This window comes from Thalassophryne amazonica, chromosome 10 (genome assembly GCF_902500255.1).
Source record: "Thalassophryne amazonica chromosome 10, fThaAma1.1, whole genome shotgun sequence".
NCBI classification, from domain to species: domain Eukaryota; kingdom Metazoa; phylum Chordata; class Actinopteri; order Batrachoidiformes; family Batrachoididae; genus Thalassophryne; species Thalassophryne amazonica.
Window position 1 is genome coordinate 5,743,964 of NC_047112.1, and position 72,089 is coordinate 5,816,052.

Below are 72,089 nucleotides of genomic sequence, written 5' to 3' on the forward strand. Positions count from 1 at the left end.
AAATCTCGTGTTTATGGAGCGTGCGCAGGACCTTTTTGTTTTCTTGGCTCCACTCATCTTTTTCCACAGTTTTTGAAGGATAATTAAATGATTTTGTTGTGAAGATTTATAGAAAGAAAGAATGTTCTTTAAGTCTGTGCGTTAAATGGACACTGTGCTTGAAATGTCTTTTTATTAATATATGTTTGAATTGTGTTACAAATAAAGGATATCATAGGAAACTAAGGGAGCGGTTCGACTCGGACGTACATCAGCCTCTCCGGTATACTGGACGATTACATGTTTGCGTCTCAGTGGTATAACATGGACAGAAATGTGAGGAAACAAAAAACAGCCTTTTGCTTCGTCCTTGTTGTTGTCTTTGTTGTTCAAACTGCAAGATCCAGTTTTGCAGATTCAATCCGACAAATGAAGGCAGCTTCATGTCGTCCTTCCTTCTGATAAGAACAAGCTCTCTGAATGAAATAGAAGAATAATAATTAAAAAAAACAAACTCCGCCTCAGTCCATCGTCATAAACGTTAAACTACGCCAGGATACAGGATCCCGTCTAGATGCCTTATTTTTATTTTTTTTGTACAATCGAGAGTTCGGCGATGCTCAGGAGGAAAAGGGCAGCGTGGGAAAACTCTTCCCATCACTTGGCGTCCAATTGTGTGCTGGGTAATGGAGGAGGCTCCGGGTCAGGTGAGGGCGTGCGAGCGGCCGCCTGTGCCGGTCCCGGAGACGGCGTCCAGCTGGCATCAGTTGACCGTGGGCACCTGGTTCAGGCTGTACTCTTTGGCTTTCAGCCTCAGGTTGGCAATGCTGTTGGCCATGTTCATCCCCTGGGACGTGTTGGTGTTGGAGCAGGTGGGCGGGTACGTTGCCATGGCACTGAGAGACAAGAGGAGAGAAGAAGAGAGGTTACCTGTGGCTGGAAAAAAAGACGTCAGTGCACGCGTGGAATCGGTTCAGCTAAAGACAAGAAAACAAACTCACCACCGACATATGTGCACTTTTATACTCGTACTTTAATATTAATGTTTCAGTCGTTTTACTTTAAGCACAACAAGAACATCTGACTGTGAAACAAATGCTTTAAATTCTTTTTAATCACCCTCTCACCTGTCTTTACCTATTTCATTATTTTCTTTATTATGTCTTTTCGTTAGCTTGTTGACCTGATTCAGAAATAAATGAATAAGTAAAACGGTGTAAAAATGTGACTTTTTGGTCGGTTGTGTAAAAAGCACCAGAGCCAGTGTTTTATTTGAATCCTGCAGGATGGAGCAGAGGAATGCACTTTGTAGTTTAGAGTTTCAAATTAACCTGTTTTCTGGAGTAAAAATCAAATCTTTTTTTTTTTTTTTCTGGATTATCAGCTCATTGTTTAATTTTTGTGCATTATTGATATTTATTCTTTTATTTCCGGAGTTTACTTTGTTTAGTCATTTGTAAATAGTTACTATAATTATTATGAATAACAAAGACATGATTTTTTTTTTTTTTTTGGTGTATATGTCACAGCTGAGTATTAGTCACAAGACCTTCCGAACTAGTAAAAAAAACCCTGACTTTTACTCTGGAAAACATGATAACCCTGTGTGCTCTACTTCCCTTGATATAAATGTACACATGTCTGAAATGGCATTTTTGTCTCTATATGACATCATCATATGTAACATCTCTGTGACCTCATTATGAAGTCATTCATACCAATCAGTCACAAATATTTAGCTGATCAATACATGCTTTAGATCATCCATCTGGGCTTCTTAGTTGTTGAGATCAACGAAAAAGGTCTTCTTGACCTTTGAAATCAAATCAGCTCTATGTCTCAGTCCAAATAAGAGTCACACCAACTTTGATCCATCTACACTTCTTGGTTGCTGAGATAAAACACACACAGACAGACACACACACACACTTACTTTATAGTGAGTGGCAGGAAATGGTGAGAGAACTGAAATTTGGTAATTGGGTAAAAATGTTTATTAGATGTAGTCTGACAAAAAGGTGTGGAGCAAAGACACTTTGCAGTAGTTTTGAAATGGGCCTTTAATTCCTAAAGAACAACTGTGTTTTGGAATTGTGTGAAAAATAAATAAAACAACCAAACAATTATACAGCTCTTCATGGCCACTTCTAACATTGTTGCCTTGTGATGTCATATAGACATGGCTGATCTTCTCTTTTGTTGGTCAGAGGGAATACTGTATATAATTCAAATATTCTTAATATCATTATTAATAATAATATAATTGATGTGATATTTAGACACTTTTAGTTGAGCAGAGGTTTTGCTCTCTCAGTACCCTTCCATGAAAAATAAAAAGATTTATAAACAAAGGACTTAATTGAAAATCTCTCTGCAGTGTCGTCTCTGCAGATGACACAAATCTGTTTTGTTCAGGAGATAATTTGCAACAATTATTATCTGATTTAGGAACAGAAATGATAAAGTTGAACAGTTGGTTTGATATTAACAAACTGTCATTAAATTGGTCTAAAACTAAAATGATGTTATTTAGAAATCATAAAAAAGACGCACTAATACAGTTAAATATACAAGAGGTAAACAAAGAATGTGAGAACAAGAGAACAAGTTGTTAGGTGTGATTACTGATAAAGAATCAACTGGAAAGCTCACATTCAACATATCCAAAAGGAAATATCAAAAAGTATTGCAGTTTTAAATAAGGCTAAGGACATTATTAATGGTAAATCACTACACACTCTGTATTGTGCATTGATTTCACCTTACTTGACTTATTGTGCAGAAGTCTGGGGGAATAACTATAAAACTACAGTGCAACCATTATTCATCCTTCAAAAAAGAACATTAAGAACAATCCACAATACAGGGTATCGCGATCACACCAACCCATTGTTCATTAAATGGAAAACATTAAAACTCTATGATATGATAATGTTCAAGACTGTTCAGTTGATGTACAAAGTGAAAAATAAGCAACTGCCGTTTAGAATTCAAGATTTTTTTTTGTGCCAAGAGAAGGAATATATAATTTAAGGGGATTTTATCATTTCAAAATTGCGGGTGCCTGGGACGACCAGGAAATGCTTCTGTGTCTCCATTGTGGCCCAAAAAATGGAATAATGTACCTGAGGAACTCAAACGATGTCCAAACATTAACCGGTTCAAATATTTATCTAAAGATATGGTGTTGTCTGGATATGTATCTGATGAAACAGGTTGAGTTTGTGTGTTGTATGAAGAATCTGCTACACTTGAATCCTTACTACTGAAAATGTACGGTGGTAACGCACACGTAATAGGAGCTGTTTGGGAAATATGAAACTTCACATTTTGTTTGGAAATGATCGTTCATGATCAGGCACATAGCCTGGTTTAATTTGACTGTACGGAGGGGTGTAGGCGATGATAAGCGTTTCTTCAGCCTACGCCTTTTGGGCACTATGTACATACATTGCTTCTTTTTCTTTCTTTTAACTACTTTGAGTTTTGTTTGTTTGTGTACGAGTGATTTGTGTTAAGAATATATGTGCCTAATAAATTCAAATTCAATTCAAAAATAAAAATGAAAAAAGACTCATTGGTAAATAAAATCAGCAGGTGAAAATGTTAAACATTCAACATTCATTAAAAAATACAGTACATTAAAAGAATACATTAAAAAAAATCAAATTGGAAAAATTCTATCTATCTATCTATATATATATATAAATTTCAACATAAAAAAATCTTTAAGCCCAATGAAAATGAATAATTTCTTTATTTTAAATATAAAATATTCTAAATTAAAAAGCATAAAAATGAATAAACTCGTAATCACAGGAATAATTTTTTAAATGGAATTAAACTACAATGATTTGACTTTGAAAGAAAAAAATATGATTGATACATTTTAAAATGTATTAAAAGTTAGAAAATATTATTCTAAATTAAATGCCTTTTAAAAAAGCTGATTTTTGTACAGTGAGATTTATTCATGTTTTTAAGGAGTCATCTGAAATGGTAAAAGCATTAAAACATATTTTTAAAACCATCAATCTGCTTTTTTAAAATGCAGAAACAGTTTTTCTTTTCTTTTCTTTGACCCCTCATTGGATCACAGCACCATGTTAACATGTCCCACAATGCATCACTTCACTCAGTTGGACATTTTACATGGTGGAGGACTTCTGTCACAGAAGTAAATGAATTCAGGTAACTGAAGTAACTAGCAAGACTAAATTAATGAATTAGTACAGTGAGAGTAACAGTAAGGGAGTGACTCAGAGTAAGTCAGGAACATGAAGAGACAGCAAAAGAGCAACTAACTGGTTTACCCGAGAATAAGCCACACAAGTTCAGCAATGAGAATCAAAGTTCAGGAGTCACCCTTCAATCATGAATCATTTGATTGTGATTTGAGGATCAAAGCCAGCCAGACAGACAGACAGACTGCATTAAAATCATAACCCAGTTGACAAAGATCAAACATCAGTGATGGATTTTTTTTTTTTAAATGAATGATTCGGATCAAAGACTTGGACCACAACTCAGCGATAAAGATCAGCATCAAAATCAGCAATCACAGATGAATCATCTGAATCAAAATTCAGTGATCTAGATAAAAACACGAGTGATTAGGATCAAAGATCAGCAATCACAGATGAGTGGCCTGGATCAAAGATTAGCACGAAAGACCGGTGATGACAATCAGCATCAAAGTCAGCAATCACAGATGAATCATCTGAATCAAAGTTCAGTGATCTGGATAAAATCATGAGTGATTAGGATAAAAGATCAGCGATCACAGATGAGTGACCTGGATCAAAGATTAGGACCAAAGATTGATGATAAAGATCAGCATCAATAACAGCAATCACAGATGAATCATCGGGATCAAAGTTCAGCGATTGGGATAAAAACATAAGTGCTGAGGATCAAAGATCAGCAATCACAGGTGAGTGAGATAGATCAAAGAAAAGGGCCAAAGATCAGTGATAAAGATCAGCGTCAAAATCAGGAATCACAGATGAATAATCTGGATCAAAGACTTCAATCAAGCTTCAGTGATGTGGAGTAAAAATCAGGAGCAAAGATCAGCAATGATCTGGATCAAAGATAAGGGCAACAATCAATGATCAAGATCAGTATCAAAAGACTGGGATCAAAGTTCAGTGAACCAGATTTTTTTTTAAAATTAGTGATCAAGATCAAAGGCCTGCAATCACAGATAACTGCCCTGGATGAAAGATAAGGACCAAAGATCAGTGATAAGATCTGTATCAAAATCACCAAACACAAATGAGTGATCGATGTTAAAGACTGGGATCAAAGATCAGTCTCCGTTAGGAAAAAGGATAAATAGTAAATATTAACTAATGACTAATATAGAATAAGAAAGAAGAGGTTAAAGACCTTGGTGAAGGTGCTCTCTTGATGCATTTATACTTGTATGACTTTAATTTGATGTCATAAAAACATCTTTGGAGTCTGAGTACTTTTTTTACAGGCCGACTTCAAAGAGAAGATCAGCGACAGAAGAATCCAGACATCATTCAGGTCTGTGGTTTATCACAGACGGTACTGATCCAGTTTGACTACAAGTGGATCAGAGGTATGGAGTCTGACCAGTGTTGCCACAGTGATGATGTGCAGGTGAAAGAGGACGGGAGGAAATTAAAGAAACACACTGGACTGGATCTCGTGGTCTTAACTTTTATTTATTTTGCTAAACTTCATTTTCCTCCACAACTTCTCAGAGAAAATTTGTTTTAAAATGAGATCAGTGACATTTTTAGTGTCATTGTGTTGACAAATGAACAATGAGCTTGTTTCACAGAAACTGTGTTCACTAAGCTAGCATGGAGAGGCACCACGTGGGGCTCGGCTAAGCTACCTAGCTCAGTCGTTACAAAGGGAACAATTAGTTTGTGTTTGTACTATTCAGTATTTTTTTTTTTTTAACTGAATGCAAAAATAAGAATGACATTTTCTTTGTACAAAATCTGATTAAATCGTATTTGTGTGACTCGGGAAGCTAATATGATAGCCAATGCGGTATGTCCGTTGTTTATGTCCATTGCCTCACAGGTTAGCAGTAGGGGGCGCTATCGTAATTGAGTTTTAATGGCAATTTTCATGTCGGGGTTTAACCAGAGTTTCACTTAAAATTTTTATGGATTACTTGAACAAATAGAGCTTTGACTGCAGAAAACTGGACAAATACACGCATCATAAAAAATTCCATTAAAATGAACTGAAATTTGAAGTTTTATGGCCAAATGTATTTGTAGCATTTTACTGTTATTTATTTTAACTTGAATATTGATGATGTCAATGTAAATAAATGTTTTTGATTGGCTGGCTACATTATCTGATGGCTAACACAGCTGTTAGCAAAGACGCAGTGTGCAAACACCATGCTATGGAGATGGCACCCTACCTGTAGGGGGCGGCGTTGCCCCAGGACAGGTAGTCATTGGGGCGGGGCGCTGGGCGTGGTACGATTGGCTGCTCCACCGCCGTCACGTCCCCCGAGTAGGACTTCAGCAGTGAGGCGTTTTTGCTGGCCAGCATCGCACGCTCATTCCGGCGAAATTTAGCTCTTCTGTTCTGAAACCAAACCTGGAAAAAAGAAAGAAAGAAAGGAAAAAAAACAAACAAACAGAATGAAGAATTTATCATAACAATAAAAAAGCACAATCACATTTTAACTTCTATCATAACAAACCCTGGAAAAGGGTTCAACTCTTAGCCTGAATGTATAAAATAATTGTAAATTTTACTGAGGACTTAATTCTAGTCTGAAGTTTTTTGGCAAATTTACAACATGAAACCAAAAACAGAATTCCTCTAATTTATACTCTAAGAGTTTTGTAAATGCCGCTTCACTTATCACAGATCAGCCTGTGACCTCCAACACTCACTGGGTCGGTTTGTGGCCGAGTGTGAAGCGGCTGGGATGAGGATCAGCACCTCTAAATCTGAGGCCATGGTTCTCAGCAGGAAACCCATGGATTGCCTACTCTGGGTAGAGAATGAGGTCTTGCCCAAAGTGAAGGAGTTCAAGTACAACCCCAATTCCATTGAAGTTGGGACGTTGTGTAAAATGTAAATAAAAACAGAATACAATGATTTTCAAATCCTCTTCAACCTGTTTTCAAATGAATACACCACAAAGACAAGATATTTAATGTTCAAACTGATAAACTTTATTGTTTTTGTGCTAATATTTGCTCATTTTGAAATGGATGCCTGCAACACATTTCAATTCATCCCCAAAAGGCTCAGCTGTTCACAAGCAAAGATGGGGTGACGATCACCACTTTGTGAACAGCTGCATGAAAAACTAGTCCAACAGTTTAAGAACAATGTTTTTCAACGTTCAATTGCAAGGAATTTAGGGATTCCATCATCTACAGTCCATAATATAATTAGAAGATTCAGAGAATCTGGAGAACGTTCTACAAGTAAGCCACAAGGCCAAAAACCAACATTGAATGCTCGTAACCTTTGATCCCTCAGGCGGCACTGCATTAAAAACCGACATCATTGTGTAAAGGATCTTACCACATGGGCTCAGGAACACTTCAGAAAACCATTGTCAGTTAACACAGTTTGTCACTACATCTACAAGTGCAAGTTAAAACTCTACCATGCAAAGTGAAAGTCATACATCAACAACATCCAGAAACACCGCCGCCTTCTCTAGGCCCGAGCTCATTTGAAATGGACAGACGCAAAGTGGAAAAGTGTGCTGTGGTCTGATGAGTCCACATTTCAAATTGTTTTTGGAAATCATGGACGTCATGTCCTCTGGACAAAAGAGGAAAAAGAACATCCAGATTGTTACCAGCGCAAAGTTCAAAAGCCAGCATCTGTGATGGTATGGGGGTGTGTTAGTGCCCATGACATGGACAACTTACACATCTGTGATGGTACCATCAGTGCTGAAAGGTGCATCCATTGTCTTGCTTATTTCAGCAAGACAATGTCAAGCCACATTCTGCACGTGTTACAACAGCGTGGCTTCGTAGTAAAAGAGTGCGGGTACTAGACTGGCCTGCCTGCAGTCCAGACCTGTCACCCGTTGAAAATGTGTGGCGCATTATGAAGCACAAAATACGACAACGGAGACCCCGGACTGTTGAACAACTGAAGTCGTACATCAAGCAAGAATGGGAAAGAATTCCACCTACAAAGCTTCAACAATTAGTGTCCTCAGTTCCCAAATGCTTATTGGGTGTTGTTAGAAGAGTTTCAGTCAGGTTTCAGAATTTATCATAGTACAGAAACAGCATTAGTGAAGGTTACAAATGATCTTCTTATGGCCTCAGACAGTGGACTCATCTCTGTGCTTGTTCTGTTAAACCTCAGTGCTGCTTTTGATACTGTTGACCATAAAATTTTATTACAGAGATTAGAGCATGCCATAGGTATTAAAGGCACTGGGCTGCGGTGGTTTGAATCATATTTATCTAATAGATTACAATTTGTTCATGTAAATGGGGAATCTTCTTCACAGACTAAGGTTAATTATGGAGTTCCACAAGGTTCTGTGCTAGGACCAATTTTATTCACTTTATACATGCTTCCCTTAGGCAGTGTTATTAGAAATCATTGCTTAAATTTTCATTGTTACGCAGATGATACCCAGCTTTATCTATCCATGAAGCCAAAGGACACACACCAATTAGCTAAACTGCAGGATTGTCTTTCAGACATAAAGACATGGATGACCTCTAATTTCCTGCTTTTAAATTCAGATAAAACTGAAGTTATTGTACTTGGCCCCACAAATCTTAGAAACATGGTGTCTAACCAGATCCTTACTCTGGATGGCATTACCCTGACCTCTAGTAATACTGTGAGAAATCTTGGAGTCATTTTTGATCAGGATATATCATTCAATGCGCATATTAAACAAATATGTAGGACTGCTTTTTTGCATTTACGCAATATCTCTAAAATTAGAAAGGTCTTGTCTGAGTGATGCTGAAAAACTAATTCATGCATTTATTTCCTCTAGGCTGGACTACTGTAATTCATTATTATCAGGTTGTCCTAAAAGTTCCCTGAAAAGCCTTCAGTTAATTCAAAATGCTGCAGCTAGAGTGCTGACAGGGACTAGAAGGAGAGAGCATATCTCACCCATATTGGCCTCTCTTCATTGGCTTCCTGTTAATTCTAGAATAGAATTTAAAATTCTTCTTCTTACTTATAAGGTTTTGAATAATCAGGTCCCATCTTATCTTAGGGACCTCATAGTACCATATCACCCCAATAGAGCACTTCGCTCTCAGACTGCAGGGCTTACTTGTAGTTCCTACGGTTTTTAAGAGTAGAATGGGAGGCAGAGCCTTCAGCTTTCAGGCTCCTCTCCTGTGGAACCAGCTCCCAATTCCGATCAGGGAGACAGACACCCTCTCTACTTTTAAGATTAGGCTTAAAACTTTCCTTTTTGCTAAAGCTTATAGTTAGGGCTGGATCAGATGACCCTGAACCATCCCTTAGTTATGCTGCTATAGACTTAGACTGCTGGGGGGTTCCCATGATGTACTGAGTGTTTCTTTCTCTTTTTGCTCTGTATGCACCACTCTGCATTTAATCATTAGTGATTGATCTCTGCTCCCCTCCACAGCATGTCTTTTTCCTGGTTCTCTCCCTCAGCCCCAACCAGTCCCAGCAGAAGACTGCCCCTCCCTGAGCCTGGTTCTGCTGGAGGTTTCTTCCTGTTAAAAGGGAGTTTTTCCTTCCCACTGTCGCCAAGTGCTTGCTCATAGGGGGTCGTTTTGACCGTTGGGGTTTTTCCGTAATTATTGTATGGCCTTGCCTTACAATATAAAGCGCCTTGGGACAACTGTTTGTTGTGATTTGGCACTAAATAAATAAAATTGATTTGATTTAGAAGGAAAGGTGATGTAACACAGTGGGAAACATACCACTGTCCCAGCTTTTTTGAACGTGTTGCAGGCATCCATTTCAAAATGAGCAAATATTTGCACAAAAACAATAGTTTATCAGTTTGAACATTAAATATCTTGTCTTTGTGGTGTATTCAATTGAATATAGGTTGAAGAGGATTTGAAAATCATTGGATTCTGTTTGTATTTACATTTTACACAATGTCCCAACTTCATTGGGAATTGGGGTTGTACCTCGGGGTCTTGTTCACATGTGAGGGGACAATGGAGTGTGAGACTGGCCGGAGAATCGGTGCAGCATTCATTCTACAGTACTGTTGTGATGAAAATGGAGCTGAGCCAAAAGACAAAGCTCTCCATGTACTAGTCAGTCTTCGTTCCGACTCTCACCTGTGGTCATGAGAGTTGGGTCATGACTGCAAGAACTAGATTGTGGGTACAACTGGCATAAATGGGCTTCCTTAGGAGGGTGGCTGGTGTTTCCCTTAGAGATAGGGTGAGAAGTTCGGTCATCCGTGGGGAGCTCGGAGTAGAGTTGATGCTCCTTCATGTTGAAAGAAACCAGCTGAGGTGGTTCGGGCATCTGGTAAGGATGCCTCCTGGGTGCCTCCCTGGGGAGGTGTTCCAGGCACATCCATCTGGGAGGAAACCCCGGGGAAGACCCAGGACTCGGTGGAGAGATTATATCTCCACACTGGCCTGGGAACGCCTTAGGATCCGCCAGTAAGAGGTGATTTGGGAAAGGGAAGTTTGGGGTCCCCTGCTGGAGCTGTTGCCCCCGTGACCTGATCCTGGATAAGCGGCTGAAAATGAGGGAGCGATGAGTGAGACTTAAATGTGTCATCACACGTCTCATGTCACTGATTGAAACGTCATAATGGTTGTTTTGATGAGGAGTGACAACTCCACGTGTGCGTGGGAAGGCGGCCTGGGGACACCAACCCTCGGGAGACGCATATCTTAAAAAACATTTATTGTTTCGATAAGAACATAGAGGCCTTGAGTCGAAGAGTCACATGATGAAATCATCTGAGTGGCGACAAACAAACAAGTGTTCCATGGTGGCCCCTTTAAAAACAAAAAACCTCTGCTACATGAAAGCATTAGTGAAATATCCTGCGCTGACTGTCATACAAATTTAGCATCGATGTAAAGCTGAGGATCCCCTGGTTCGTAAAATCTGAGCAGAACCCCACATTCTCTGAAATGTGGCTTTCTGGGAAACCTAGATGTCAGTTTTGGAAATCTGTCAGACTTAAAACCAGAGTTAGAGATTTGACTTGGTCCACACACCAGATCTACGGTCATCACGCAAACCAAGAGATGGAAGATGAGTCCCCACAATGTAATTAGGACAAATGGACTTCAGAACCCTGCCACCCGCCGCCGACACCAGCTAAATGACGACGGAGGTTCCTCGCTGTGAAATCAAATCCATTATTGGAAGGCGTGAGCTCACACGGGGGCTGGTGGAGGCTCCGTGTCCGGTTACGCACAGCCTCAGGAATGAGCCCAAAGTCTTTTTTTTAATCAAAGGATTTCTGCAACGCACTCTGGTTCACATTAATCACAGATGTGCTGCCTTTCTTCCTCCAACATCACTGCTTTTTTTTCCCTCAGCTGAAGACGGTAAAAATGTTCCCACTGTGGAATTTAGTGCAAAAGCCACAATAAATACTTTATAAATCCTCCTATTTCTAAAGTCAACAATCTGTTTTTAAATTCATACATACACAAGGACAACTCAGTTATTTATATTCATCACTCGTCAGGTAATTTATTCACTGACTGATTAATTAATGTGAAATGTCAGTAAGTGCTTCAAATAAACACACATTTTCCTTCTTCTAATTGGGTTTTGTTCAATCAACAATACAAACCAAAAGATATTTAATCTATAGCGATTAAAAATAAAGAAAAGCAGCTAAATGTCACATGAAAGAAGATGGAACCAGGAACTGTTGTTTTTCTGAGCCAGAAGACCAGGCTCTCCATTTACCAGCTGATTTACGTGCCGATCCTCACCATGAACTTTGGGTAATGACTGAAAGAATAATGCAATGGATACACATGGCAGAAACCATGTCAGGTACCTGGGTTTACACTCCTGGACAGGGTGAGAAGCTTGACTATCTGGGAGGGACTCTGAGTAGAGCCGCTGCTTCTTCAAATCAAAAGGAGCCAGTTGCGGTTACTGGGGCACCTGGTGAGGATGCCCCCTGGTGATCTCCCTGCAGAGATCTTCCAGGCACATCCAACTGGGAGAAAATTTTAGGGAAGACCCAGGACACACTGCAGGGATTATCCCGTATTTCCCAGCTGGCTTGGGAACACCCCAGGATCCCCCTGGAAGAGTTAGAGCTCTTGGCTAAGGACAGGGAAGTGTTGAATGAGCTACTTGGTCAACTACCACCATGACCCCGACCCAGATAAATGGCAGAACATGAATGAATGAATCATAGTCATTTCCTTACGAAAAGTAACTGCACTTTAATGGGCAACTTATAGGTGAAACCCCCACCCCACCTGCCTACATGACTTAAAATTTATGCAAAACAAAACTAACAAAAAAAAGTTATTTGATGACATCACATGAGGACGTCTGAGCTGCTGCAGTGCACTGACTGTCCTATAGGGGGCAGAAGCAAAGAGGGACAAAGAGATAACTAATGCTACAGTAGTTCTGACGTCTAAATGACGTCCAGTAAATCTCTCAGGAAAAGATGATGATGATGATTGTGAATGTTTCCATCAAGCTTCTTGATTTTTGTCTGCCATCTTGGGGGGGGTGGAATTTTCAGAGTTCGATCTCACCGTCTGTTTATTGCTTAAAACCTGCCATAGAACACTATATATGAACAAGAAGCGGTAACTGTGCTTAGCGCTCACTGTGTGTGCCACCGAATGGCTTTAACACATCTGTGAATTCACTGTCCACAGATCTTGTTCGAGTTTCTGACTTGCAGTTCCTAATTGAATGGCTGTTCCACTGCACTTTTCAAAGTTGGAGCTAATTCCCCCCCAAGTTTCAGGTACTGTGGAATGCAGCATAACTCAGTACTGCCTCCTGCAGGACAGTGTTCTGTGGCAGCTCAGACTCCCTTGTGTGACAAAATGATTTTTTTCTTGACTAAAGTTAAAAAAGCCTATTTCTAATCTGAATTACTGCCATTGTTGCTTCAAAAATCCATTTAACCTGATTAAACGCCTCTGTTATTTTTAAAAAACCAACACTACAACTGTGATTATAGAAGTGTGTTTCGCTACCGTTGAGCCGACATGTGTTACACACTTGTAGTTTATCAGTGATCTGTAAACCGCGGAGGAAATCAGGCCTCATTTCGTCCACTTTTCCGATCACTCTCACTTCCTTTACGTGGCGTTTGATGATCATATCAGAGATTGTGTTAATATTCCTGAAATGTGTCGATGATGCAAAAGCCAGATCTCATCAGCCGTCTTCAGTCCCACTGAAAGCACATGCTGTGTAATCCCAAACGCAAACACGCCAAAGGCTCCTCTGATAACAATCAGTTCCTCATTAATATTATGACCTCAACCTATTAGCATAAGAGCTCACAGATGATTACACACACACACCAGGCGTCCCGATGGAACAATGGAAGGGTTTCACTCATATTCTCTTCTCATACATAAAGCTTCAACATCTTTGTGTGCACAGATGGGGACTGCAGTTAAAATATTTTACAGAGAAAGGCCCGCTGGATGCAGGAACCACCACGGACCCAAGGGACCACGTGTGGGTTCATCAATACGGTCGCTGCAGATACTGATGTTGGTTTGTGTCTCTGCTATCAGTCACATTCCACAGATCTGTGTGACTGATCTGTGCGCACTCCAACATGACAGCTGACCCCAGCCTTGATTTTAAGGGGCAGAGGTCAGAGCACTTCCAGGGTCCAGTTCCAGTGCTGTCAGTCATGTAAAGCCACTGCTGATACTCCTGTACATCCTGGATGTACAGTCGGGATTGGTCAACCATCGGAGGGCTGACTGTACTTCATGCACGCACAACACACGACGAAGTAAACATACATCTGTCTGTAACAGTGTTGACTCTGCAGACCTCGAGATATCTATCTAAGAAACATTCCCACAGAGTCTGAAGGAAGCCCATCCATGTATACCAACTATGCGTCATCTATATGTGGGGGTCAACTTGGCATTTTCAGGTTGCTCGGGTTCTCAGCACTGAAGTACCCGCCGCATCCTGCATCGTGGTCAGAAATGCATGACACGTGGTTGTAGTGTCTGAGCGGACATTAACCCAGACTGCAAGTAGAACACCTCATCTGGATCTCCCTAAGTAACCATTCATTTGACATGGAGTCATTCTAAGGTTATCCAAGGATGCTGTGGAAAAGCCATGGCTCCAAAAACATCCATTATCTCACTGGTTTAGACTTCCAAGTATCATAACCATAAAATGAAACTGGAGGCACCAGAACCCTGAAGGTTTGGGCATTTCCTCCCATTCGAAGACCTCAGAACTGCTAAACACCTCTTTCAAGTGACCTCAATGTCATGTTTGACACTTTTAATGCAAACAAACATGCTTCTGATGGTGGAATCCAGGAAGTCAATGAAAGTCTGGACCTTAGATGTGCTCACGGTTCTGAACTCCGCAACTCTACTCAATGTCCAGTCTATATAGGTATTGAACAGAGTATAGGAGCAAGCACACATCCCTGATGAACACCATAATTCACTGGGAAGAAGACTCTGTTCCCACTCCACACAGCACTTATGGAGATCCCACAAATACTCTGGACCCCAGAGAGCAGCTCAGTCAAATTAAACAGTTTGCAAAAATAAACACAGGCTGGACAGAATCACGACCGTTACTCATGCTTGTAGTCCATGAGTTTTTGCAGGGCCAGGATATGGACAACGGTTGTCTTCTTGACATGAAACTGATCACTGATGAACAAGCAGCTGGCACTGAATCCTGCTGACAATGACCTGTGCTACTACCCTACCTTGCCTGACGGAGAGTCCTACAAGTTATTTCTTCCGGTCTGGTGAGATAGAACATTTTCACCAGCCTGAAGGAGTTGAACCCAGATACCACAGATTCCTGCAGCTTTACCAGCCTTCAGTAGTTTTGCACCTTTGCAGTTTCAATGAAATTTTGTGGCTGTCAGCTGAATGATGAGTCTGCCACAACGGCCCTGGCACCAAAGTTGTCCAACATGCCTGGCAGGAGGATGAAGCTTATACGATGGCTCAAAGTAGCCAAACCAACCGGACACCACAGTAGAGTCAACCGTCAGGACCATGATGTCACTTGCCATAACTGTGTTTGGACGTGGTGTAGGTTTGGAAGAACGTCACACTTTGATTCCTCTGAGGGTTACAACACCACAAAAGGTTTGACCCCTACTTATTGATTCTTCTAAAAAATGGCTCTTTGTCTACTATTAGTACCATCACAGCCCCTTTTCCTGGCTCCCTATACAACCTCGAAATGCTACCAAGCTGGTCATCACAACTCCTCTGCATGACATCCAGAATGTTCTCAAACATGAAACTCCTCTTTTTGTGAACTGTGGCGACTCCAATGTAATTCTGGCAGTTTTCAGGGTTTTGTTGAGAAAGAGCTCTTACGTTCAAGTTGTGTCATTTCTTGTGTCCTTGTTTGCAAGTCCTCCACCCAGATCACATGTGAAACCAATGCAAAACAGTTACAGCAAGTCTGTGGTTAGAGTTCTCAAACCGGGCACTTCTACAGAACCTACAGATGTCTCCCGGGTATTTCCTTGAGAAATTTGTAACATCACCAGCATTAGAGTACCAGCACTGAAGCTTTGGACGCTGGTACCAGGATCCAGCAACTCATAGTCCTCAACACATTTTGAAGCTCGAGGGGTACTGAGCCAGTGGGGATGAATACAAACCTTATAACCACCTGCAAACCAGTGCCTGTGGTTGCAGTGACATCACCATTGACCAGAGGACTGCCACCTCTATGACAATCATCAGTCACCAAGTGAAGCTGCAAGTAAACAGTGTCACACACCAAAATATGACTCACCACAGCTGGAGTGTTGACTGAGACAACAGACATGACTACCTCAATCTGAGCCTCATCATCACCTCTTTGACAGGGGCTGATATCGGACATCTTCTGAAGGAGTCAGTTCAACAAAGGAGGATCTACTCACCAACATCTGGTCACTTATCAGAGAGAACTGCCTCACAGATGTGGTACATTCCATTCTCCCTCAACAAATGTAAGTCCCATATAGGCCCATATAGTGTCAAGCGAATGGGAGTCTACAACTCCCCCTGGATTGGACTCCAGTCCAACGCAGGTTACTTCTCTACTCGAGGCCATTTACAGTTGGGTAGACTAAGACGATGTAGATTAAGTGTCTTGTCCAAGGAAGTAGACGGGCAGCATGAGTGGGATTTGAACCCAGGTCTACATATCGACAGGCGAGCTCCTTATCCCCTCATTGACCTACTGTCTCTCAACAACAGTGGAGGATGTGATCAGACAGGATGTTCCAGGTGCCCACAGGAATGAACCACCTTAGGTTTGAACCTGGATGTCCTGTCGAGTGGGCAAACCCTCAGCATCGCATCAGTCTCAACCCCTCAGCACTGCATCAGCCCCCACCCTGCACAGACAGGGATGAGCATCCAAAAGGGTCTTTTCCACGTCACCTCTATACCATGTGTAGTGTGGTATGAAACATCAGAAATTTCCCTATCATAGGATTTATTTGTTAAAATTGATAGATTTTTTTTTTCCCATTTCGCTTTTATTTGAGGCTAGACTATTGAAAAATGGCGGGATACAAATTTTCTGAACCCATGACTCCCCTTCAGTGGGCCTTTACTAAACTGTGCCCTTAAAACTGGTTTCAGAAGATATCATGGAGGGGTCCGAAATTTTCATCTTAGGTGCATGTCCACTGTGAGAGACATAATCAAAAAAAAAAAAAAAAAAAAAAAAAAATCCGGAAATCACAATGTATGATTTTTTAAAATAATTTATAATAAGTATTTGAACACCTACCAACCAGCAAGAATTCTGGCTCACACAGACCTGTTAATTTTTCTTTAAGAAGCCCTCTTATTCTGCACTCTTTACCTGTATTAATTGCACCTGTATGAACTTGTTACCTGTATAAAAGACACCTGTTCACACACTCAATCAATCACACTCCAACCTGTCCACCATAGCCAAGACCAAAGAGCTGTCTAAGGACACCAGGGACAAAACTGTAGACCTGCACAAGGCTGGGATGGACTACAGGACAAGAGACAAGCAGCTTGGTAGAAGACAACAACTGTTATGATTATTTATTAGAAAGTGGAAGAAACACAAGATGACTGTCATTCTCCCTCGGTCTGGGATTCCATGCAAGATCTCACTTTGTGGGGTAAGGATGATTCTGAGAAAGCTCAGAACTACACAGGAGGACCTGGTCAATGACCTGAAGAGAGCTGGGACCACAGTCACAAAGATTACATTAGTAACACATGATGCTGTCATGGTTTAAAATCCTGCAGGGCAGCAAGGTCCCCCTGCTCAAGCCAGCACATGTCCAGGCCCGTTTGAAGTTCACCAGTGACCATCTGGATGATCCAGAGGAGGCATGGGAGAAGGTCATGTGGTCAGATGAGACCAGAATAGAGCTTTTTGGAATCAACTCCACTTACCATGTTTAGAGGATGAGAACAACCCCAAGAAAACCATCCCAACCATGAAGCATGGGGGTGGAAACATCATACTCTGGGGGTGCTCTTCTGCAAAGGGACAGGACGACTGCACCATATTGAAGGGAGGATGGATGGGGTCATGTATTGAGAGATTTTGGCAAACAACCTCCTTCCCTCAGTAAGAGCATTGAAGATGGGTCATGGCTGGGGCTTCAGCATAACAATGACCCCAAACACACAGCCAGGGCAACTAAGGAGGGGCTCCGTCAGAAGCATTTCAAGGTCCTGGAGTGGCCTGGCCAGTCTCCAGACCTGAAGTCAATAGAAAATCTTTGGAGGGAGCTGAAACTCCAAACCTGAAAGATCTAGAGAAGATCTGTATGGAGGAGTGGACCAAAATCCCTCCTGCAGTGTGTGCAAACCTGGTGAAAAACTACAGGAAACGTTTGACCTCTGTAATTGCAAACAAATGCTACTGTACCAAATATTAACATTGATTTTCACAGGTGTTCAAATACTTATTTGCAGCAGTAACATACAAAGAAATTATTTAAAAAATCATACATTGTGATTTCCGGATTTTTTTTAGATTATGTCTCTCACAGGGGACATGCACCTAAGATGAAAATTTCAGACCCCTCCATGATTTCTAAGTGGGAGAACTTACAAAATCGCAGGGTGTTCAAATACTTATTTTCCTCACTGTGTGTGTGTGTGTGTGAGATATTTGAACCTTAAGGGGGTATTCTGGGGGCGTTTTCATCTGGATGCTTCCATTATCTTTATAATATCATCATCTGGTCCTTTTACGTGTAGAACGGCACTAACACAGGAACTTAAAATACATTTTCATGATTACTGCTATATGCTTTATCGGTAAAAACACAAAGTGAAATATTCACTGATAAAGATAAAACATACAGTAATGTTGATTCTTGGTGAAAAATTTGAAATAGAACATCTTCAACCAGTGTCACTGGATGGGAATCTGACATGTGGACTGATTCTTATGCGTCGGCGTCATCTTCATTTCCATTAATCTTGATCATGTTTTGCACAATCACATTTATACACAGACAATCACGAGTGCAGCATTTATACATCATGGTTTAAAAAGGAAGTCCATTGCTGCTGCAGCTGCATGTTTTTTAAACCCTACTTTGCATCCGCATTTGGTTAATTCAGTCAGAGATGGAGGAGCAGGAAGGTTGAGGCAGGTCACAGGAACATAAGTGCCTTGATGTAAACTCCACACAGAAAGGCCACGGGTGGGACTCGATCCCATGACCTTCTTGCTGTGAGGCAACAGTGCTAACCACTAAGGCACCGTGCTGCCCATATGGGGCAACAGGGCAGCTGGAGTAGGAGGTTACGTCTCTCCCTCCGAGTTCTTACTTTGAAATAGCTTCCGTCTGAGCGCTGGCAGGGCTGTTGGCCATGTGGAGCAGCACACACAACAGACGAACGTCTCCAAATGCTTGACGTGAGGCAGCAGCTCACCATCATCCAGCTCAGTGTCAACTGGTCCTTCACCAAGCAATTAATGGCAGGATCCTCATCTCTGAGTTTCAGGTATGTATCAACCCATGACGTCTTTGTGATTCCTACAAACTTCCCACCTCAGTCAGCACTGCTGAAAACATGGAGTCCAATGAAAGCTGGACATTTGTGGTGTCTATCGTTAGAAATGTAAGCTGAGTGTGGGTGCCAAGACTGCCATGGGATACCAGATCAATGAGTAGTATGAAGGTGACCAAACACATAGTATTACATCAGTATCAAAAGCCGCCCTTCACTGTCAACCCAGTAACAACTGAGACGCACACCTGCGAGTGGTCGGCAGGACTGTAGAACGCCAAATCAGAAAAAAGAAACAAAAAAAGGCAGTGATCCTTACATTTACTGACCTCTGACTGTGGACAGTATTATTTCATGTTTTGTCTTGTTCATACACAGTACGTCCACTCCCACATGTCAGGCCTGCAACGCAGTCCAACAAAGTTTGGAAAGCATATGCCATTTTGTAATGTTGCTGTTTCTTCTCACAACACTTGAGACATTTTGACATTGAGGACACCAAACGATGAAACGTTTCAGGTGATATTTTGTCCCATTATTCCTGCAAACATGCCTTGAGGTGTCCAACAGTACGAGATCATCCTTGATGCATTTTTTGTTTCAAAATTCTCCACACATTCTCTACTGGAGACAGGTCAGGACTGCAGGCAGTCCGGTCTCTGTACCCTCTGCTTCTGCAGCCACGTCTTTGTAATGTGTGCAGAATGTGGCTTTGCATTGTCTTGTTGAAAATGCATGGACATCCATAGAAAAGATGTCGTCTTGAAGGCAGCACATGCTGCTCTGAAATCATTTAATGCATTTTTCTGCATTAACGCTGCCATTTCATTCATTCATCCATTCATTTCCTTTATTTACCCAGGTAAAGACTCATTGAGATTGACATCTCTTTTCCAAGAGCGACCTGGCCATCACAGAGTGTAAATGACCTTTGCCAAAAACACTGACACAACCCCAGACCATGACAGACCCTGGCTTTTGGACTTGTAGCTGATAACAGTCTGGATGGTCCTTTTCACCTTTTGACTGAATTTGTCTGACTACAGTAGATGTTTCCACTGTGCGATGGTCCAACCTAGATGTCTCAGAGGCCAGAGAAGTTGACACTCCTTCTGCACCAGCTTAACATAAGGCTTCTTTTTTGCACAGTAAAGTTTCAAGTGGTATTTGTGAACGTAACTCTGTGTTGGAAAGCTTGACAACAATGGATTATGGTTCCATGGTTCTGGTGCTGTTAGATCTCAGTGCTGTGTTGGCTACCATGGATCATCATATTCTACTTGATAGGCTGGAAAATCATTTTGGGATTACTGGGAGTGCCCTTGCATGGTTGATGTCATACCTAACCAGTCGTTCTCACTGTGTTTTGTATAATAACACTACCTCTAACCTTAGTGACATGAAATTTGGGGTTCCACAGGGGTCCATCTTAGGCCCCCTGCTTTTCTCCCTTTATATAGCATCCCTTGGGCACATATTGCAGCGTTTTGGGATTACCTTTCACCGCTATGCTGATAATACTCACGTATGCACGCTGATAACTTCTGGTAATCTCATTCACATAAAATCCTTAGAAGATTGCCTTGCATCAGCAAAAAGCTGATGTCTAGCAGCTTCCTACTTTTTAAACTCTGATAAGACTGAAATGATGGTTCTTGGTCCAGTGAGACATCAGCATCAATTTGACCAGCTAACGCTTAGTCTAGGCTCATGTGTCATACATTACAATGACAAAGTGAGGAACCTTGGGGTAATTTTTGATCCTACGTTGTCCTTTGACCTCCACATTAGCAATATTACTAGGACTGCTTTCTTCCACCTATGAAATATAGTGAAGATTCGTCCCATCCTTTCTATGGCTGACGCTGAGACCCTGATCCATGCGTTTATCTCTTCTAGATTGGACTACTGCAATTTTCTATTTTCTGGTTTACAGCAGTCCACCATTAGGGCTATTCCATTGGTTCAAAATGCTACAGCCAGAGTTTTGACACAAAGCAGAAAGTTTGACCACATTACACCCATTTTGGTGTCCCTTCACTGGCTTCCTGTCCCAGTGAGATCAGATTTTAAGGTTTTGCTACTAGCCTATAAAATTATTCATGGACTGGCGCCTCCCTACCTAGCTGACCTAATTAAACCTCACGTACCGGCCCGGGCTTTGTGTTCTCAGGGTGCAGGACTACTTTGTGTCCCAAGGGTGAATAAGAAGTCTGCGGGTCTGTTCTGTGGACTGATCTCCCTGCCTCAATAAAACAGTCAGATTCTGTAGAGATTTTCAAGTCCAGACTTAAGACGCACTTATTTTCCCTTTCATATGGCAGCATACTGGTATAGTATGTTACTATGCTTTTTACTCTTTTAATTCATTTTATTAGCAAATGAAGCGGGCTGCGGCCTCAACTTTACCTAAATTCTGGGTCTTTTAGTGAAGCTTAGGGCTAGTGGCCGGCGATCACCTTAGTATTTCCTGTTTTTCTTGTTGCTTAATGCTAATAAATTATACTGTATTTATTGTCTTTCTGATGCCTGATTGTTTTTTTCTCTCTGTTTGAGGTGTGGCTCCATCCAGAGATGGGTGTGGTGTCTACTTCTGCAGGCCTTCCATCCTGTGCACCGCCAAAATTTCCTGTATATTCATTTTGTAAATTGTGTCTGTAGCATGGCCCAAGCAGAGGGTCACCCCTTTGAGTCTGGTCTACTTGAGGTTTCTTCCTCAAATCATCAGAGGGAGTTTTTTCTTACCACTGTCACCTGTGTTCTTGCTCTGGGGGTTAATAAGGTTAGACCTTACTTGTGTGAAGCGCCTTGAGGCAACTTTGTTGTGATTTGGCGCTATATAAATGAAAATAAACTGAAATTGACAACAGTTCCCCCACAGAATCCCTTGCCCATGTGGTTATATCACCTATTGATGATTGACCGTTCTTGAAGCAGTGCTGTGTGAGGGGTTGGACATCACAGATGTTCATCTTGGGCTTGTGCCCTTTACACACTGAAAGTCTTCCAGATTCCTTGAATCGTTTAATGATGTTTTGCACTGCAGAGGGATAAATATACAAATCCCTTCCAGTCTTTCTGTGAGGAACATTGTTTTTAAAAATTTCAATAATTTTTAATTTAACCAGGCTATTCCCACTGAGATCAAGACTTCTTTTACAAGGGAGACCTGGATAAAACACAGGGCGAACATGCAAACTCCACTCAGAAAGGCCACAGGTGGAAAGCAAACCCATGACCTTCTTGCTGTGAAGCAACAGTGCTAACCACTAAGCCACCATACTGCCCTTCTTAGGCAATTCCTAACATCTTCTGCCCATCTTTGCTCCTCTAAAAACTAAGGCTTTAGTTGATACAACTTTAACACCAAATCACAGTCACCTGTTTGAAATAAAACCCTTATTTCCTTAATTTATTTATTTTTACCTCATTACAAGCCTTAAATTGCCCTGTCCCAACTTTTTTAGTATCTGATGCAGACCTGAAATGCAGGAATGGATGTATATTGACAAATGAAATAAAGTTGAACACACAAAACAGAAAATATCATGGGTTCACACTGTCTGCAATCAATCAGTAGACAAAAAACAACAACAACAAAAAATGTAAGAATCACTGAGGGTGTTTTTTTGGAGGGGGTGGGGGTGCTTCTGCATTTCCCATATCATCCCAACTTTTTCTAATTTGGGATTTGGGGTTGTAAAAACGTGCTAGAATTTTAAATATGATAAATAAAGGCAACCTAAATAAAAATAATACAAAATGAAATAAACTAAATAAATACAAATCTCACATCTCCCAGTATAACACACACACACTTGCTTAGTTTTTTGTGCCATTTAAAATTTTTCCTAAAGTTTGATTAAAAACATTTTAAAACGTTATTTTGACGGCTAAACTGTAATAAATGTGTTTAAAAATGTATGGATGGGATGTATATATGATTTTATATACTGTATATTTGTTTTAAATATTTTGAAGATTCTCTCCACACTTTGAGAGGCTGGATGGACTGGTTGCCTGCCTGGGTGGTTGCCATCCAGGTCCCACGGTGTTTTGTTGTAGACGCGACACCAACAGATGCTCCCAGACTCGACCCTGTTTGGGGGCATTTTTTTAAACAGTGTGAAATTCCTCTTCAGGACTGTGCAGAGTTTGTTTTATATTTTTTCTTTGATCACAGATTTTGTCGCAGATATCCTGATAAATCACAGCTGTGAAAGGAAAACCTCAAACCCCTCACGAGTGTCGGGAGCAACAAAACCTTTAAAAAAAAAAAATGAGACTGTGCCAAAATAAAAGCCTTTAAAGGCTGTTTTCAGAATCATGACAGCTTTGGATCACAAATCCATACATTGTGCAGGTGCGGTTCAGCGTCCCTTCTCGTACCTGTACCCTGGCCTCGGTGAGGTTGACCCTGCGGGCGAGGTCCTCCCGGACGAAGGCATCGGGGTAGTGAGTTCTTTCGAACACTCTCTCCAGCGCCTGGAGCTGGCTGCTGTTGAAGGTAGTCCTGTTCCTGCGCTGCTTCCTCTTCTTTTTCTCCTCCGTGTTCATCTGTTCATCTGCAGGAAAAGAAGAACCTGTAACAGGATCTGGATGGGAACCCAGGTGGAGGTCACCCATAGGTGCATTCAAACACAGAGCGCATTAATCTGGCTCTAAGGGAGAAGATTTACAGACACAAACACACATTTTCCTTATCAAGCCACATCTGTAACGGTGTTTCCAAAAAGGCACCATGTCAGAAAACATTACATTTTAATAAAGAAAAGCTTCGTGCTGCAGGTTCTTCTGGACCAAAGAACTTCAGGCTCTCTAACCTCCGAAAACTGGAACTCCATGTTCTCCTGAACAGGATACACACATCAAAAGAGAGACTTTACGATTTTTAATTTGAATTTTTGACAAGATTGAAAACAACCTTTAAATGTCCAAATGACTGTGGTCCAGGAGGGCATCAGATACACAAAAGAAACACTTTAAAATAAGACGGCACAAAAAATATTTCACAGGAAACTAAGCTGACTAAATCACAATGTAAAAATAATAAAAAAAATAAATAATTCCAAAAAACAAAACCTGAACAATCCAGCAGCCAGGACAGATATGTGTGTATCCCAACCTGACAAATACTCACACACCCACAAAAGCACAGATTAGGAAGAAAACAACAACAAAAACAAAAACAGCTGAATAAACGCCAAATGTTGCAATTTTAAAAAAGTTTTATTACCTTATTGAAACAGATTTTAATTTTTAAAATATAATTATTGAGTAATGGTTGACAGCTGTCTTTGTGTTACAATGTACATACACAAATAAATCAAGTTTTGTTTAAAAAAATGAAGGTTATATCTAAATAGTTGATTCATTTCTTTAAATATGTAAAAAAAAATCTGAATTGAATTTTACTGGATTCAGAATGTTGGTACATTTCAAATTTGATTCGCCGTTCAGGCACTTATGAAGACAAAGACACATTAAAAACATTACCACCACCCCCCCCCACCCCCCCCCCCCAAAAAAAATCAAAATCTAGGTTGGTTAAAACGTTTTGCATGGTCAGCAAAAAAATAATAATAAAAAAAGTAATGTCTTCTGTTAAATTCCTAATATGAAAAAATACATCAGTGTAGACAAATTACATTAATCAATTTAAAGTGCCATTTTGAGGAACTTCTTATATTTTCTGACACTGTGCTTAACTGACAGTGAAAAGAAAAAGAAAATCACATTTTTGAGATTAAGATTTTTTTTTCCTCAGGTAACATAAATCATGAACATGACCTGTCACACTCAGCAGCATATCATTATTTCAAATTAGTACCACATGGATCAGCATCATTATGTATATTCACTTAACACTCAGCAAGGATCCGTCAGTCACGGCGAGGACTTTGATACATGAGTGCTACTTCGGCAAACCTTTCACAGCCATATTTTGCCAAAGTTTGACACTTTTCCATGCAGATTATAAATTCTTTAAGCAGCAATCATAATGTGTTGCTCTTTACTGATCTGCACTTTTTTTGAAGTATCAAATTGTCACATTTGATACTTCCAAAATAGTGTGCCTATTAAACTTGAAAAATATATTTTAAAAAAGAATCAAATAAATAAGGATCTAGTGATCAAGTGTAATAGTGATGGAATCTGAAGTGGGACAGAAATGGCAAAAATGAAGAGTCTGCTTGAGCTTCTGAATTTTAAATAGTTTGCTCAAGTAATTATTAAATTCATTGTTTTACATCAATAATTGTGGATTGGAAATTACAAGGATTGTTGTTCTCAAACCTAACAGTCTGTAAAGTAGCACAAATGCCATCGACACAGTCTGTTAATTTAATACTATGTTTTTAAAGGTGCAAATAACTGATGAGCAAAATGGTGAAAATATTCAAAAATGTCAAAAACTTGAGAAATTCCCACATTTGTAGTTTAACATTAATATGCAAAAACAGTTAAAAAAAATGTTATATGCGTGCGTGCGTGTGTGTGTGTGTGCGTGCGTGCGTGTGTGTGTGTGTGTGCCATTTCTGAGCGAGTGCTTTTGTAATTTTTGACATGTGGACGTTTAGGTACTGATATAGTACTGGAGATGTTTCTCACATCTTTCAGCAGATATAACTGAGGAAAAAACTTTGAACAAAGAGGCCTTTCAAGTGATGGAGTGAAAAATGATGCTTTTCTAAATTTTGTAGATAGATTTTTCTTGTATATTATCTTTTAGAAAGCTTTTAGTTTGTTTAATCCCCTCTCCTTTTTGTATATTTTATGTTGAGCTATAGTGATCAATCATCCTGTCAAGTGACAAATCATCAGCTAGGAATCATTTATAAAAAAGGAAAAACTCATTTTGGTTTGTTAATAATAATCTCTTATTTTTATGAATAATAATAAAAACATTTTATGCATCTTAAATTTATTTTCACTGTTCATGCTACTATAATACTACTACTAATAACAATAATAACTTTTTTCCATGTTGTGCACATTATGTGTATTTTATTGCTCCTGTTTGTGGACTCTGAATGTGACATGTACATGTTTTAAAAAATATTCTTTATTGCTAAAAATCTAAATCCCTGCGTCAGTCCGGCCTCACACTGCTTCAGATTATGTTGCTGTTGAGTCTGGTTCTTGTCACAACGATAACCCTCTCATCTGACTGACATCAGACTTTATCAGTTTACTTTAAATTACAGCGGTCATAAATCTCAATTATGCACATTTACGGTAAGAAAATGCTGCACAAAGTCATCACTTCACTATTTGAAAATAAAACATTATGTCATTATTGAATATCATTAAAATATTCTGTGTATCAAAATGAAAGAAAAGCATCTTACATGTCTTTGGACTCTTAAATTTGTGATTAATTTTATTTTATTTTTAGGATATTTTTGTGCATTTTGTTTTTATTTTAATGCAATGTGAAATAAACTGACAAAAGAAAGCGAAAAATGGAAGAAAAGAAGTTTGTATGCAGATTCAAACATCAACATTAGGACCTTGTGGGGCACTAAACGACCCAAAAAAAAATCATTTTAATGCTGCCAGCTTCATTCTGTTGCTGGAAATGTGCTGAAAATGTTTACATGTCGCCGTCTTTGTGGACCTTTGTCACCAAAGCCCGTGAGCCGTTGTGACCGAGAAACCAGATTTTCATTTCAGCACCAAAAATCAGAACCTGGTTTTTAATTTCACAAAATAAATTTCAATAAATAAAAGCAAGTCAGAGGCTATAAACAACTGTGTGATTTGGTTTCTTCTTCTGTGTCCAATTAATCATCTCGTCACCACTCGGCTTTATCTTGTGACCTCTCTGCGGGGGCTCTGACCCCTGAAGGGTTGGGGAGCAGTACCTTAAAATGTTTAAGTACACAAAGATTTACAGGGTATTTTGTGTCTAAATGGGATTCTCCGGATATCAAAGTGCAATAAAAAGATTCATATTTCTTAAAAATACACTATAAAGTAGCAGCTGCTCATACATGCTGCTCACTTTGTAGAAAATTGTGATACTGGATGATTTAACGTGATACTGGATGATTTTTGCCATGCAGACTTTAGTTTCTACCAAAAAAAAAAACAAACCTCTCATCCATCTCATCGTTATCATCTGCAGATTTAATCTTTGAATCATTTTAACATATTAAATGTAGAACTGATACATTCCGATGTTGTCTGAAAAAAGAGAAAATCAAATACATGAAGCTCAGTTTAACGGTTAAAATGTGATTCATAAATGTTGCCTATGTACAGATTATGAGGAACAACTCTGAACTTTACTTCCCACAAACTTCTTTTTAGACTCTGACAAGCTTCACTTTGAGGCCTGAAGTGTTTTTTAAGGAGAAAATCAGAAGACGCAGAGTGATTCTTGAAGTCTTTTCTTGGCAGTAAATGCTGGCTGTAAAGGCACACGTGGCTAACCAGTGACCACGAAGACTTTTATCCCAGAAAACACATTTACACGCTGTAGGATGAAAATGGAAATCACAGCGCACTTCATTACTGGGAAGATGTTACAGCCAAAAAGAAGACTGACAGCTAAAATTAAAACTTTATTATTATTATTATTATTATTAAAACTTATCCCTTAATGACAGTTTAACATTTTATCTACTTTAAGGTTAAATTTAAAAACGCTGATCATATGTATTTTATTTGCATTTATTCATTCATTTTTAGAAGTTTATTTATAATATTTTATGCAGCAGGCCTCAAAAGAATCACCTGAAAGCAATAACGTGATTTTACAGAGTGGTTTTAAATATTACTATTTATCAAAACAAAATTTGACAGGACTGAAAAAATACATGAAAATGTATACAGAAAGTTTGATTTTTCCCACATTTCATCATGAAACGTAGAGAATAAAACCCCTGCTGTGCAGCAACATTAATGAAAAAAATAAACTTAAAGTCATTTTAAAGCTCAAGTACAAATAATGCGTTGTTTGGTTAATTACATTTTGATTCAAAAAATTAAAAATATGTTTTAACTGTTAGAGTTTTTATTTTTCAAAGAAATGAATATGGGTCATCTTCATTTGACTGCTAAATTAATCAGATAAAATGTTGCTGCATTCTATCTCATTACTTAATTTGTAAATATGTTAAGAAAGGTCAAATAATTAAAACAGATAAAATAAACTCTTTTAAATTGCACGTGGAGCCCCCAAATTCCTTTTAATATGAAAATGTTTTATTTATAAAGAAATGTATTTCGTACATATTAAATTTTTAAACAAGACGTAGTCAACAAAAATAAATAAATCGAAAGAAATTGAGGAAAAAAGAAAATGAATATTTTTCCCCTTAAAATTTTGACGCTAGGAAGCTTTCAGAGCAAAAGATTCAATAGTTGAATAATTGGATAAACAAAAACTCATTCGATGTACTCTGACGTGAACTAAAACAATTTGTAGAAGCAAATATGTTCTAATCCCGCTGCTGCTTCAGTAAGTCGGAAAAGCTGAAAAATGAAAATAAATAAACACTCATCTTTTCGGACGCGCTCTGTGCGCGATTTTCTGAGTGAAATTCATAGTTTGAACTCTTTTATGGAATAACTTCACCGCAACTTTACGCAATAAAAACCGAATGATTCCAGCAAACCAAAGTGTTTCTGCGCCTTGTTGTTCCCTCTCACCCTGATTGGCTCCTTTGGGAGTCTTAAAGCTCAAATTAATCCAATGAGATGCTGCTATTTGATAATTATGACAAATGATGAAGCGCCGATGTTGTGAGAGTCTTTGACACGCCGAAAATAACCGAGAATTAACGACGTGACCCGCCACTTCCTCCTGCGTAAAAAAAAATAACAAAAACACTCATTAAAGCCCAAAACGTTTCTGTCAACTTGTGCAGATGGTTCTTAACACGGGAGGAGGAGGAAGGAGCGGAGGTTTTAACATAAACAAGGATAAAAAAAAAAAAGAAAAGCCGCACATTCTGCTGGATTCTTATTAATGACAAACGGCTAATCGACACGTGACTTTAAGGGAGCGCTCACCGGTCACGTGACCTCGGCAGCTGAACTCTTTAAAACCATCATTTAATCTTTACCGAAAAGCTCACGGAAAAACAAAAAACTCCAAACAAACAATAAAAACTAAACAAAAAGGCAGCGGGTTCGTAGCCGGTCAGGATCCGTGAGTGACGCGCACCGGCGGCGCGAGCGCTCCCGGACATCAAAGCGTTAACGGTAAATTAACGGCCGCCGTGTGGCGGGAGGCCGTCAGTGATGACTCACTGCCAAAACTCACTAAATGATTCCGTCCAGGCGCGCGGGGCTGCTCCCACGCGCTCTGCGCACGCGGGGAAAACAAACGCGGGTTTCACCCGAGAAACACGTCAGTGAGCGTTTCTACTGGACCGGAACTTCACCGGACAGCCGATTTTTCTGGGTTTTTATTGACTTACTTTCCTGCTGGGTGGTGTCGCTCCCGCTGGTCAGTCCCGGAGACTCCAGCATACTCCTCCCCGCTTCTGCCACGCTCTCGTCGGCCTGGCTACCGACCATCTCCCCGGCCTCCTCCAGGTCCAACAGGTGGCTGACCGAGAAGTTCTTTTTGGCTTGCAGGTTGTCCAGGTTCGACGTGATCGGGCTCTCCAGGCGGTTCGGTATCGTTGCTTGCCTGTCCATTACATGCGCATAGCTAGAAGTCATGACGCAGACGGCGAACAGCGGGAAAAGCGCAAAGAAAACCAGTAGATCCTCGCGTACAGAGCGCACGAGCAGCGCACCCAAAAGCCCAGCCGGCGGAAACCTGGCTTCTTCCGAGCCGAGGTTCTGTTCACGCCCAGAACTTTTCTCCTCGAACGAACTCCGACAGCGGATCCATGGAGCGGCGCGCGCCGGCACCGGCAGAGAAAAGTCCGGAGCGCGTGAGCCAAAGTATCCTCTCAGAAGAAAGACACTCGTTCTCCGACTTCTTCTCTCAGTGGTGGAGTCACATCTGACCGACTGAAGCAGGAAGAGCTGACGACGACGACGATGATGATGATGACGACCAGATGCGCGCGGCTCCGTGTGTGCGCGAGGCTTTACTCAGCAGCAAGAAGGCGCAAGAAGGCGGTGCGTCAGCGCCGCGCCTCCAGGCCGCAGCCTCTCTCTCTCTCTCTCTCTCTGTCTCTCTCTCTCTGTGAGGAAAGCAGATAAACTGACCTGTGGTCAGCAGTGCTGTTCAGGCCTCAGATCTGCACATCTTCAGGAGGACTGGTTTGAAGCTAGTTTGGATTCATCCTGTGAAAACTCCGAGGCTGCACTCTGAAACCTTGAACAACTCCTGGAATCAGATTATCAGGCTGAAGATCAGAGGTTCAGACCCCATTTTTGTGCCAGTGAGGGAGACAAACATTTAAGTTTATCATCTTGAGACCTCGTGGTTTTTAGACAGATGGAGCAGTGCACAACAATAAACCATTGGAACAACTGTCAGCTTCCTAACAGAAAGCTCCAAATCGCCGCCATCTTTTTGGAGGCAGAGTTTCAACCTCATGTAGAATTTACTCGCAGCGGTGTGTCAGCTGCTCTGCAGAACGCTCCTAGATGCAAACCCCTAAAACCTGTGTGAAATATTGAAAGGAAATCCTCAAGTGCATTGAACATTTTGATTTTAACAAATTCAGTGACATGAAATAAGAAGGACGGACAGATGAGGGGACGGTCGTTGCTCCTGTAAGACAGTTTGACCAGTTATCATGTTAGTGATGAAACCAAAAATCTCATGTGACCTTTGACCCCACATTGTCCTTTGGCTTAACACCAGAGATTACATTCATTCATTCATTCATATAAACTTCTTAGTCCTGTTATGGGTTAATGGGGTGGTGTAGGCGGAGCCTATCCCAGCGGTCATTGGGTGAGGGGCAGGGTTCACCCTGGACATGCCACCAGTCTGTGGCAGGGCCACATACAGACAAACACATTCACACCTACACTCAATTTAGAGTCATTAATTCATCAAACCTGCATGTCTTTGGAATTTGGAGGAAGAGGGAACAGCCGGAGGGAACGCAGACAGAAAAATCCTGCTTCAAGAGTTCAAAACAGACAAACGGGAAGATCTTTGAGATACACCTCATGGTTGTCTATTCAGTGATCCACCATTGCAAACATTGATGTCTTTGGTTGTTTCTGTTGCAGCTTTTGTCTTCTGTCTTCTTCAGATGTCCACCCCACTGAGTCCGGTCTGCTTGAGTTTTTTCATGTACAATCAAATCAAATCAGATCAAATCAAATCAATTTTATTTATTTAGTGCCAAATCACAACAAACAGTTGCCCCAAGGCGCTTTATACTGTAAGGCAAGGCCATACAATAATTATGGAAAAACCCCAACGGTCAAAACGACCCCCTGTGAGCAAGCACTTGGCAACAGTGGGAAGGAAAAACTCCCTTTTAACAGGAAGAAACCTCCAGCAGAACTAGGCTCAGGGAGGGGCAGTCTTCTGCTGGGACTGGTTGGGGCTGAGGGAGAGAACCAGGAAAAAGACATGCTGTGGAGGGGAGCAGAGATCGATCACTAATGATTAAATGCAGAGTGGTGCATACAGAGCAAAAAGAGAAAGAAACACTCAGTGCATCATGGGAACCCCCCAGCAGTCTACGTCTATAGCAGCATAACTAAGGGATGGTTCAGGGTCACCTGATCCAGCCCTAACTATAAGCTTTAGCAAAAAGGAAAGTTTTAAGCCTAATCTTAAAAGTAGAGAGGGTGTCTGTCTCCCTGATCTGAATTGGGAGCTGGTTCCACAGGAGAGGAGCCTGAAAGCTGAAGGCTCTGCCTCCCATTCTACTCTTACAAACCCTAGGAACCACAAGTAAGCCTGCAGTCTGAGAGCGAAGCGCTCTATTGGGGTGATATGGTACTACGAGGTCCCTAAGATAAGATGGGACCTGATTATTCAAAACCTTATAAGTAAGAAGAAGAATTTTAAATTCTATTCTAGAATTAACAGGAAGCCAATGAAGAGAGGCCAATATGGGTGAGATATGCTCTCTCCTTCTAGTCCCCGTCAGTACTCTAGCTGCAGCATTTTGAATTAACTGAAGGCTTTTCAGGGAACTTTTAGGACAACCTGATAATAATGAATTACAATAGTCCAGCCTAGAGGAAATAAATGCATGAATTAGTTTTTCAGCATCACTCTGAGACAAGACCTTTCTAATTTTAGAGATATTGCGTAAATGCAAAAAAGCAGTCCTACATATTTGTTTAATATGCGCATTGAATGACATATCCTGATCAAAAATGACTCCAAGATTTCTCACAGTATTACTAGAGGTCAGGGTAATGCCATCCAGAGTAAGGATCTGGTTAGACACCATGTTTCTAAGATTTGTGGGGCCAAGTACAATAACTTCAGTTTTATCTGAGTTTAAAAGCAGGAAATTAGAGGTCATCCATGTCTTTATGTCTGTAAGACAATCCTGCAGTTTAGCTAATTGGTGTGTGTCCTCTGGCTTCATGGATAGATAAAGCTGGGTATCATCTGCGTAACAATGAAAATTTAAGCAATGCCGTCTAATAATACTGCCTAAGGGAAGCATGTATAAAGTGAATAAAATTGGTCCTAGCACAGAACCTTGTAGAACTCCATAATTAACCTTAGTCTGTGAAGAAGATTCCCCATTTACATGAACAAAAGCTAAGATAGCTGGGTCAAGTGATGGCTTTTTATGTAATGGTTTAATTACTGCCACCTTAAAAGCCTGTGGTACATAGCCAACTAATAAAGATAGATTGATCATATTTAAGACCGAAGCATTAAATAATGGTAGGGCTTCCTTGAGCAGCCTGGTAGGAATCGGGTCCAATAGACATGTTGATGGTTTGGAGGAAGTAACTAATGAAAATAAATCAGACAGAACAATCGGAGAGAAAGAGTCTAACCAAATACCGGCATCACTGAAAGCAGCCAAAGATAACGATACGTCTTTGGGATGGTTATGAGTAATTTTTTCTCTAAGAGTTAAAATTTTAATAGCAAAGAAAGTCATGAAGTCATTACTAGTTAAAGTTAATGGAATACTCAGCTCAATAGAGCTCTGACTCTGTCAGCCTGGCTACAGTGCTGAAAAGAATATCAATAATGTAGAATAACACAAAATACTTTTTTTCTTTTACCACTGTTGTTAATGATGTTGATTATAGGGTCGGGTAAGGTCTAGAGCGCACTCGTGTACGGAGAATGGGCCATGACATCACGGCGCAGCACACTGCATTGTGGGTTAGTGGCTGACATTTTGTGGAGCACACAAAACCATGATAAAGGATAGACGTTGTGGACCACAGCGAAAAATACTAGATTAATCAAAAACAATAGCCCAAAACGATCAATAGAAGAGCAAATTAAAACAGTAATGGCAAAACAGTCACACTCCATTTGCCAATCAAGAGAACAGTTGACGACACAGCAAACATTCATTCATTCATTTTCTATATCCACAGATTCCAATTAAGGATCTGACAAATTTGTCAGATTATAAAACACACACGTCAAAAGTGAAGCCTGGTGGTCAGTAACAACGTCAGAATCCATCACAATCCGTGAAAAGTAATGAACATGTGTGACTGGGCTGCACAAAGTGGGACATCTGGTCACAGAGACACAGACAAACACATTCACACCTACAGCCCATTTAGAGTCACCAGTTCACCAAACCAGTATGCTTTGGACAGCGGAGCACAGAGGGAACCCACAGGAAGGACCAGGCAGGACGTGATCCCAGGGCCTTCTTGCTGTGAGGCAACAGTGCTAACCACTAATCCACAGTGCCGCCACAGCAAACATTCGTCACTGTCATGAGAACACTGTCCCCTCAGCTCTTCCACTGTGTCCTTGTGTCCTGAGTGCTTTGCACAGATTATGACATGATCCTCTCTGTTCTCGTCTTTGAGGTGACATGATTTGGGACAATATAAACAAATTGAAAAGGAAGGAAGGAAGGAAGGAAGGAAGGAAGGAAGGAAGGAAGGAAGGAAGGAAGGAAGGAAGGAAGGAAGGAAGGAAGGAAGGAAGGAAGGAAGGAAGGAAACTGAGAATGAGAAAAAGACATTTTGCTAAATTTACTGATTTTTTTTTTGTTGAAGGCCAAATTTGAAAAACTGATTAAAAAATGGTTCCTCCAACTCAAGTCCAGTAGGTCCACACTGCAGAGTCCGGAGCCCTCAGCGGTGCTGTTGGGGGGTGAGCTGGGTCGGGGGTCGGGTGGATTGGGGGGTGGGGGCTAAAGGAGGGAGATGGATGGTGGAAGTGATGGAGGGGGGAGTTCCATGTGTTGGGCTCGGAGCTGCCATAGACGTCCTGTAGCTTCCAGCCCCCTGATCTGGGAAAAGAACACTTGATGCCATCAAAGGGAGGCAGATTGAATCCAGATGTGGCTCTCCGGTTCTTTCCATGGATTTAATGAAGGCGCACGGATAGAGTCGACTTTTTCATCATTAGTTTTCCCCCCAGATTCTCTTTTCCTGCCTACAAGTCCAATCTGGTGCCAGCTCGAAAAACCCGGCCTCCCCCTGTCTCCGACTCCAAGTCTTCTCCTGCGGGGCCTCTGATTTCTTCTTTGTTCGGACTTCGATGTGAAAGTGCATCTGCAGCAAACGCTAACAGCCAAACACGTCAGAAAGCAATGATCCCTCCTCAGTGTGTAAGGCAGGAAACCTGTCCGACAGGGTCACCGGCTAAATTCATTTATTTATTAATCAATGATGTTTTTCCAGTCAGATTCCGAAGGCCACAGGTCTCATTTACAAACTAGTCTGTTTCAGTCAAATCTCTGTGAAGTGCATTAGAAAAATTCACATCTGGACTCCTGCTTGTCCTGTGAGGTACACACACCTGAGCCCGCACCCAGAGACACGCCCACTCTCTGTGGAAGATGCACAAGCTCCTCCTCCCTTTGGAGCCAGAGCTGACCAGAAACAGCTCCTCACCACTTAAAGTGACACACACACACACACACACACACACACACACACACACACACACACACACACACACACACACACACACACACACACAATGCTATGAATGTGTACATTAACATATTGTATGTTATTTGAGTTCTCCCCGTGTTTGCGTGGGTTTCCTCCCACATCCAAAGACATGCACGTTAGGTGGATTGGAGTCTTTAAATTGTCCGTGTGTGTGGGTGTGTCTGTATTTGTCTGTTTGTGGCCCTGCGACAGACTGGCGTCCTGTCCTGGGTGTAGCCCGCCTCGTGCTCCGTGACTGCTGGGATAGGCTCCAGTCCCCCGCGACCCTTAATTGGACTAAGCGGTAGAAGATGAATGAATGAATGAATGAAGGGATGTTATTTGAATGAATGAATGCAGGTCCTACAGTTGACAGTCAGAGCACAAACCAAGCATGAAGTCAAAAGAAATTTTCTGTAAACCTCTGAGACAGGATTGTCTAGAGGCACAAATCTGGGGAAGGGAACAGAAACATTTCTGCTGCTTTGAAGGTCCCAATGAGCACAGTGGCCTCCATCATCTGTAAATGGAAGAAGTTGAGATCCACCAGGACTCTTCCTAGAGCTGGACGCCCGTCTAAACTGAACAATCGGGGGAGAAGGACCTTAGTCAGGGAGGTGACCAAGAACCTGATGGTCACTCTGTCACAGCTCCAGCATTCCTCTGTGGAGAGAGGAGAACCTTCCAGAAGGACAACCATCTCTACAGCAATCCAACAATCAGGCCTGTATGGTAGAGTGGCCAGACAGAAGCCACTCCTTAGTAAAAGGCACATGGCAGCCCACCTGGAGTTTGACAAAAGGCACCTGAAGGACTCTCAGACCAGGAGAAACAAAATTCTCTGGTCTGATGAGACAAAGATTGACATCATGTTTGGAGGAAACCAACCCAGGCACCATCCCTACAGTGAAGCATGGTGGTGGCAGCATCATGCTGTGGGGATGATTTTCAACAGCAGGAACTGGGAGACTAGTCAGGATTGAGGGAAAGATGAATGCAGCAATGTACAGAGACATCCTGGATGAAAACCTGCTCCAGAGCACTCTGGACCTCAGACCGAGGCGACGGTTCATGTTTCAGCAGGACAATGACCCTAAACACACAGCCAAGATATCAAAGGAGTGACTTCAGGACAACTCTGTGAATGTCCTTGAGTGGCCCAGCCAGAGCCCAGACCTGAATCTGACTGAACATCTCTGGAGAGATCTGAAAATGTCTGAGCACCGACGCTCCCCATCCAACCTGATGGAGCTTGAGAGGTGCTGCAAAGAGGAATGAACCAAACTGTCCATCAATAAAGTATTGAACAAAGACTGTGAAAATTTATGTACATGTGATTTCTTAGTTGTTTTTTTTTGTTTGTTTGTTTGTTTGTTTTTTGGATAAGTTGGCAATAAAAGAAAAAATTTCATGTTGTTATTATGGGGTGTTGTGAGTAGAAATTTGAGGGGGGGAAATGAATTTAATCCATTTAGGAATAAGGTTGTAACAACAATTTGTGTAAAATGTGAAGCTCTGTGAATACTTTCTGGATGCTCTGTAAATTCATGTTAACAATGTTTCTATGTTCCCATGATGCTCCTTGTGTCACCGCTCAAGCTCAGAAGCTTCACTGTTGAGTTGTTTTGTGGTCGACTGGATTATCATTGCCTATGATACCAGGTGGAGCACCCCCCCCCCCCCACCATGCAGTCTGACCCACACACTCTTTCAGAGGTGGTTCTGTTCGGCCGCTCTGAGATGACACGTGAGTGTTTGATGCCTCAGGATGAAAGTGTTTTGGTTAGATCTGGTATTTCCTCACACTGGTCCAGGATTCCATCCACGCTCGGTCCTCTGTCACAGCCCACCTGAATCCTGGAGCCGCCCCAGGCAGCAGACAATGTTAAAAACTACCAACATATTTTAATATTTGCTTAAAGGTGTAATTATGAGCACACACGGATCACGTGATTTGCATTTGTATTTTTACACTGGTCAGATTAAAAAAATAATTTCCAAAAAATTAAAGAAATATTGTTTGTAGCATATTAATTGATAAAGTAGTTCCAGCTGTACAGTATTTATAGTAAAATCTGCAGGTCACTCAGTACCTTAAAATCAGACTCAGTGCTGCACGCACGGTTGTTCTTTAATGTGTCAAAGATGTTCGGATCATTGTGACGTCATCGCGTGTCTGTCATCTCACAGGATACATTTAAAAGACTTTAGAACCGTAAAATCAAACTGAATTTAATCCCCCTAATCCAAATCTTGTGTTTCATCAATTATCATCGAAGCTCTGCGAAAGGATTCTTTTGGCACCGACTCCAAACAGAGAAGATAATGAATCAAAGCAGAATAACCTTTGTGACGTCGACATGGAATTTAAACACCTGGTTCTGAACCGGTTTTTTCTTTTCCACAGAGAGAGAGAGAGAGAGACAAGACTTTCTGTGAAAAATGTGTATTTTGTTGCGTTTCTGGAGCCTTTTTACAGATTTATTTACAAACTTCATTGACAAACGATTAATACTTTCCTTATTTTCACTCATTTATCACCAGTTCTTTCAGACAAGCAGGTTAAACCTCTTCTGGGCCTGTGGTTTGTTTGATTACTTTGATCTGACCCGGACTACAACCTCGAGAATTTGGGTCAAATTTGCAAAAATGGGGCGGGGCCAAGCGATCTAAATCTCTTTCTGTTTTCTGTGAGACGTTCACGTCACTACAGATGGTTTTCATGAAAAATGCTCCAGTCAGTCCTGGACTCGGTTCCACTCACATGTGCTGTGAATCTGCACACAGTAAAAGTTAAGAGAAAAAATAAATATTGATATTGTTATTATTAGTATTATTGTTATTTCATCGCTTTTAATAATATAGCAAATATAAATATTATGATGTAAACTTTGTCTTTCAGCAGGGAGAAATTATGAAATGTTATCACTTGATGACGGTGATAATGATCAATGCTGATTATTAGTTATTTATGGCTTTATGTAAAATTGCATTTTGTCTTCTTTTTGTCATGTAAGAAGTGGATCTCGTCGTAGCTTTGCATACACGCACGTGGGGGTTTGGGTGCGCTGATTTAGCAGCAATTTGGAGGATAATGTGATTATTTATTGGATTATGATAGAACCGCGTCGGAATTCAACCAATACATTGATTAAAGCGTCATAATCGACAATCAATTCGCGTTTTATTGTATTTCAGAACCACAAATGAACACGTGACGGAGCTCAGCCCGGCTGGAGGTGGTGATGATGATGATGATGATGATGATGATGATGATGATGATGATGAAGGCGCTCGCTGTCCGGTGACCCGTGGCTCTGATCTGAGCCGAACTATGACCCCTGTCTTGTTTTATTTCCGTCACTCAGAGTAAATGGCACCTTGTTGACTCCACACACACACACACACACACACACACACACACACACACACACACACACACACACACACACACACACACACACACACACACACACACACACACACACACACACACACACACACACACACACACACGGATCTGATTACAGTCACACTGTGAACTTGACTCAATAAAGAACAATAAGCCTTACATTGATTCTCTTTTTAAAATGTGAGATTTTGTGTCATCGTAAATTAAATTACTTTTATTGTCGAATTTCTGTTCGACAAGAGAAGATATTAGTAAACGTCACTGTGGGTTTGAAAACTGTGATGGTCATTTTCAACTTTTTCAATTTTATCATTGACAAAATGTTTGTCTTTAATATGTTGATTCATTTTATGATTTAATATTGTTGGTAAAATGTAAAAAAAATGTGGAAAAAGTAAATCAGGAAAAGAAAAACAAGAATATTAACATTTTTCCCAAAATAAAATAATAAATTAATTCGTATATATTAAAAAAATAAAATATTTTTTTGAAAGCCCAAACCAATTTATATTAACTTTAGACATATTAAATCCCGTTTAAACCTGATTTTTATTGCTTAATAAATAAAATAAAATAAAACCAGGCATAAAACGATTGAAATGGTAAAACTAGTTTCAAAAGATTGAAAATAGTTTTTTAAAAGTGGGTAAATAACTCAAACGAATCCAACTCAGTCAAGTTTATGTTTAACTGTAAATCCACCTGAATCTGTTTTATTAGCAATAATTTACAGCTGCTTATAAGCATTTCAAAATAAAATGATAGAGGATTTAAATTTCAAGTGTTTTAAAACCAGTTTATCCCAATTACATATAAAAAGAAGTAACAGTTTCAACTCCAGATACAAAGACTGACTTTAAAATGTGTGAAAACGCAAATCTTAAATGTTCACTGTAAGTAATTATAACAACAACACAAAAGACAGTTTGCAGGTAAAAGTGCTTCACAATTATCATCACAGTAAATCAAATAATTAGAACGTTAAAACTTTTGTTAAAGTGAAAAAAAAATCCAGAATTGTTGGTATTTTAGTAAATTTGAATGATTTGAATTGAAATAAGAGGGAGAGAAAAAAAAGAAATTTCTAACTGAAAATTATTGGTATTAAGTTGAAGAAAATCTAGAAAAAAAATGTGATCTCTGTGGCGACATTGATGGGGTAATTGGACTTGGAGATGATGTAGATGATGATGATGGAGATGATCTGATGTAAAGTGTGTTTCTGTGTCAGTGGCTGTTTTTATGGTTTCGGGCTGTAAACCGTCTGCGGTGATCCGACAGAAAAGAAAAAAATCTGCTTCTCATTAAAACGACATGGAGACTTTTTTACAAAGTAAATGAGTGCGTGAAAATCATCCACAGGAGCTAATTCTAATTATCAAACAAATAAACAAAATAAACAAACCAGTTCAATAAAATCACAGCTGAGCCACCAAATAAACATTTAAAAAAAATTTTTTTGTTTGGTGAACTGAGCTCTACTTATATATTTGCAAATTTCTGTCATGCTTTTTTTTTTTTAGCTATTTCACAAATTCTGCCTTTTGTTTTGGTGTTAATTATTTATACATTTGACTTTTTTCCTCTACTTATACAAATTGGAAACACTATATATATATATATATATATATATATATATATATATATATATATATATATATATATATATATATATAAAATCAGAGGGAGTTTTTTCTTACCACTCTGATTATATATAATCGGAGGGAGTTTTTTCTTACCACTTTTGCCTGTGTTCTTGCTCTGAGGGTTGGTAAGGTTAGAACTTATCTGTGTGAAGCACCTTGAGGCAACTTTGCTGTGATTTGGCAACTGTGCTATATAAATGAAGATAAATTGAAATTGAAATATATTAGTAATTAGGGATTATGTTTATGTTCATTCATTCATCAATTATTTGATAATTATGCATGAATAATATATAGCCTGCAATAAAGTTTTATTTTTTTATCTTCTTTTTTATTTTTCAAGTTATTTTCATTTATATAGTGCTGAATCACAACAGAGGTGCCTCAAGGTGCTTCTCACTTTTTTATGTCTACATCCAAATTTTAAATAGTTGTTTTATGGGAAAATGATCTTCAAAACTAACTGATTGAGCATCAGCAGTTATTTAAAATATAGATGAAACAACAGTTTTAATGCCCCTCCATGGCGTGGAACCATTCATTGGAATAAGCAGGTTTGGAAAATGAATGGATGAAAATAATCAGTGAGTCAGATGTTTCATTTTCCACCTCTTTCCTGTTTGTTGATGACAGTTCAAAGGTCACCGATGTGTCTGTGAAAGTGGTCCAGGTTTTCAGGAAAAGCTGATTTGGGCCTTTGTGGTCCTTCTCGGGTTTCAGGGTCTTTGTCGACCTGTCGCGAGGCTCCAACGCCACATAAATCACACTTGACTTTATCCACCTTCAGTGTCACAGAAACACATGAAGAGAGAGGAACTGATTCCTGCAACACTTAAACATTATCATCTGCTTAAAAGGACCATTTTTCTTGATTTGTCATCATCTACAGAGCATTTTATTCTCACAACAAGGGCCCAGGGGATAATTACCAAAAAAAAAGATCAAAAAAGAAAATGAAAAGTCAGACATAAAAGGAACACATTTAAATAGTTTGTACAACATACTCGTATTTGCATCACACAAATATATAAAACCATGATTTTGTTTTATATATATGTATGCGTGTGTGTGTGAGATGTTGGAGATTTCTCTCTTTTTTCTCTTTTACAGCTTTTCTTCTGCAGACAAGCAGAAGGACCAAAAGTGCAGTAAAATCTCAAAGTGCTTCACACAAACACATTCTGCTCTTTAAATCAAGCTGCAGCTTCTGGGAGGCTGCGGCTGCACATTAAACACCTAAAATGACAAATGTGCACTCAAATGGTGATGTGCTCAAAATATGATGTTCTTATGACGTCTACAGTACATCCATTCATTTTTTTCCCCATATTTTATGTTACAGCCTTATTAAAAAATGGAATAAATAAATTCTTTCCTTTCAAAATTATAGTCACAACAACCCATAATGACAACACGAAGAAAAAAGATTGTTTTTTTTTTTTTGCAAATTTATTAAAAAAAAAAACAAAAAACTAAGGATTCACATGTACATAAGTATTCAAAGCCTTTGCTCAGTACTTTGTTGTTGCACTTTTGCAGCAGTTCCAGCCTCAAGTCTTCTTGAATATGATGCCACAAGCTTGGTGCACCTATCTTTGGACAGTTTGGTCCATTCCTCTTTGCAGCACCTCTCAAGCTCCATCAGATTGGATGTGGAGCGTCGGTGCACAGACATTTTCAGATCTCTCCAGAGATGTTCAATCAGATTCAGGTCTGGGCTCTGGCTGGACCACTCAAGGACATTCACAGAGTTGTCCTGAAGTCACTCCTTTTGATATCTTGGCTGTGTGTTTAGGGTCATTGTCCTGCTGAAAGATGAACCGTCGCCCCAGTCTGAGGTCAAGAGCGCTCTGGAGCAGGTTTTCATCCAGGATGTCTCTGTACATTGCTGCATTCATCTTTCCCTCAGTTCCTCCTGCTGAAAAACATCCCCACAAAAAAGTGCTTGAAAACTTTCCAGATGCGCTGTATTAGTGTCTCTTGTAGGGGAGATTGGGGTTGGTTGTCCCACTATATTTGTATTTGTAGAGGGCGCTATTCAAAAGTGAGTTTTTCAGGGTTTATGTATTTTTTCTTATAAATGGTACACAGATTACAATTTTTTTTACACCCCTGTGTGTGTGTGTGGGTCGGGGGTGCATCAACAACACAAGGATTCATGGGACAATAAAATTTAATAAATTTATTTAACACAAATTTAACAATGGCATAGAATAAAATTAACGCTCAATTTAAAGGATTTATATCACACACTTTAAACACACTTCAGAACGGACAAATCACAGCTCGCAGTAAGTCTTCCATTAATTCTGCAAAAAGAAATCCAATGACACTAAATATTAGCTCTTATGTGCTCTCGGGAGCCATCGTTTGTCCGAACGTGTTTTTACACCAAGTTTAACATTTGTCCAAGTCCATTTTCTCACAAGGCCTTCCTGGGTTACGATTTAAATGCCTGTTTCTCTGCTGTCAGGCAGGAGTGAGATCCTGGATGAAGGACACATACATAGGTTTCTGGCAGGTGAAAATATTCATTTACAGTTCAGCAGCAGGGCCAGATAACAAACAGATCAATCCAGGATTAACCTCAGACAGTAACAGAGGAAAACCAGCAACAAACTGGGGACTGAGACACACACACTGTGGGATCAATTCAATTACATTTTAATTAAGCCCTTATTGTCATTGTATATTGGATACGTCATCATTGCACGTCCCTCGGTGCTACATAAAAAAAGGATGTAAAGAGTACAAAAGGTACTGTACATAAATATTTAAATAAAAGTATGGAAAAAAAAAAATCATAGTATTGTATATAAATTATAACTAATAGTATAAATTACAGTAATTATGGTTTATACTGAAGTCTGTATTTAATAATATATAACCATCCATGTGCTTAAGTGACGATTTAATCCAGTTTGTACATGAATTAACTGAAAGTATTGTAACAGAACACAAGCAGAAAACGTTTTCATCTGCAAACACCAGAGCTGAGTTATAATTTGTAAATGATTATAGTTTATGCACATTCAGCACAACATACTAATTAATGAGCGATTCTATGTTTGTTTGCTCTTTTGAATTTTTTTTTTTTTTTTTTACAAAACCTAATAGGCAGTTTAAAGCCAGGACATGTGCACTTTACCACAAATGTTTCTATGTGAACAAAAGAAACACCACATAAATACAATATAGCTTATCAAAAATGCATTTATTTTATTGTAGTAAAACATACAGTATCCATAGAACTCACCGTGATAAACACAGTGATGGAGATTCTAAACCTCCGGAGGTGTCCGTTATTATCACACATCCTGCTACAAACTGGTTTCCAAACCAGTTCTGAACGATTCTCTTGTATGATTACAAAAAACGTCTTCATGAGTCCAGATGTTTCACATTCAGTTACCGACTGAACCGTTTCAATAAAGACCACTTTCATCTTTCCCCACCGGAACACAGAAAACAGATAAATCAGAGTTCACATATCGAGTCAAACATCCTCCCAGATTAACGCCGTTATGTTCAACACGTTAACATAGTAAACATCCAGGCAAAGATTCAGAAACACGATGCAGGTGAATCAAAACAAACATCAGCAGACGTCGTCTCAGCGGCTCGTCTTCTGCAAAGACATGAACGGCCGGGCCTGCTGAAACCTACAGACACAACATATGGGAGTAAACAACAACAACACAGGAATAAAATACCCTCCAAACAAACAAAAACACCACAACTTTATTTCTGTTTTTAAATAACCAACATTTGGAAGTGGCTGAACTTGTAAAATGCTGTGTTTGTCTTTTGCGCACATTCATGTCTGGTCTGTGCCGTGGTGGCAGTCGAGCACGCAGATCATCTCCCACTTCCCCACAGGGTGGTCAAAAACACCCTTGATGATGGTGCACAACACGAGTTGAAGCATTTGAACTTCCTGTAACATCATGGCGGTGCACGCAGCAGCAGTTATTGCACATATTGCTTGAAGCATTTTACAGAAAGCTGCAAGTATAAAATCTTAATAACGTATCCTGCTGGGGGCAGAGTAGAATCTATGCTAATGCTAACTGCAGCACAGTGTCATGAATCCTGATTCAGGATTGTTTGATTTGTAGTGTCAGTCACACGGATGATGAGGCTTGCAGTCGCCGTGTGCACTAATAACATTGCACTCTTACCGCCTATTTGCAGGAACACTGTTGCACTTTTCATGCTGCTGTTAGAATGAATCTGTGTGATAAGTTTCACACCTGTTGTTTATTGGATCTGAACGTATTTAATCTCATTTAATTTTCTAAGTGAAGCAGCTGCATGACAGAGTGCGAGATCTGACTTAATGGAATATAAGCTGTTTAGAACACCTGGTTGACCTAGTAAAAGAACACACAAAAAAAAAACCCTGCAACCATGAGTGACTGAAGATTCGAGGAAAGAACTAATGAGTGACGAACATGAAATGCGTCATCACTGTTGACGTCAGGAGGCCACGGTTTGACTCGGAGATGGACTGTCTGTCCCACAGAGCGTGTCTTCAGTCTTTGGCGATTCGGTCGTGGTCTGATGGTCTTCCTGTATGCTGCCTCCTCTCTCCAGCTCCACACACTCTTCCACAGCAGTCTCGCCAACGTCAGACGAATGCAGATTTCCCTCCTGGTTCTTTGGTAAACCGTTTTCCTCCTTGCCACTGGGCGGAGTCTCCTCACAGCCCCGCTTCTGCTGCTCTGCCTCCTCCTTGTTGGGATGGAGCTGCAGCTGCTGCATCAGCTCTTCCAGTTTGCAGGCTTTGCGCAGCTCGTTCTGCTGGATGACGGCATACAAGTGCTCCATAAGCTGCTCCTTCAGCTCTGTCTTCTTGTGAAGGTCCAGCTTGGCCGCCACGTACTCAGCCTCCGCCTTCTCATAGCGCTTTCTGACATCACAGAAAAACAAAACCCAAGGAATCAAAACGTGTGTTAATTAGTGATTGCAAAATGTGGCCTCATGAAGCATGTGAAGTTTTTTTCTAAGCCCACTAGATGGCAGTGTTTATTAAAAAAAAAGGGTTCTACGGAAACTGAAGTTCATTGTGCTTTGAATTCTTTTTTGAGTATACTGCCATCTAGTGGCCTCAGAAAAACATACCATATGCTTCATGAGGCCTTGTTTGCCATCACTGGTGTTAATTACACATTAATACATACTGATGCTATTTTTCATGTAAATAAATAAATTATATTAAAAAAAAATATCTACATTTCTGAGAAACACTCATGTGGCCACAGCTCTTGGCTTTTGCACAGTAAACACACACACACACACACACACACACACACACACACACACACACACACACACACACACACACACACACACACACACACACACACACACACACTTAAGCAATAAGAACCATTCTCAAAGTGTTTGTCTGAATGTTAGCAAGATATCTTAAAGATGGACGTGTACACTATTTTGGCGCTAATTTTACACTGCATTCCTGCCTGACCCTGATGTACAAGGAAACTGGGGGATGGGTTGGGTTTGAACCCCAGATGTTACAAGCGTTAGGGAGTTTTAATACTGCACAATGTGCTGCTGTTATTTTGTGTTTGAAGGTGAATTCAAAGATGAATAAATGAATAAATAAATGGAAGAACAGCAGTCAGCAGATTTTTACTTCCACCCGTCATGCTGAGTTCCTCCTTTGTAGATGGTTGGTTGCTTTTTTTTTTTTTTTTTTTGGAATGATAACCTGCAGACTGTTAGTCCTCTGTGGCACAGATCAAACTCCGCCCACACAGTCCTAACGCACAAACATCATTTGGACTGTGAAGGACAGAAAACCGCACAATGTTTAGAAACACTCTTAACAAATCAGATGATTGAGTTTTTATTTTTCAGCTCAAATTCATCTGATTACACCAACATAATCACAGCACAATCCAGAGTCACGACGGCGTGAAGGTCAGAGCCGCTTCGTGTTCCGTCAACATCTGGCGCTCATCGCGCCACCCAACAGGAAAATCAAAAAGTACAAGGTCGCCGTATTAGTGTGAGAAACAAACAAGTCCGCTCAGACTAACGAGAGCCTTCATAACTTCAGTGGCTTTAGAGAAAGTTTAAACACAACAACACAGTGATTCAACACACAAAAATATAATAGAAACAGCCCGTCTGTGCGTGAGAACAGAACCGCAGTCACACATTATTCATGTCGACTACTGGAGTGGGTGGGTCTGGGAGGATGTGATGTCATGATGTCTCCCAGGTCACATTGTAGCTACTATGTGTGTGTGTGTGTGTGTGTGTGGTGAAAAATATCTTCAATCACAAATGTAAAGTATCTTATTAATATTTTCAACAGTGTAGCAGACTGATATTAAGTTGACCCGCCTGACCAATACTGATTTTTTGAGGGAGTGACATTGATGCTGATATTAGGGAGTAAAAATTTAAGATACCAATATATCTGCCAATAAAAAATGGCAGTGATTTTGAACATTTTGTTATCAAAGATAATTGAGGCTTGATCTTTTGCAGTTTAAATATGAACTTTATTATAAATAACTATAAATACAACCCCTGGCAACCCCCTGGAATCACCGGCCTCAGAGGATGTTCATTCAGTTGTTTAATTTTGTAGAAAAAAAGCAGATCACAGACATGACACAAAACTAAAGTCATTTCAAATGGCAACTTTCTGGCTTTAAGAAACACTATAAGAAATCAAGAAAAAAGATTGTGGCAGTCAGTAACGGTTACTTTTTTAGACCAATCAGAGGAAAAAAATATGGAATCACTCAATTCTGAGGAAAAAATTATGGAATCACCCTGTAAATTTTCATCCCCCAAATTAACACCTGCATCAAATCAGATCTGCTCATTGACATTGACCCTATGTGTCTTTTTGCAAGGAATGTTTTTGCAGTTTTTGCTCTATGGCAAGATGCATTATCATCTTGAAAAATGATTTTATCATCCCCAAACATCCTTTCAATTGTCCAAAATATCAACATAAACTTGCGCATTTATTGATGATGTAATGACAGCCATCTCCCCAGTGCCTTTACCTGACATGCAGCCCCATATCATCAATGACTGTGGAAATTTACATGTTCTCTTCAAGCAGTCATCTTTATAAATCTCATTGGAAAGGCACCAAACAAAAGTTCCAGCATCATCACCTTGCCCAATGCAGATTCGAGATTCATCACTGAATATGACTTTCATCCAGTCATCCACAGTCCACGATTGCTTTTCCTTAGCCCATTGTAACCTTGTTTTTTCTGTTTAGGTGTTAATGATGGCTTTCGTTTAGCTTTTCTGTATGTAAATCCCATTTCCTTTAGGCGGTTTCTTACAGTTCGGTCACAGACGTTGACTCCAGTTTCCTCCCATTCGTTCCTCATTTGTTTTGTTGTACATTTTTCGATTTTTGAGACATATTGCTTTAAGTTTTCTGTCTTGACGCTTTGATGTCTTCCTTGGTCTACCAGTATGTTTGCCTTTAACAACCTTCCCATGTTGTTTGTATTTGGTCCAGAGTTTAGACACAGCTGACTGTGAACAACCAACATCTTTTGCAACATTGCGTGATGATTTACCCTCTTTTAAGAGTTTGATAATCCTCTCCTTTGTTTCAATTGACATCTCTCGTGTTGGAGCCATGATTCATGTCAGTCCACTTGGTGCAACAGCTCTCCAAGGTGTGATCACTCCTTTTTAGATGCAGACTAACGAGCAGATTGGGGATGAAAATTTACAGGGTGATTCCATAATTTATTCCTCAGAATTGAGTGAGTCCATATCTTTTTCCCTCTGCTTGGTCTAAAAAAATAACCGTTACTGACTGCCACAATTTTTTTCCTGATTTCTTATAGTGTTTCTTAAAGCCAGAAAGTTGCCATTTGAAATGACGGTAGTTTTGTGTCATGTCTGTGATCTGCTTTTTTTCTACAAAATTAAACAACTGAATGAACATCCTCCGAGGCCGATGATTCCATAATTTTTGCCAGGGGTTGTATAATGAACATACGTTACACTTCCATCACTCTGAATGACAGTCCCCAATTTGCATAAAACAGACTTCTATTTTGGCCCCGCCTAGCTGGTGGCATAGGGACCACTTGTGTCTTGTTGCTATAAAACGTCCACTCTGAAAATGAACAGCAGCTGGTCACTTTGCCTCAGTCTCTTGTAGCGAATGTGATCAAGGGCTGATGGGGGTCCCAGCCAGTTGGAACACTGCCTGCTGCACAAATTAGGTAATGACACCATTTCCAACAGCGAAAATGTTTTTCTGCATCATTTATTCAGAAAAATAAGTTTTTCCCCCCAAACTGGCAAAAACAATGATGATACCGATATGTTGGTGAAAGGCTCCTATTGGCTGATATTATATTATTGGGGAACTGATAAATTGGGTGGGCTGTAACGAATAGTGTTACGAGATAAGATTACAGCCAGAGCTACATGTTAACAATGATCAGTATCTTGGTAATGCAGATAAGTTCTCAATAAGTTAAAATGCACTGGGACCTGCAAACACTTTATAGTGCTTCAGTTGAGCTTCACAGCCTTGCTCATGGAACACTTCAACATTCCATTCCAGGTTAGAACCAAGGTCTCTGCTAAACTGTGTGAAATCTGTTCATCACTAAAACTCCAACATATATCTACTATTGTTAAATGCATAAAATAAAAAACAAAAACAGTGTTATTAATATTATTACTGGCTCCACCCAATATGTTATCGATCGTTGAAATGATCATTATTGTTTTTTTTTTTTTTCAAAAAGCTACTCAGCAAGGGGGTGTGGGGGGGGACATCACAGCTCGTCAAATGTCAGAATTTGCTTTTTTTTTCCTATTTTACATCAAGTTTTCTTGATGTCAGTCAAAATGTCATTTTCACATTTTATTGGCAGGTTTTTGATGAGCACAAACAGATCGATTGGATGATTGCAGAAAAAAAAAAGTCTTAGAACATAAATGCATCCACACTCATTGGTTCAGGTCTCATCTGGGCAATTAAAAATACACTCAACAAAAATATAAATGCAACACGTTTGGTTTTGCTCCCATTTTGTATGAGATGAACTCAAAGATCTAAAATGTTTTCCACATACACAATATCACCATTTCCCTCAAATATTGTTCACAAACCAGTCTAAATCTGTGATAGTGAGCACTTCTTTGCTGAGATAATCCATCCCACCTCACAGGTGTGCCATATCAAGATGCTGATTAGACACCATGATTAGTGCACAGGTGTGCCTTAGACTGCCCACAATAAAAAGCCACTCTGAAAGGTGCAGTTTTGTTTTATTGGGGGGGGGGGGGATACCAGTCAGTATCTGGTGTGACCACCATTTGCACATAGAGTTGATCAGGTTGTCAATTGTGGCCTGTGGAATGTTGGTCCACTCCTCTTCAATGGCTGTGCGAAGTTGCTGGATATTGGCAGGAACTGGTACATGCTGTCGTATACGCCGGTCCAGAGCATCCCAAACATGCTCAATGGGTGACATGTCCGGTGAGTATGCCGGCCATGCAAGAACTGGGACATTTTCAGCTTCCAAGAATTGTGTACAGATCCTTGCAACATGGGGCCGTGCATTATCCTGCTGCAACATGAAGTGATGTTCTTGGATGTATGGCACAACAATGGGCCTCAGGATCTCATCACGGTATCTCTGTGCATTCAAAATGCCATCAATAAAATGCACCTGTGTTCTTCGTCCATAACAGACGCCTGCCCATACCATAACCCCACCGCCACCATGGGCCACTCAATCCACAACATTGACATCAGAAAACCGCTCACCCACACAACGCCACACACGCTGTCTGCCATCTGCCCTGAACAGTGTGAACCAGAGTCGGTGCCTCACGCCTCCCCTGGAGCCACGCTTTTTCCTCTTCCCCACACATTTAAGAGGCCGTCAGATTTCCTGACAGTCCACAGGTAGACAAACTGAAGGAACCCCACCAGGTGAGCGAAGTGACAAAAGATGCTCTCTGGTGTAGGTAAGGAAGCTTTGCCGGCTTGTGAGGCAGCTCCCGTGCGCAAACGCTGATAGGCAGAAAATGATCCACAGCAGTGCGACTTTCATTGTGACGATAAGGTCAAAAGTGCAAAGTGCAGTAAAGTTCTGACAGGTCACATCCACATTAAACCAATGAACTGCTTAAAAAAAATACGTTAAAACAAATTTAATAACGCTAACAGACAAACAGTGAAACAAACAGTGAGCGCAGGGTCAGCAGCAGGCCACGCCCCCTGCAGGACTAACGGGGGCTGCAGGGGGCAGTGTTTCAGGGGCCTCGGGGCTGTTTTGAGCCACGTACATAGAATGTACTGCATACCTTCTAATTAATCAATCATCCATCCATCCGCTTTATCCAGAGTCGGGTCATCAATCAATCAATCAATCAATTTTATTTATATAACGCCAAATCACAACAAACAGTTGCCCCAAGGCGCTTTATATTGTAAGGCAAAAGCCATACAATAATTACGTAAAAACCCCAATGGTCAAAACGACCCCCTGTGAGCAAGCACTTGGCAACAGTGGGAAGGAAAAACTCCCTTTTAACAGGAAGAAACCTCCAGTAGAACCAGGCTCACGGAGGGGCAGTCTTCTGCTGGGACTGGTTGGGGCTGAGGGAGAGAACCAGTAAAAACACATGCTGTGGAGGGGAGCAGAGATCAATCACTAATGATTAAATGCAGAGTGGTGCATACAGAGCAAAGAGAAAGAAACACTCAGTGTTTCACTCATGGGGGCAGCAGCTCAAGCAAAGCCGCCCAGACCTCCCGATCCACACACACTTCCTCCAGCTCCTCCGGGGGAACCCCAAGGCATTCCCAAGCCAGCCGAGAGATGTAATCCCTCCAGCGTGTACTGGGTCTTCCCCGGGGCCTCCTCCCAATGGGATGTGCCCGGAACACCTCTCCAGCGAGGCGTTCAGGGGGCATCCGGAAAAGATGCCCGAGCCACCTCAACTGACTCCTTTCAATGTGGAGGAGCAGCGGCTCGACTCCGAGCTCCTCCCGAGTGACCGAGCTCCTCACCCTATCTCTAAGGGAGCGCCCAGCCACCCTGCGGAGGAAACTCATCTCGGCCGCTTGTACTCGCGATCTCGTTCTTTCGGTCATGAGCCAAATCTCATGACCATAGGTGAGGATCGGAACATAGATCGATCGGAGCTTTGCCCCCCTACTCAGCTCTCTCTTCACCACGACGGTCCAATACAGCGACCGCATCACTGCAGACGCTGCACCGATCTGTCTATTGATCTCACGCTCCATCTGTCCCTCACTCGTGAGCAAGACCCTAAGATACTTAAACTCCTCCACTTGAGGCAAGGACACTCCACCGACCTGAAGAGGGCAAAGCACCTTTTTACGGTCGAGAACCATGGCCTCGGATTTGGAGGTGCTGATCTTCATCCCGGATGCCTCACACTCGGCTGCAAACCGCCCCAGTGCACACTGAAGGTCCTGATTTGACGAAGCCAACAGAACCACATCGTCCGCAAACAGCAGAGACAAGATTCTGTGGTTCCCAAACCAGACCCCCTCTACACCCTGGCTGCGCCTAGAAATTCTGTCCATAAAAATAATGAACAGAACCGGTGACAAAGGGCAGCCCTGGCGGAGGCCAACGTGCACTGGAAACAGGTTTGACTTACTACTGGCAATGCGAACCAAGCTACTGCTGCAGTCATACAGGGATAGCCCTTAGCAAAGGACCCCGGACCCCGTACTCCTGGAGCACTCCCCACAGGGTGCCCAGAGGGACACGGTCGAACGCCTTCTCCAGATCCACAAAACACGTGGACTGGTTGGGCGAACTCCCATGACCCTTCGAGCACCCGATGGAGCGTGTAGAGCTGGTCCAGTGTGCTGCGACAAGGACGAAAACCACACTGCTCCTCCTGAATCCGAGATTTGACCATCGGTCGAATTCTCCTCTCCAGTACTCTGGAATAGACCTTATCGGGGAGGCTGAGGAGTGTGATCCCTCTATAGTTGGAACACACCCTCCGGTCCCCCTTCTTAAACAGAGGGACCAGAGGTAATTAATCAATCAGACTGCACCTAAAACTTTTGCACAGCACTGTATGTGTAGTTACTGATGTTTGCAGGTTCTGACAGCTGTGCGACGTGTCAACTGAATTTGGTGATTGTGCACGAGCATCAAACACACAAACACTGTTATTACCTTTATCACATGTGACTGACGGTCAGAACTCATTGGTTTTTGTCCACGTAGGTAAAACCGATCATTTCTGGATTTGTGCCATTTGTCAGCTGTTATTTATTTCAAATTCATGCTGTTGCAGTTTGACTGGGAACCAAGTCCATTTTTTGTCTTCACACTGGAGTTTTGTAATTGGTATCAGATTGGTGCGTCTCTTCTGGCTAAGATAAAGAATAATAAACAGGTCGCTCACAGAATAATTTGATTTTGTTTTTACATGAAGGGTCTCTCTAAGTTTGAATCACTGAACCTTGTGGGACTCATTTCGCCTTTCTCATGGTCTCCTGTTGTACCTGGCGGCGCTGTAGTCCCAGCTGGCCTGCTCGATTTTTCCTCTCAGGATGCCGATGTCATTGGACACCATATTGTCCAGGGCCTGGAGCTCCCTCTGGATTCTCTTCAGCTTCACCGCCTCTGCCTGAGTCTGCTTGGACCTGCGGAGAGAAGAGACCAGCCAGTCTTAAAATGGTATCCAAACGTCCACTGGCTCTTTGAGTCCTGGTTCCAAACGTCTGGAGAAAACATTCACTATTTGTTGTTCTTTTGTTAAAAAAAATATATATATCACTAAATGTACTTTTATGGACTCAACTTCTTCTCCTCCTCCATATAAAGCCTGTTGTGTGTGTGTGTGTGTGTGTGTGTGTGGACCTGTGTGTCAGTACGTGTGCCAACAGTGAAAGCAGCGCACTTGATGAGAAAACCGCAGCACACGCTTCTTAGATGATCCGTTACTTGAAGTAATCACACAACAAGTCATATTATTACAGATATTTGTAATAAAATGATCACAAAGGTGCCACTTGGCCAAGCTAATGTTAGCCATTAGCATCATACTATGTGATGCTAGCAACTTCTAAAAGATGATGTCCTCTTTCTTCAAGACACGTGAACAACTGAATCCATGGTGAATCACTGCTTTAAGGTGCTCACGTCGAAAGCCACATCCTGGAAGTAAATTTAACACTTGTAAATAAATAGAAGGGGCCACTGTTGTTATTTACGTCTGCCTTTCTCGTGCATGGGCACTCAGACCGGTAGGCAGAAAACTCCAGACTCCAAGCAGATGCGATGAGAAAACACACGGGAAGATGACTTCAGACAGCTGACAAATGGCACTTTTCCAGAAATGATCTGTTTAACCTACGTCAGTCACATGTGATAAAAATAACAACAGTGTTTGTGTGTTTGACTTGAAGATTGAAAAGTGATATTATGAGAAATTAAATCTTGGAGATGATAACCATGAAGGATTTCAAGTTTTTGGAGGTGTACATTTATTTTATCAGTCATCACGTGAGGGATCGCTGTTATCAGCTGCTGCAGACGTTGTCTGTCTGTGGTCTTTAGTGCAGGAGCAGGATGTGCTTTGAAGTTGAGGAACTTTTTAAACGCGGTCCAAAAAAGACACTCCCACAGAGTCCGGCCAGTGTGCACATCATGTGTCAGGCTGCAGTTCACCTGTGTTACAGAGTCATTAAATGCAGTTCTGCGTGTGCGTTCAAGGTTGAAAAAAAGATGGGAGGAAAAACAACCAGGGTTCCTGGACAGTCTCCTCTGTGTTTCTTCTCGCTGGTTTTATCTCTTCCGCAGATTACTGTCATTTTGACGCCGGTGAGCCCAACGTTACACTTTGTGTTCATCACTGCAAAATCACTCTTTTGCACCTGCTGAAGTGTGTTTGATTTCGAAAGACTGGACCAAAAATCAGATCATTAGTTTGCAGCCCTCATGATAACTTCTGTCACAGCTTATCACCTAAATGTGGAGCTACACAGAGAAAGTCAGAAGAAAAAAAAATACAGAAGGGAAGGTTTGTTTTTAATGGGATGAGTTGGAACACAGGGTGAGCTCATGTGATCCATCTCCCACCTGTACTGGAAACAATTCTGAGCCAAACTACAGTAGTGTTCAGAATAATAGTAGTGCTATGTGACTAAAAAGATTAATCCAGGTTTTGAGTATATTTCTTATTTTTACATGGGAAACAAGGTACCAGTAGATTCAGTAGATTCTCACAAATCCAACAAGACCAAGCATTCATGATATGCACACTCTTAAGGCTATGAAATTGGGCTATTAGTAAAAAAAAAACAAGTAGAAAAGGGGGTGTTCACAATAATAGTAGCATCTGCTGTTGACGCTACAAACTCAAAACTATTATGTTCAAACTGCTTTTTTAGCAATCCTGTGAATCACTAAACTAGTATTTAGTTGTATAACCAAGGGCATGACCTCTTCAGCATAAGGCAACATGACCTCTTCAAGTATTTTGACATATCCAAACTGATCCATGATATCTGGTATGTGATATATAGGCCAACACCATAGTAGGAGAAACATGCCCATATCATGATGCTTGCACCACCATGCTTCACTGTCTTCACTGTGAGCTGTGGCTTGAATTCAGAGTTTGGGGGTCGTCTCACAAACTGTCTGCGGCCCTTGGACCCAAAAAGAACAATTTTACTCTCATCAGTCCACAAAATATTCCCCCATTTCTCTTTAGGCCAGTAGATGTGTTCTTTGGCAAAGTGTAACCTCTTCTGCACATCTTTTATTTAAGAGAGGGAATTTGCGGGGGATTCTTGCAAATAAATTAGCTTCACACAGGCGTCTTCTAACTGTCACAGCACTTACAGGTAACTCCAGACTGTCTTTGATCATCCTGGAGCTGATCAATGGGTGAGCCTTTGCCATTCTGGTTATTCTTCTATCCATTTTGATGGTTGTTTTCCATTTTCTTCCACGCATCTCTGTTTTTTTTTTTGCCAATTTTAAAGCATTGGAGATCGTTGTAGATGAACAGCCTATAATTTTTTGCACCTGCGTATAAGTTTTCCCCTCTCCAATCAACTTTTTAATCAAACTACGCTGTTCTTCTGAACAATGTCTTGAACGTCCCATTTTCCTCAGGCTTTCAAAGAGAAAAGCATGTTCAACAGGTGCTGGCTTCATCCTTAAATAGGGGACACCTGATTCACACCTGTTTGTTCCACAAAATTGATGAACTCACTGACTGAATGCCACACTACTATTATTGTGAACACCCCCTTTTCTACTTTTTTTTTTTTTACTAATAGCCCAATTTCATAGCCTTAAGAGTGTGCATATCATGAATGCTTGATCTTGTTGGATTTGTGAGAATCTACTGAATCTACTGGTACCTTGTTTCCCATGTAACAATAAGAAATATACTCAAAACATGGATTAATATTTTTAGTCACATAGCACTACTTGCTTCACCTCACAGTGTTAGTGTCATTAGTGGGGAAAATGTAGAGATTGTCAGTAGCTACAAGTACCTGGGCACTGTGATTGATGATAAATTGAAGTTTGACCTGAACACTGATAGCACTGTTAAAAAAGGGCAGCAAAGAACTTACCTTCTGAGGAAGCTGAACTCTTTTAATGTGAGTAAAACTATTTTAACCAATTTTTATTGTTCTTTTATTGAAAGTTTATTGACGTTTTCTTTTATCTGCTGGTTTCAATCCCTGTCTGTGAAGGACAAAAACAAACTGCAGGGCATTGTCAAAACCTGTTCTAAAATTACAGGTGTTAAATTGAGAGACTTGCAGTCGCTGTGGGAGCAACAAGTGCTGAGTAAAGCAAAGTGTCTCCTGGCTCAGTTGCTCCATCCTTTGACTCCAGAATTCATCTTGATGCCTTCAGGGCGTCGTTTTTATGTTTCAGCTCGGAAAACTAATCGTTTCTCAAATTCCTTTGTGCCTTCTCCTATTAAATTGATGAACTCTAAGGGGACTGTTTTTTTTAAATATCGTATAACTTTTATTGTTCCACCAGAGTTCCACTTGTAACTGAAATGGATGGTAGTATGTTGTGCGTATGTGAGAACTGTTCTGGAATGATGCAAACGAATTGCCCTCTGGGATCATTAAAGTTTTCTGAATCTGAATCTACTATTATTCTGAACACAACTGTACATCCAATCCTTGACACTAAATATTTGCAAAGTGAAAATCTTTCAAACTGATTGCCATCCATCTGGATGTGATGTGTTTCTTATGCACAGCACTGATCTGTCAGCGTGAGACGGATCACCGGATGCACAGTCAGTGGCTGCAGAAGAATTTTCTGCCTACCGGTGTGAGCCCCACCCAGTGCGAGACGTCATCGTGATTCCTTCTATACAAATAAAACTTCTTGTGTTTATTAGCGGAGTGCAAACCAGCTGTCGAGGTGCATACCGCCACCTACTGTATCGGAGTGTGTGGAATCATGGCATCAATTACTCAAAGTCACAGAGCTCTCAAGTTGAGATGTGCTCAAGGAGTTAATTTCCACCAAATATTGTCTTGCAAGTCATTCTGGTGGAATGTCATGCATTAGCATGAGAGCATGACAAGATATTGAGTCTCACGCCGAGTGAGTAAGACCTGACAAGACTGCTTTAAAGTGCGAGTCTCACTCCAAATGAGTAAGACTTGAGAGGTCTGAAGTCCATACAATTCAGAACATAAAAGAATAAAATGTAAAATAAATATGTATCTTAACAAGAGGAAACGGCACAAGTTTGATACTTTCAGCAAAATCATACAATATTTTTATGAGACTTAAAGCATTCTGAGTGCTGAAATTTATTTATAGCCTAAAACTGCCATGTTTATGTGCTGATTCCAATGACGTGATTACATTTTAAAGGCTTTAACCTTCATAAAAGACTCTTCATCTGGGTGAAGACGGGTTCCTCTGCTAGTTAAGATAAAGCACCCAAACAAAAATCAGAAGATCCAGCAATGTGCCCTCTACAACATTTAAGTCATGTTCTGTTATCTCAAAGTAAAAAGCAAAAGTGACAAAAACACACTAAAAAGTATCTATTTGGTTCCTGTTCTGTGTAGTCTCCGAAAACATTGTTCAAAAAACTGAAGGCACAAAAGCAAAATGAGGGATGACAGATCAAAGTTCAGGGAGGAAGCTGTTAAAACTTCAACTGTGCCAAAATGTCTTCACTCGAAGCTCTAAAAACAAAATATAAATGGAAAAGCTGAACCTGATTTCTTACTTTTCTGCGATTGTTTTTGCCAGCAGTGCCTTCTTCTGTTTATTCATCTCTTCCATCATTTTCTGCTCTTGCTGGAGCTGCTCCAGATGCGTCTTTTCCCGCCTGTCAACAAAAAATTCAAAACACCAAAATACACATTCACACGAAATATCAATCAATCTCACTGAAGATGTTTTCGTTCCAAAAGCACACTGAAATTTTGGAGATGCAAAAACAAATATTTCTTTTATATGATTATATGATTTACTGACATCAGGCCCAACAATCAGCTGCAAAATTAACTTATGTGAAAATTATGACAATCGCACATATTGACTGAAAACGAACACAAAATATCAACCGGTTTAAGTCAGTTTAAACATGACTGAAGTGATTTAGATTCACACATTTGGCAGATGCTGTAGTGTATGCTGAATATTTTTTCTTCATTATCACACAGTGAGAAAGAGGTGCAGATTTTGAGACCACGTTAGTCAGCTGGGTGCCGTCTGCTCCACTCAGCCGAGAAGCAACCGTGCTCCCACTTTGTCTGAGCCACATTCCTGGTGAAGTATTGTTGTACCAAGTAAGTGGTAATCACTCAGCCTGTACACCACCCATACTGCCACAAACAAGTGCTTCACCCTCTCACAGCAGACAGTTAAATGGTTAGGGTCTGATTAACTGCTCTGTGTATAACATGAATGTGAAATAATCCAGAATTGGACTTGGACTACAAGTTCTGACAATAAGACTATAAGTCCTAATACAGTATAGGACTTCCAGAAGTGTGCAAAGTATTGGCTAAATTTTCAAACTTGTGATGCATTTCAGAGTAAGTAAGTTCTAACATGCATCCTAAGAAGAAGTAATATGCAAGGTTACTCTGCAGCTGACGCATCAGGGTCTGAAATTCGATATCTCACAAAAAAAAAAGTGGAGCACCTTTCTAGGAATGGCGGTCACTTTCAGGAGCGTAAAACAGAATAAGAAGAAAAACTCCCAACTGTGTCCCAATTCACGTATTTTAGGGTAAAATTACAATTTTTGGAAGTGAAATGGAAGTTGTAACTTGACAGAAATACAAATTGCCGTTATTTGACGGGTAAATGGACTGCATTTATATCGAGCTTTGCCGTCTGAATCAAAAACTCAAAGTGCTTTACAATGATACCTCACTCACACACTAATATCAGGGTGCTGCAATGCCAGGCACTCAACTGCTCACCGGAAGCAAATGGAGGATTGAGGATGTTGCTCAAGGCCCTTAGTGATTTTCGGGTCTGGCAGGGGTTTGAGCAGAGGATCCTTTGTGCTTAAGCAATGGACCTCCAGAGGTCCATTGCTTAAGCACTAGACCATCACTTGTCCAACTGGTGGAGGACTGTATGTCATGTACCATTAATTATTTGTCAAACTGTATAGAAAACAGTCCACTGTTTGAATTATGTCATTTACCGTGCATGCTGGTCCCATAAGTTTTGCTACACTGAACCAAGTCCACTATGTTTTCGTAAAAATGCATCCATATAAGGAAGCCAAATCCAGTACACCATAAGCCAAGAGGCACTTACATAGTGTTTTCAGGGACATCTTTAGCGGTAGTGGGCGTGTTGTCAGATGAAGAACTGGACAGTTCCGATTGTGATTTTTCACTGGATTGGTGGCTAATCAACTGCTGTCCCAACACGGAGACATCTGTGCCCCACTGCTTCTGGTGTATAATTTTAAGTAAAATATCAAATCACATGGATCTACTTACACTCAACAAAAATATAAATGCAACACTTTTGGTTTTGCTCCAATTTTGTATGAGATGAACTCAAAGATCTAAAACTTTTTCCACATACACAATATCACCATTTCCCTCAAATATTGTTCACAAACCAGTCTAAATCTGTGATAGTGAGCACTTCTCCTTTGCTGAGATAATCCATCCCACCTCACAGGTGTGCCATATCAAGATGCTGATTAGACACCATGATTAGTGCACAGGTGTGCCTTAGACTGCCCACAATAAAAGGCCACTCTGAAAGGTGCAGTTTTGTTTTATTGGGGGGGGGATACCAGTCAGTATCTGGTGTGACCACCATTTGCCTCATGCAGTGCAACACATCCCCTTCACATAGAGTTGATCAGGTTGTCAATTGTGGCCTGTGGAATGTTAGTCCACTCCTCTTCAATGGCTGTGCGAAGTTGCTGGATATTGGCAGGAACTGGTACATTATTATTCTTATAATACATTATTCTGCTGCAACATGAGGTGATGTTCTTGGATGTATGGCACAACAATGGGCCTCAGGATCTCATCATGGTATCTCTGTGCATTCAAAATGCCATCAATAAAATGCACCTGTGTCCTTCGTCCATAACAGATGCCTGCCCATACCATAACCCCACCGCCACCATGGGCCACTCGATCCACAACATTGACATCAGAAAACCGCTCACCCACACGACGCCACACACGCCGTCTGCCATCTGCCCTGAACAGTGTGAACTGGGATTCATCTGTGAAGAGAACACCTCTCCAACGTGCCAAACGCCAGCGAATGTGAGCATTTGCCCACTCAAGTCGGTTACGACGATGAACTGGAGTCAGGTCGAGACCCCGATGAGGACGACGAGCATGCAGATGAGCTTCCCTGAGACGGTTTCTGACAGTTTGTGCAGAAATTCTTTGGTTATGCAAACCGATTGTTTCAGCAGCTGTCCGAGTGGCTGGTCTCAGACGATCTTGGAGGTGAACATGCTGGATGTGGAGGTCCTGGGCTGGTGTGGTTACACGTGGTCTGCGCTTGTGAGGCTGGTTGGATGTACTGCCAAATTCTCTGAAACGCCTTTGGAGACGGCTTATGGTAGAGAAATGAACATTCAATACACGAGCAACAGCTCTGGTTGACATTCCTGCTGTCAGCATGCCAATTGCACGCTCCCTCAAATCTTGTGACATCTGTGGCATTGTGCTGTGTGATAAAACTGCACCTTTCAGAGTGGCCTTTTATTGTGGGCAGTCTAAGGCACACCTGTGCACTAATCATGGTGTCTAATCAGCATCTTGATATGGCACACCTGTGAGGTGGGATGGATTATCTCAGCAAAGGAGAAGTGCTCACTATCACAGATTTAGACTGGTTTGTGAACAATATTTGAGGGAAATGGTGATATTGTGTATGTGGAAAAAGTTTTAGATCTTTGAGTTCATCTCATACAAAATGGGAGCAAAACCAAAAGTGTTGCATTTATATTTTTGTTGAGTGTAGATATGATGTAAAACAAAAGATGAATGTTTATGAGTGCAACGGCAAGACTATTTGCATAAGTTGAAAGATGAAACGTTTCATGTAATGAGGTGAAAAACAGTCAATATTTGTTTGCAATTACCAGTTACTAGAGCTGCAATGATTACTCACAACCCACCGCCAACGCCCCTGCTCTTACTTCACTTCCACTTGGTCTCTTGCACGCACAATATGTCTACCTTTCGCCACTCCATCATATCAGCCAGCTCTCTCCCTTTACCAGTCATACTACCAACATTCAAAGTCCCTACTCTCATTTCCACCCTTCTAGTTTTCCTCTTCTTCCACTCTCTGTGGACACATTCTCTGCTTGCAATGGATTCGGACACCACTACAGTTCTGGTGCTGTTAGATCTCAGTGCTGCATTTGACACCATGGATCATCATATTCTACTTGACAGGCTGGAGAATCATTTTGAGATTACTGGGAGTGCCCTTGCATGGTTGACATCATACCGGACCAGTCGTTCTCACTGTGTTTTGTACAATAACACTACTTCTAACCTTAGTGACATGAACTTTGGGGTTCCCCTTGGGCACATATTGCGGCATTTTGGGATTACCTTTCATTGCTATCATGATGATACTCAGTTATACATGCCAAAAACTTCTGGTAATTTCATCCACATAAAATCCTTACATCGGCATCAATTTGACCAGTTAACGCTCAGCCTGGGCTCGTGTGTCATACATCACACTGACAAAGTGAGGAATCTTGGGGTGATTTTTGATCCTACCTTGTCCTTTGACCTCCACATTAGAGATATTACAAGGACTGCTTTCTTCCACCTGCAAAATATTTGTTTGCTATTACCAGTTACTAGAACTGCAATGATTACTCACAGCTGTAGTAACTGTTCAGTAGGAAGTATTAGTCAATTATTATTTCTTATGTCTGTACTGTTACAAGTATTATTATTATTGCTTATCCTTGCACACGCTGTTTGATGAACATTTTCCTCTACTTGCACCCATCTTGTGTGTTTTTTAAGAGCTGACGTAACATGTGAATTTCTCCTCTGTGAGATCAATAAAGTTTATATTATCTTTATCAACTATGATATTAATCAACAGCTATTTTGAAAAGTGTTTCATTGTTCTGAGACATTTTTGAAATATCCAAGTCCCTTGATTTTTAGCTTCTTAACTGTAAATGTTTTCTAGTTTTTAATAAGAGCTGCTTTACTCTTATTTGACAGCAAACAGATCTCTTGTCAAAACAAGAGCTATGAAGATGTCATCTTGGTTTCTAGATAACACTGACTAGCGTTTTTAACTATTTTACAGACCTAGGAGCTAAAAAAAAAAAAAAAAAAAAAAAAATCAATCAATTATGAAGATAATTGGTAGTTGCAGCCCGATCGGGTATGGCCTCCCAGATCTTAGTGGAGCAGACAGTGCCCAATAAATACATCTTGAAAATAATTTAATTTGAAAGAATACCACAAAGAAATCCACAAAAAGCAGGTCCACAGATCTGGTTTAGATTACTGAGTTCACAGAGATGTGGTGGAATGTAAACAACACAGAATAATAATAATAATAATAAAAAACTTACTAACAATTCAACCTCTTGTTGTTCCAGCTCTTTGACAGCAGGAACCTGCTCCTCCGCTGATGGTTTGTGCAACTCCTCTCTGACAGCCGGGATTCCTGCTGGGGTTCCTGCCAGGGCTCCGGGCTGAGGCTCGGTGCTTGCCGGTGGTCTGCTGAGCTGCTGTTTCTCCAGGACTCCTGCTGGAGCTCCGGGCTGAGGCTCAGTCCTTGGCGGTGGTCTGTTGAGGCGCTGCTGCTCCGGGACTCCTGCCGGGTTTGTGGACTGAAGCCCAGCTGTCGGCGGCAGCTTTTTGAGCTCCTCCGAGGCTCCATTAGCTCTCTGAACAAAGAGCTGCAGCGCTCTCTCGCGCTGTAATTGCTGCCGACTACGGCCAGCTGCAGGTCTCCGACCCCGAGCCACCACTGGTTCTGAAAATATACATGGATTAAGTTTGGACCACATATCAATTGGGTTTGTGCCACAAATGGATTATGTTCCTGCCACAGACCGATTAGCTTCATAGCACATATTGATTAGGTTCATACAACAAATCAATTAGGTTCTTCCCACAGATCGATTAGCTTCGTAGCACATATTGATTAGGTTCACGCCACAGATCAATTAGGTTCTTCCCACAGATCGATTAGCTTCGTAGCACATATTGATTAGGTTCATGCCACAGATCAATTAGGTTCTTCCCACAGATCGATTAGCTTCGTAGCACATATTGATTAGGTTCATGCCACAGATCGATTAGCTTCGTAGCACATATTGATTGGGTTCCTGTCACAGATTGATTAGGTTCCTGACAAAGACCGATTAGCTTCGTAGCACATATTGATTAGGTTCATGCCACAGATCGATTAGCTTCGGAAAACATATTGATTAGGTTCCTGTCACAGATTTATTTATGACTTTAAAAGAGTTTAAAAACAGTCACCTCTCTGCTGCAGCCTTCGAAGCTCGTCGTCAGAAAAACCGGCCCAGCCGCTCATTTCACCGCTGAACACAAACAACACCTCGACAACAAAATAAAAGTCAAACATTCACTTAAAAAGATGTTTACAGTGACTATTTCGAATAACAAACTTTCACAAAGCTTCAAAATTGACAAACTACTCTGAAAAGTGAACTACACCACCATGTTTGTTTATTCCTGCCACGTCAAGGACCCCACGAAGGACCGCGAACTGCGAAGTGAAGCCGCAAATTTCGCCTGAACAAAAAGAAACAAATGATCTGAAAATGTTTCTTAAAGTAACACAGATTATTTAATATCATATTTAATATGTACTGTTTCGAAACAAATCTGAAGTTTTAGTCCATGACATAATCGATGTAGTGTACACAATGGAAACAATTAATCAATTAACTGATTATTTGTAGTTTAAATCAATTGAATAAAAAATAACACTTTAACTTGAGGGTTTTTGTTATGTGTTGTTTCTCAGACATGAGAACATCTGTTTTTTTCCTGAAATAAACAGATTTAAAGTATGTGTTTAAAAAGCTAATGTTCTGTTCATGCAACATGTAATTAAGATAAGTGGAAGTTATCATGATATAATCTGGCGTTTAAATCTTTTAAAACTACTTTTAAGAACATTTTACTCATACACTGATTAAAAGCAGGAGCTGTTTGTGACACAAAGTTACTAAATTTAAAACAAAGTGCTTTCAAATAAAATTTTAATAGCTGCAGTTTGGACTGTTATTTGTTTTTTTTTCAAGGAATTTGGAAACATTTCATTTGATTCAGAAAAGTAGCATTTTAAAAAAAATGTATTTATTATTGGTAAAATTAAATATAATTTTATACCATGAAGGTGGCAAGAATTAATTAGTAGTGAAATAATTTATTTGCGGATGCAACAGATTAATTGTTTCTTAAAGATTTGTATATTTATTTTACTTTTTGAATGATCTGTTTTTTTATTTAGAATTTGAAAAGTACAATATTTGATGACATCAAATTCAGTAATGATTTCAAAATACATCATTCACTGTCTCAACCTAAGGCAAGTCTGCAAATGAAATAAAATCCTTTCCCCCCTGACAATTTCATCCAGAAACTATTCACAGTGCTTCACTTTTTCCACACTTTGTTAAGTTACTTATTCCAAAATGGAGTCAATTAATTTGTCCCTCAAAATTATACTCACAGAACCCCATAATGACAACATGAATTTTTTTTTTTTTTTTTTTTTTTTTTACTTTTTGCAAATTTATTAAAAACTAGAAGCACTCAGAGAGTGCAAACCTCCGCCAAGGCCGTGGGGTCACTGACGCCATAACATCTACACACCGTGGAATCATTGAACCTAAAAAAGTCTAACAATGATGTTTGCTCAGTAGTAAAAAAAGTTTCATCTGCTGTGACTGGATAGCATGTATCCTTAGCGCTTGGCATCACAGTTTATTGCAACTTGCACCTTTCCCAGAAGCTACTGTCATCTGAGCACTGATATTGATATTGTATGTGCTTATAGACAAAAACAAATAAGAGACAAAATTCAATTTATTATTCAACTAAACTGCAAATATATAATTTTTTTTAACATTTATGAAACACTTCTCTAAACAAGGCCATAGGGTCACTGACCCTAAAGAGATTCCCTCCTTGGCACAGTGATCTATTTCTTTTTGTCTCTTTCTCTAAAATTGTATATAATAATCATTAGATTATTAATATATAAACAAAAATAAATTTAAAAAATAGTACAATTTGAAAACAAATGCACCCGAACGTGATGACAGCTGCAACTGCTTAATGCTAATTTTTAACACTGAAAAGCCATAGACATGCTAACGCATTAGCATCGGGATCTGGATCGTGATCCGGATCACCACTAAAATTAAATCACTTGTTCGTCTTGTCATTTCCAACCACTCCACAAAATTTCATCAAAATCCGTTCAAAACTTTTTGAGTTATCTTGCTGACAAACAGACAGACAAACAAACAAACGCGACCGAAAACATTACCTCCTTGGTGGAGGTAATAAAAAACTAAGAAATCACGCGTCCATAAGTATTCACAGCCTTTGCTCAATATGTTGTTGATGCACCTTTGGCAGCAATTACAGTCTCAAGTGTTCTTGAATATGATGCCACAAGCTTGGTGCACCTATCTTTGTGCAGTTTGGTTCATTCCTCTTTGCAGCACCTCTCAAGCTCCATCAGGTTGGATGGGGAGCGTCGGTGCTCAGCCATTTTCAGATCTCTCCAGAGATGTTCAGTCAGATTCAGGTCTGGGCTCTGGCTGGGTCACTCAAGGACATTCACAGAGTTGTCCTGAAGTCACTCCTTTGATATCTTGGCTGTGTGTTTAGGGTCATTGTCCTGCTGAAAGATGAACCGTCGCCCCAGTCTGAGGTCCAGAGCGCTCTGGAGCAGGTTTTCATCCAGGATGTCTCTGTACATTGCTGCATTCATCTTTTCCTTAATCCTGACTAGTCTCCCAGTTCCTGCTGCTGAAAAACATCCCCACAGCATGATGCTGCACCACCATGCTTCACTGTAGGGATGGTGCCTGGTTTCCTCCAAACATGACGCCAAAGAGTTCAATCTTTGTCTCATCAGACCAGAGAATTTTGTTTCTCCTGGTCTGAGAGTCCTTCAGGTGCTTTTTGTCAATCTCCAGGTGGGCTGCCATGTGCCTTTTACTAAGGAGTGGCTTCTGTCTGGCCACTCTACCGTACAGGCCTGATTGGTGGATTGCTGCAGAGATGATTGTCTTTCTGGAAGGTTCTCCTCTCTCCACAGAGGAATGTTGGAACTCTGACAGAGTGACCATCAGGTTCTTGATCACCTCCCTGACTAAGGTCCTTCTAACCAATCACTCAGTTTAGACAGATGGCCAGCTCCAGGATGAGTCCTGGTGGATCTGAACTTCTTCCATTTACAGATGGAAGAAGTGGAAATAGAAGCCAATGGAAATAGAGACCTGGAATGGACGTCACATGACTAGCGGCATGCCGCACGGTGGCCATTACTAAGGGGGAACCTTGAGCCAGTTAAGGCATCTGTTAAACAGAAGCGAAATGAGGGGAAAAAAGGCAGCTTCACCATCAACTGCACCAACTACAAAAACAAATTCTCAAATACTGAAATGAACTGTACAAGAACCTTAATGTAATTATGTAAAACAAATGTCTATTTTAAAGTTGTTATGTCACAATTTAACATCAATATACTGAGACTATAACTCAACGCCATAAGTTCTTCATGCAAACAAATGTTTATATATATATACGAGGTCTGTCCAAAAAGTATCAGACCTTTTTATTTTTTTCAAAAACCTTATGGAACTGTGGGACCTTAAATGTAGACAGGTGTGTGTCTTTTCAAATCATGTCCAATCAACTGAATTTACCCCAGGTGGACTCCAGTTTATCTGTAGAAACATCTCAAGGATGATCAGTGGAAACAGGAGGCACCTGAGCTCAGTTTAGAGATTCATGGTAAAGGCTGTGAATACTTATGTACATGAGATTTCTTAGTTTTTTTTTTTAAACAAATTTGCAAAAATCTAAAAAAAAAAGGTTTTTTTTTCGCATTCTCATTATGGGGTATTGTGTGTAGAATGCTGAGGAAAAAAAATGAATTTGATGCATTTGGAATAGTATAACAAAATGTGGAAAAAGTGAAGCCCTGTGAAAATTTCTGGATGCACTGATTATTTAAGAACATCAGTTTTCTATCAATAAATTGTTCACCCTGGACAGCCTGCCGTCCTGTCCAGGGTGAACCCCGCCTCGTGCCCTATGACTGCTAGGATAGGCTCCAGCCCCCCCCCCCCCCCCCCCCCCCGATCTTTAATTGGAGTAAGCGGTTGAAGATGAGTAAGTGAGTATTCCATCAATCATCCAAATCATTTAATCTGATCAGTTTCTGCTCCATCCTGATCTGTGGCAGAGTCCAGATCCTGCTTGCTCAAAGTGGGACCACATAAGGGTCAGAGGGGACAAAGGTTAATTAAAGAACAGCTTTGTGTGAAAGCAGTGTGAAATTTAAGGAGCTTTGCTGCAAAGTGGATTGATAAAAACACCCCTCTGTCAAAGATGGACTCAGTTAAATCGACAGGCCTATTTGTACGAAAAAAAAAGAAAATTAAATCTGAATTCAGCAGCCAGAGACGAGCAGCAGAACAAAGTACACACATTTCACACAGTTCAAGTCATTTTTTACAGCAAGAAATCAGAACATAAATGACCTCAAAGTGGCTCTGTTAAATTTTGCACTTTGTTTTGTTCTTTCCTGTAAAATGTCCTGAAAAAGGCTGATCCAGTCTTGATTAATGACACAATTATTATTTCTTATTATATCAAGATCCAAATTAATTATTCTAGAATCTGCATCTAAATCCAAACGTTGATTTTAAGACACAACTCCTTTATATGACCTCTATTTTGACCTTGTCCTTTGTCCTATGACCTTGAAATGACCTGTATTGTGAGAGGATGGTCCACTGAGTGTGATGGAAACTGCTGTTTGCATTTTGAAGATATCATTGCAGACAGTAGAAGATGACCTCTGTTTTGACCTTTTCCTTTGACCTCTGACCTGTGTTGGGAGAGGATAAACAACTGCGTTTATCCAACAATTTTGCTATAAATTACTGTGTTTTGTGTTTTAACCTTTCAGCCTTCTTCTGCTGATCATTTATAACTTAATGTTTCATAGCAGGAGAGAGCATATCTCACCCGTGTTGGCCTCTCTTCATTGGCTTCCTGTTAATTCTAGAATAGAATTTAAAATTCTTCTTCTTACTTATAAGGTTTTGAATAATCAGGTCCCATCTTATCTCAGGGACCTCGTAGTACCATATCACCCTAATAGAGCGCTTCGCTCTCAGACTGCAGGCTTACTTGTAGTTCCTAGGGTTTGTAAGAGTAGAATGGGAGGCAGAGCCTTCAGCTTTCAGGCTCCTCTCCTGTGGAACCAGCTCCCAATTCAGATCAGGGAGACAGATACCCTCTCTACTTTTAAGATTAGGCTTAAAACTTTCCTTTTCGCTAAGGCTTATAGTTAGGGCTGGATCGGGTGACCCTGGACTATCCCTTGGTTATGCTGCTTTAGACGTAGACTGTGGGGGGGTTCCCATGATGCACTGTTTCTTTCTCTTTTTGCTCTGTATGCATCACTCCGCATTTAATCATTAGTGATCGATCTCTGCCCCCCTCCACAGCATGTCTTTTTCCTGGTTCTTTCCCTCAGCCCCAACCAGTCTCAGCAGAAGACTGCCCCTCCCTGAGCCTGGTTCTGCTGGAGGTTTCTTCCTGTTAGAGGGAGTTTTTCCTTCCCACTGTTGCCAAGTGCTTGCTCACAGGGGGTCGTTTTGACCGTTGGGGTTTTTCATGATTGTTGTATGGCCTTGCCTTACAATATAAAGCGCCTTGGGGCAACTGTTTGTTGTGATTTGGCGCTATATAAAAAAAAAGTTGATTGATTGATTGATATGTGAAGTCTGAGATTTCGTATGAGTTATTTCTTTATTTTAAAAATCCTCTCACTCTTTCAGAGTGACAGCAGGCACACGATGTGCGATGAGTTAGCCGCAGTGGTGGAGGCGTGGCCTGTGGACAGGAAACGGGGCAGAAGGTATTTTGTGATCCTGAAGGGAAAAGACTCATTGGATAGTTTAAATTGACCTCTCTGTCATTCATCAAACATCTCTTTAAGGTACGATTTTGCATGGAACAGTTATTTTATGAAGTACCTGTTGGACGCGGGGTGCAGGGTGCTGGGCGCGGGTCGCGTCTTTTTAACCTCTGCAGTGATGAGGACTGAGAGCAATGCAGAAACAGTGACCTCTGCTTGGCAACTCAAAAAACTGGCCTCCACATCTTTTTTGCATCTGGGGCCCAATTACGAGCGAGTTAAAAGGCGAAACACCTCAGGGGGGCATAAATCGCCGGCAGAGAGGAGACAGGGCAAGAAGACATGGAGCCCAGATGGCAGCGAGGAGGACTCAGCGTTTCTGCTGCAACATCAGGTCACAGTGGAGACGGAGGATGGGACGGATTTGGAGCCCTGATTAGGGAACCGCATGGCTCATTACTGAGGTGACCTGCAGAGCTGCGACTGGGTTAGAGGTGGGGGAGGGCCCAGCGGTACCGTTAGCTGGTGAGCGGGATGCCAAAGACGCTCGGTTCACAAGTTCAACATGTCAGATCTGTGGGCCACGTGTGCCTGGAAGCCCCAGAGAAACTTCTTTCACAGCAAGTGGAGATCAATCTGCAGTCGGTTTACACTCGGAGAGTTAAACAAAGTGTTTTATGTGGGCGGCGGCAAGGATAATTAATAACCTGAAACACTGAGAGTCTCTCATAACTTAATAACTTCCACTGTCCTCAATCCATCAAAATGTCCAGATGATTTACATCCATATCAGCACATTAAGGGGACGTGTGTTTGTTTCTTCAACTTGGAAAGATGACTTCAACTAAAAAAAAAAAAAAATTAGATATTTAGGTAAAACTTGTGCCGGCACATGTGCCGCGGTGACTCCGAGCAATCAGGGCAGCCGACAGCAAAACAACAACTACAACGTCAACAACAACAAAATAAGAATAACAAATCATTCACCCATAAGGTCAGGGACACGCCGGCAGTTGATTTGATCTTATTTTCTCCAAAGTTAACTTCTCAAATGAATAAACAGTTGCAACTTTGCCACACATTTGAGCATCTTTTGTCACCATCTATCTAAGCAGTTCTTAAAGACTAAGTGCTGGAAGGAGACAAATGATGGAAGCCACCAAGACCACTGGACCACTCTGAAGCAGATTAGAGTGGGAAGCATAATTAGTGTTTTGCCAATGGTTCTAAATGAAGATGACACCCGTCTGCAGAGTGTAGAACTGTAGTCCAGGTGGTCAGCTTTCCTCTCCAGAGATGTGCAGGTCCTTTCATCCAGTCTGATGGGATGATACCTGCCTTCTGGATGGAAACAAAGATTGGCTGCAATGTGAGAAGACCAACATGTCCATGTGGCTGGAGGAGTTGAGTCCTGAGACCTGGTTCATGGTGTGCACGGACACCAAATCAAATCAAATCAAATCAGTTTTATTTATATAGCACCAAATCACAACAAACAGTTGCCTCAAGGCGCTTTATATTGTAAGGCAAGGCCATACAATAATTACAGAAAAACCCCAACGGTCAAAACGACCCCCTGTGAGCAAGCACTTGGCGACAGTGGGAAGGAAAAACTCCCTTTTAACAGGAAGAAACCTCCAGCAGAACCAGGCCCAGGGAGGGGCAGTCTTCTGCTGGGACTGGTTGGGGCTGAGGGAGAGAACCAAGAAAAAGACATGCTGTGGAGGGGAGCAGAGATCGATCACTAATGATTAAATGCAGAGTGGTGCATACAGAGCAAAAAGAGAAAGAAACACTCAGTGCATCATGGGAACCCCCAGCAGTCTAAGTCTATAGCAGCATAACTAAGGGATGGTTCAGGGTCACCTGATCCAGCCCTAACTATAAGCTTTAGCAAAAAGGAAAGTTTTAAGCCTAATCTTAAAAGTAGAGAGGGTGTCTGTCTCCCTGATCTGAATTGGGAGCTGGTTCCACAGGAGAGGAGCCTGAAAGCTGAAGGCTCTGCCTCCCATTCTACTCTTACAAACCCTAGGAACTACAAGTAAGCCTGCAGTCTGAGAGCGAAGCGCTCTATTGGGGTGGTATGGTACTATGAGGTCCCTAAGATAAGATGGGACCTGATTATTCAAAACCTTATGAATAATAAGAAGAATTTTAAATTCTATTCTAGAATTAACAGGAAGCCAATGAAGAGAGGCCAATATGGGTGAGATATGCTCTCTCCTTCTAGTCCCCGTTAGTACTCTAGCTGCAGCATTTTGAATTAACTGAAGGCTTTTCAGGGAACTTTTAGGACAACCTGATAATAATGAATTACAATAGTCCAGCCTAGAGGAAATAAATGCATGAATTAGTTTTTCAGCATCACTCTGAGACAAGACCTTTCTAATTTTAGAGATATTGCGCAAATGCAAAAAAGCAGTCCTACATATGTGTTTAATATGCGCATTGAAGGACATATCCTGATCAAAAATGACTCCAAGATTTCTCACAGTATTACTAGAGGTCAGGGTAATGCCATCCAGAGTAAGGATCTGATTAGACACAAGATTTGTGGGGCCAAGTACAATAACTTCAGTTTTATCTGAGTTTAAAAGCAGGAAATTAGAGGCCATCCATGTCCTTATGTCTGTAAGACAATCCTGCAGTTTAGCTAATTGGTGTGTGTCCTCTGGCTTCATGGATAGATAAAGCTGGGTATCATCTGCGTAACAATGAAAATTTAAGCAATGATTTCTAATAATACTGCCTAAGGGAAGCATGTATAAAGTGAATAAAATTGGTCCTAGCACAGAACCTTGTGGAACTCCATAATTAACCTTAGTCTGTGAAGAAGATTCCCCATTTACATGAACAAATTGTAATCTATTAAATAAATATGATTCAAACCACCACAGTGCAGTGCCTTTAATACCTATGGCATGCTCTAATCTCTGTAATAAAATTTTATGGTCAACAGTATCAAAAGCAGCACTGAGGTCTAACAGAACAAGCACAGAGATGAGTCCACTGTCTGAGGCCGTAAGAAGATCATTTGTAACCTTCACTAATGCTGTTTCTGTACTATGATGAATTCTAAACCCTGACTGAAACTCTTCAAATAGAAAGAGTCTAACCAAATACCGGCATCACTGAAAGCAGCCAAAGATAACGATACGTCTTTGGGATGGTTATGAGTATTTTTTTTCTC

The 72,089-nt window shown here is 40.8% G+C and overlaps 2 protein-coding genes across 2 annotated transcripts; both read right to left on the reverse strand.

Moving 5' to 3' along the window:
- Positions 1–602: 602 nt before the first annotated feature.
- prrx1b (paired related homeobox 1b) lies at positions 603–30,171 on the reverse strand. Its single transcript, XM_034179348.1, has 4 exons — positions 29,582–30,171; positions 23,538–23,713; positions 6,398–6,579; positions 603–875 (listed from the first exon to the last, which is right to left on the reverse strand). Exons 1-4 carry the CDS (start codon positions 29,826–29,828, stop codon positions 743–745), a joined length of 738 nt encoding a protein of 245 aa, XP_034035239.1. The 5' UTR covers positions 29,829–30,171; the 3' UTR covers positions 603–742.
- A 13,275-nt stretch (positions 30,172–43,446) lies between these two features.
- Positions 43,447–63,457, reverse strand: gorab (golgin, rab6-interacting). Its single transcript, XM_034179349.1, has 5 exons — positions 63,238–63,457; positions 62,323–62,725; positions 57,480–57,581; positions 52,744–52,884; positions 43,447–45,111 (listed from the first exon to the last, which is right to left on the reverse strand). The coding sequence occupies exons 1-5, from the start codon at positions 63,341–63,343 to the stop codon at positions 44,679–44,681; spliced, it is 1,185 nt and encodes a 394-aa protein (XP_034035240.1). The 5' UTR covers positions 63,344–63,457; the 3' UTR covers positions 43,447–44,678.
- Between the last annotated feature and the right edge of the window lie 8,632 nt (positions 63,458–72,089).

Excerpts from the sequence above, each read along its gene's own strand:
- gorab (XM_034179349.1), bottom strand. The coding sequence starts at position 63,343 with ATGTTTGACTTTTATTTTGTTGTCGAGGTGTTGTTTGTGTTCAGCGGT. Across the intron at positions 57,582-62,322 it reads GAACAACAAGAGGTTGAATT|GCGGGAAAAGACGCATCTGG; the intron begins GTTAGTAAGTTT and ends TTTTGTTGACAG. Across the intron at positions 45,112-52,743 it reads TGGGACTACAGCGCCGCCAG|AAAGCGCTATGAGAAGGCGG; the intron begins GTACAACAGGAG and ends CTGTGATGTCAG.
- prrx1b (XM_034179348.1), bottom strand. The coding sequence starts at position 29,828 with ATGACTTCTAGCTATGCGCATGTAATGGACAGGCAAGCAACGATACCG. Across the intron at positions 6,580-23,537 it reads TCACCGAGGCCAGGGTACAG|GTTTGGTTTCAGAACAGAAG; the intron begins GTACGAGAAGGG and ends TCTTTTTTCCAG. Across the intron at positions 876-6,397 it reads GGCAACGCCGCCCCCTACAG|TGCCATGGCAACGTACCCGC; the intron begins GTAGGGTGCCAT and ends CTTGTCTCTCAG.